General features: G+C 40.9%; 11 protein-coding genes across 11 annotated transcripts in view; 4 read left to right on the top strand and 7 right to left on the bottom strand.

The window, feature by feature from the left end:
- The window catches only part of LOC140360336 (rho GTPase-activating protein 24-like), an 11516-nt gene extending 7014 nt beyond the window's left edge, over positions 1-4502 (bottom strand). Inside the window, exons 1-4 of the mRNA XM_072445549.1 lie at positions 4408-4502; positions 3128-3241; positions 1448-1655; positions 56-188 (exon numbers count right to left, since the gene is read on the bottom strand). Of these exons, the coding sequence (XP_072301650.1) occupies positions 56-188; positions 1448-1655; positions 3128-3241; positions 4408-4459 (507 nt within the window). The 5' untranslated portion in view covers positions 4460-4502. The remainder of the gene's footprint in view (positions 1-55; positions 189-1447; positions 1656-3127; positions 3242-4407) is intronic.
- Positions 4503-23612: 19110 nt separating this feature from the next.
- Positions 23613-24074, top strand: LOC140360731 (histone H3). The gene has a single exon (XM_072446078.1). It carries the CDS (start codon positions 23634-23636, stop codon positions 24042-24044), a length of 411 nt encoding a protein of 136 aa, XP_072302179.1. The 5' UTR covers positions 23613-23633; the 3' UTR covers positions 24045-24074.
- Positions 24075-25031: 957 nt separating this feature from the next.
- On the top strand, positions 25032-25502 carry LOC140360733 (histone H2A-like). Its single transcript, XM_072446080.1, has one exon. It carries the CDS (start codon positions 25057-25059, stop codon positions 25432-25434), a length of 378 nt encoding a protein of 125 aa, XP_072302181.1. The 5' UTR covers positions 25032-25056; the 3' UTR covers positions 25435-25502.
- A 1085-nt stretch (positions 25503-26587) lies between these two features.
- LOC140360335 (histone H2B) lies at positions 26588-27027 on the top strand. Its single transcript, XM_072445548.1, has one exon. The coding sequence runs from the start codon at positions 26604-26606 to the stop codon at positions 26976-26978; it is 375 nt and encodes a 124-aa protein (XP_072301649.1). The 5' UTR covers positions 26588-26603; the 3' UTR covers positions 26979-27027.
- Positions 27028-27860: 833 nt separating this feature from the next.
- On the top strand, positions 27861-28178 carry LOC140360736 (histone H4). The gene has a single exon (XM_072446083.1). It carries the CDS (start codon positions 27866-27868, stop codon positions 28175-28177), a length of 312 nt encoding a protein of 103 aa, XP_072302184.1. The 5' UTR covers positions 27861-27865; the 3' UTR covers position 28178.
- Positions 28179-38686: 10508 nt separating this feature from the next.
- On the bottom strand, positions 38687-39122 carry LOC140360334 (histone H2B). The gene has a single exon (XM_072445547.1). It carries the CDS (start codon positions 39104-39106, stop codon positions 38732-38734), a length of 375 nt encoding a protein of 124 aa, XP_072301648.1. The 5' UTR covers positions 39107-39122; the 3' UTR covers positions 38687-38731.
- A 1076-nt stretch (positions 39123-40198) lies between these two features.
- On the bottom strand, positions 40199-40678 carry LOC140360333 (histone H2A-like). Its single transcript, XM_072445546.1, has one exon. It carries the CDS (start codon positions 40651-40653, stop codon positions 40276-40278), a length of 378 nt encoding a protein of 125 aa, XP_072301647.1. The 5' UTR covers positions 40654-40678; the 3' UTR covers positions 40199-40275.
- A 958-nt stretch (positions 40679-41636) lies between these two features.
- On the bottom strand, positions 41637-42097 carry LOC140360332 (histone H3). The gene has a single exon (XM_072445544.1). The coding sequence runs from the start codon at positions 42074-42076 to the stop codon at positions 41666-41668; it is 411 nt and encodes a 136-aa protein (XP_072301645.1). The 5' UTR covers positions 42077-42097; the 3' UTR covers positions 41637-41665.
- Positions 42098-42871: 774 nt separating this feature from the next.
- Positions 42872-43515, bottom strand: LOC140360331 (histone H1-like). Its single transcript, XM_072445543.1, has one exon. It carries the CDS (start codon positions 43484-43486, stop codon positions 42872-42874), a length of 615 nt encoding a protein of 204 aa, XP_072301644.1. The 5' UTR covers positions 43487-43515.
- Positions 43516-45316: 1801 nt separating this feature from the next.
- On the bottom strand, positions 45317-45638 carry LOC140360330 (histone H4). Its single transcript, XM_072445542.1, has one exon. The coding sequence runs from the start codon at positions 45626-45628 to the stop codon at positions 45317-45319; it is 312 nt and encodes a 103-aa protein (XP_072301643.1). The 5' UTR covers positions 45629-45638.
- A 1205-nt stretch (positions 45639-46843) lies between these two features.
- On the bottom strand, positions 46844-47245 carry LOC140360400 (histone H2B-like). Its single transcript, XM_072445608.1, has one exon. It carries the CDS (start codon positions 47243-47245, stop codon positions 46856-46858), a length of 390 nt encoding a protein of 129 aa, XP_072301709.1. The 3' UTR covers positions 46844-46855.
- Positions 47246-70750: the final 23505 nt, after the last annotated feature.

Here is a 70750-nt window from a genome sequence, read left to right as displayed (position 1 = left end):
CATTATTCCACACAAGGTTTTTCCGTGACTTGTTCCTCGGCCGTGCGTTTTTTACCCGTGTGCGGTCGGTGGACAGTCTCCGGCCACACTGCAGAAAGTGCTGGTAGTGGCTGTGCGGCACCAGCGGCTCGGGCAGCTGGCGGAGGTAGAGTTTCAGCAGCGACGCTACCGTGTGGACGTCCGTGGTACTGCAAGAGAAGAGCGCCACGCGTCAAAGAGGGCACATTCCCAGTCAGAACGTGTCTCTCTCCGCTCACACATATCCATACGTGTGTTTGTGTGTGCACAATGTAACTGATGCTTTTTTAATGCTTTTATTCTGTGGAGCACTTTGTGATATTGTTTTTGTAAAGTGCTATAAAATTTAAATTATTATTGCTGTTATTGTTATTTTTTGCTATTATCGTTGGTCTTTTTGTTCTTATTATTATAACTAGCATTATTAATATTGTTGTTATTAATATTATTATTGATATGATTATTGTTTTTATTAATATTATTATGGTTATTATTGTTATTAGTATTACAATATGTGACATTCTGCAATATATCATGATATTTTAAGAACCAAAAACGTTTTAAAAACAGTATTTTGTTTTGAATCCACAAATGCAAAATCTTTAACTTAATTTTTTGATGTTTTTTCAACAATATTAATGCAAGATATCTTTACACAATATCAAAAGCCAAAAACACAAACAAAAAAACTGAATTAAAACAACCTGCACTAACTTAATTTAAAATGTAACCATTGTAATAATCAAAAGAGTGAATTATGTCGAATGTGTTTCCTTTCCTAAAATACACTCATGGCGATATATCGATGGAGCAGCTCATACTTTCACTGCTTAAACACCACATTTTTTTCACAACTAGGCCTGGGCAATATTGACAAAAATGTATATCTCAATGTATATTTTTGGAGCATCTCAATAACAATATTCCAACGATATTGTGTCCATCCAACAGAAACATCGTCTTAAAACGTATTTGTTGATTTATTTCATAATCAGAAATTTGTGAAATGTCTGATATTTCTGCACTTTTGGGATTAATTTGACACTTGTATATGTTTTATTTTGTATTTTTTTTAAATTTTCTTTTTTAATCAGTTCATCTTTATGCCTTTTTGTATTTCTTTTTTTACTATAAATGATACTTGATATTTTGCCGCATCATTCCCCTCATCCTCGAGTGCAGAATTTTGCATTATGAATAATTCAATACAATTACTCACATTACCATACAATTTATTTTAAAATCTCAAACAAATAAAATTCTTAAACTTCAATATCCGTCACTCGTTAGTCTTTAAACATTCAGCAAATATGAGTTAATTGCTCCCAAAAACTGATTTCATGACCCTTGTAAAGCCACAACTGTCGATTAATTGGTCTTAAAAATTGTAATGAATCGACGGCTTATCCCGCCCTTAATTTGCTTTCACCTGTCGAACGCGGGCCTTTCCCCCGAGTCGTACGCCAGCCTCAGCTCCTGGACCGCCCGCGTCTGTCCCGGTCGCCGGAACAGCCCGACCTCACCGAGGCCGCGGTCCCGGATGAAGTTCACACTCTGCTCCACCACCAGGGGCACCAGACGCACCCCGTATTTACGCTCGTACAAGACCGTCTCCTCCAAACGCTGTCCAAAGACACCTGGAGGGAAAAAAGAACCAAAGAGAAACTAGTATTAGGCCTGAACACGAGCTGAAGGGGCTGAACACGAGCCTGAACACGAGCTGAAGGGGCTGAACACGAGCCTGAACACGAGCTGAAGGGGCTGAACACGAGCCTGAACACGAGCTGAAGGGGCTGAACACGAGCCTGAACACGAGCTGAAGGGGCTGAACACGAGCCTGAACACGAGCTGAAGGGGCTGAACACGAGCCTGAACACGAGCCTGAACACGAGCTGAAGGGGCTGAACACGAGCCTGAACACAAGATGAGAAGCTGAACACGAGCCTGAACAGAAACTGAAGGAGCTGAACACGAGCCTGAACACAAACTGAAGTAGCCGAACACGAGCCTGAAAAAAAACTAAAGGAGCTGAACACGAGCCTGAACACAAACTGAAGGAGCCGAACACGAGCCTGAACACAAACTAAAGGAGCTGAACACGAGCCTTAACACAAACTGAAGTAGCCGAACACGAGCCTGAAAAAAAACTAAAGGAGCTGAACACGAGCCTGAACACAAACTGAAGGAGCCGAACACGAGCCTGAACACAAACTAAAGGAGCTGAACACGAGCCTTAACACAAACTGAAGTAGCCGAACACGAGCCTGAAAAAAAACTAAAGGAGCTGAACACGAGCCTGAACACAAACTGAAGGAGCCGAACACGAGCCTGAACACAAACTGAAGTAGCCGAACACGAGCCTGAAAAAAAACTAAAGGAGCTGAACACGAGCCTGAACACAAACTGAAGGAGCCGAACACAAGCCTGAACACAAACTAAAGGAGCTGAACACGAGCCTTAACACAAACTGAAGGAGCTGAACACAATCCTGAACACAAACTGAAGGAGCTGAACACGATCCTGAACACAAACTGAAGGAGCTGAACACGATCCTGAACACAAACTGAAGGAGTCGAACACGAGCCTGAACACAAACTAAAGGAGCTGAACACGAGCCTGAACAGAAACTGAAGGAGTCGAACACGAGCCTGAACACAAACTAAAGGAGCTGAACACGAGCCTGAACACAAACTGAAGGAGCTGAACACGAGCCTGAACACAAACTGAAGGAGCTGAACACGAGCCTGAACACAAACTGAAGGAGCTGAACACGAGCCTGAACACAAACTGAAGGAGCTGAACACGAGCCTGAACACAAGACTATGTTCATAATTACAATAGGTATAACTCCACTTAATAAAAAAATAAATACAAATAAATATTTTTTAAAACCTTCACGCGCACTCTCTAACTGCATGTTTACCATTTCCATCACAATTAGCTAAGGTTGCATTTCAGTTTGCCCGACAAAAATAATTATAAACTTCATTATTAGTTTCATTTTTATTTGTATTTCGGAACACTGTATGATTGATACAGTAACATCCGCCCCCCTCTGCGAGTTTGGCTGCCATTCTCGCGCCAGCCTGGACTTTGCGGGAGTGAGTACCAGTGAACGGGATCCATGCTCCTTTGTGGAGGGTCTTGAGCCACTCGTCCCCTTGTCCCGCGCTGTTCGACAGGAAGAAGTACGAGCCGGGACTGGCCAGGACGTCTCTGTTCCCTTCAGAGAGCACAGGAGACGTGCAAGAGGTCAACAATCTGGAAGGTCTCACTCGTGGTGTCTCGGACATTCATCACATGCACATTTATTACGAGTAAGTGGGGGTGCCTTTAAAGCGCCTCTTTGTTTAAAAATGCACAATGGAAATTTTCTGGTGATGTTTTTGCTTCGCCTGGAATGTTTAACAGACTGTCCCCACCAAAATACTACAGTGTGCACCTTTAATTGTATGTTCATTTCTGCTCCTAAAGCCAGACCTTTTAACTTTATGCATTAAAAAGTATGCGACGGAATTATTCACACCTAAAGTGACTTGGTGTCTTGGGGCCATTCTTCTTTTCCTGTTGAACTAGAAAGAAGTAGATCTCCGGTTGAGTTTTGAACTGCCAGGTCATGTTTGCTCAGCTACAGTTTTGGGTGCGGCCTGACACTGAGTCAGCCTTTCTAAACACATTTTTTAAAGAAATTGAACTGGTTATTGGCACATGGCTTTTATGTTCACGGCTTGCAATATTCAGGCCAGTTTCTGTCGCAAAAACTCAAATACTCCATAAAACGCTGATGTTTAACGCAGACGTTCATACTCATGACAGTTCTCACAGTCAATTAATGTTACCCAAAGTAACCAATTACCGTATTTTCCGAACACTAAGCCGCACCTTTTTTCATAGTTTTGGCCGGGGTGCGACTTATACTTATATTTATACTCATATACTTATACTCCTGAGCGACTTACATGTGATATTATTTGTTATTTTCACACTTGCAACCGCATTTCATTCTCCAGTGTGACTTATATATATATTTTTCTTCTCTAGTAAGGATTTATTGGGTGGTGCGACTTATAGTCCGGAAAATACGGTACATAAAAGAACAAACATTCAATCTGCTTCCTAAATATTTAACAATAATAGAAAACCATTTGAATTGAAAGGGTTGTTAAAAAACTGAATAAAACACTTGAACATATACAAGTTTGTACTGTATGATGTTTTGAATTTGTTTGAAATTATTCCCTGATTGTTTTGAGGAAGATTTGGGATACATTGCATCATCTCTGTGTGTCTAACCTTCATGTGTCTAAAGTTTCAAGTCGGCGCTCAAATGGACTAAAGAGACAGTGTGCTACGGGACGCGGTGCAGGTACAGAGGAAGGAAGACGGGACCTTTGTGACGAGTCCGGTCGTGTTTCCAGGACTTGAAGCAGCTGAGCCCCATAATGCACTGCTCTGGATCCTCAGAGTCTCCGGCCGACCGACGCAGAACTGCCAAACACACGTGCACAAACTTTTCACAGAGCAATTTTGACACGGAGCTTACGGCTAGTCGCATGGAAAAGTAATGCGGCTCTACAGCTTGATTGATCAGCCGCTAAATATTTTAATTGTTTAATTATTCGGCTTTCGTGTGACCATCCGCCACGCAAGCCTGTTTAGTCGGGCTTTTCACTTGCTGCAATAAATCAGCCACAGATTTACTCCAAGCTCGTTGATGAATAGATAGCTTCCTGAAGTCTCGTGGGGGACTCCATTCTAATTGCGTTATCGGGACGTATGACTTCATAGCGACTTGATGAAAGCTCCAAACGTCTGTTACACTCAGAGATGGATGACCCATGTAAAGGTCATTTACATAAAGTGGTCGAATTGGTTACGTTTGGTCTTAATGGAAGCAAAATGTAGACCTTTGTTTATCAAAGTATACATTTAGTTTAGTGTGAACGTCACTCACCTCACTTTTGCCAGAAGATACTACATGACATCAGCCCCGTTCGTACTGATGGACCGGCCTTTTCAGATCATTTGCAACAAAACAAAAAAAATCTGTTCAGTGACCTTGTTTTACCTGCATATTTTTTTAGATTATTGTGGCCAAGCTGAACCTATAACTTACCCTAACCATGTCTGGAAAACAAGATGAACCGCTGTGAATGTCTTGTGTTTTACTCAATGTTAGATTTCCCAAATGGATTTAAATGTTAGGTATGCACGCTTGGAGAGACGCTAAGGCAGGTAAAACATCCCGCTGGTCATTTGTCCAAGACGACTTTTGTGTTCTTCAAACCTGCAACAAAAGTCAGCGACAAAATGGAACGAGAAACACAAGATCCATCCGAGGTTAGTGTGCTTAAGAGAGCCAATAAAAAACTGCCAATTCCTCCTCGTGAAGATCAGGCCAACGACAATTCATTTGGTTTTGTCTCCTTGGCAGAATTTATACGGCAAAATCAATAAGTCTGGTGCTTGCAACCTGAAATCTAACAGCGACTCTCAATTCAGCCTTGGTGTCGAGGTCTGTATAAAAAAGGAACGTGCTTCACTGGTAAACTTCCTCCAACAAAAATTCCAACAATGATGAGACCTTTTTGTTTCTTGTTTAAAGTAGAAAATGTGTACAAAACTGGCACTTTTTGCATCAAAGTCAGCGACAGAATGCTGATAAATGCATTTTACAGAATGTTCTTGAATTTAAGTCCACTTTTGTATTCCGAGCACTCCATCCGCTTTTCCACCAAGAAATCAAACACATTTAGGTCTTTTTGTTGAACTGCTGATGTCAAGGCCCATTGTAAAAAAAAACCTACAAAATTAATAAGAGAAGAGTCCACAAAGGAATGGCAAGACTCCCAACAATGAATCCGGCAATGGCAAGACATCCAGCGTTTGTTCTTTACAGTTGGATCGTAAAAACAGAATGACAACGACGCGGAAAATACATTTGCTCAAGAGTCACAAATAGTGATGTTTTGTCCATTGTGTCAAAAGCTGTCCTGCTGGAGAAGACGATTCCTCCATGTCCAGTCGTCTCTTTGTCCCGTCTGGTCCTGGCGTGTCCCCGTCTCGTTTCCCAGCAGGCTTTGCAACACCCCCCCTCATTCTGCCCCATCAATAACCGGCCGGTGCGTTCGTGTGACGGCGGTGCATTAGGAAAATTGGATCTCTGCGACGGAGCACTGTTTTTTTTTCCTTTTTTTTTTTTTTTACTGAAGTAATCACTGCTGATGGCAATAGACCAACGAGAGACAGTTTTACTGCAGTGAGGAGGCAAAGGGGCGAGGAGGAAGGAAGGACGCAAGGAAGCAAATAAATGAACCGCAGATGAACTGCAGTGAAGTTCTGTCTACTTTTTCTTCTGTTGGTTCGTTCGTTTGGTCAGTCTGAAGAGCTGGTGCTTAACCCACTGCGCCACCGCGGTGTGATTTTAAATATCTTGGCACAACCATCGACAGCAGACTAACATTTGAGGACAGCACAGACTTTAGGTTAGGTTGTTAGCTATTATTGGGCATGAAAAAACAACATTCCAATCAATAAACATTCCCAATACCAATAGCCTTCATCGTAATATTCTGTAATGCCTTTATCATTTATTATAATTGAGCAGAGACAGGGCAAAAGTCTGTGTTAGACTTCTCGGATGTCAGATTGGTTGACCTGGTTTATGGTTCATATCTCTGTCCTGATGAAACAAAAACAGGCACAAAGTTCAAGGTCAAACAAGGGAAATAATTTTTCCGTGATCGCTGTCACTTGAACAGACTTCACAGGTTTATAAATTTAATACGCAAAATCTGAGATCACGACGTCATGAAGTTCTAAAACGTCAACGCAGCTCATACAGAGTACAAACGACGTCGACCCGACGGTGGCAATCGACATACGAACCCGAGGATGCAAAGTTCAGATGAATTTCCTGCACAAATTCATCCACGGTTTCAGGCGGAGGCACCCAGTCCTGATGGTAACAACACGTACTGCGCCGCACATGTCTAAAATAAAAACTAATTGCACATCAAATCATCCAAAATGTTAGCTGAACTGTAGCAGTATCCATCCTTTAAGAAATGCTCTCAAAGGCTGTATTTGAGTTTAATCGTTTTGTAATCAGCCAAACTATTGTGGTGGCTGGATCAATGCTCGTTTGGGGCGTAGGGTGTAGACAAAGGATTCACGCTGACAAAGCTCTGCAAACTTTTCAAGTTTGTTTATTTACAGAGAAGGCAGTGTCAAAATACAGGACAGCAGAAAACAGCGCCCTGGGTCCGCTGGTGATCAGGAAGACGAACCCCGTCTCTGGGCGTACCCCACCTTTATATACTGAAAACGCACAAAGACCGATAAACAATATCTGACAGGTATGATATCACACATGTAAAGGCCGGTTAGCCAATAAGAGATCAGATGAAAAGAATATCCATATTTGGGTAGGATGAGGACCGAAAAGCCCTCCTCTCTAAACTGGGGAACTTACAGAAATGAGATCATGAGAAAACACAGCTGTATACAAGGCATCTCAAGGCCTCGCAGCCAATGGAGACATCTCCCATTCGGTAGTTAATCAGATGTGGGCCCCTTACATTCCGTGGAATAGACATTTTTGTAGAAACACCCATATTCCTAAAAGCCAGTCTCAGAATGAGGCCTAACTTTGCATGGACCTAGTTTTAATACACTTCAGATTCCTCCCTTCTGAGTGATTAAGCTCAGATCAATTAATTAATTAGACACGATCAGCGACAAAAGCGAGAGCAAAAACCTGCTTGTCGATGCTTACTTTTGTTTAGCCGGAAAAATTCTCTCGCGGCACCAACCGCCGGAAAAATTCACAGAAGGGGTGGTAGCCAAGATCGGTTGTTCTGAACGATCTTGGCTACCACCCCTTTTGGCTGTCCTTGATCGTGTTATCTAGCGACCTAAACAGCCTCACTCCTTTGATTATCATTAAATTTAAGAGTAAATTTGTATTTAGTCTTAAGTTATTATCCAATTGAATCAATCCTTAATCGCTACTGTGTGAGGATATTCGTGTCGCCGCACAACCTAAACATCAGCACTGGATTATCAACAACACCTCAACACATCAACACATGAGCATAATTTATTTCATCAACCCGTTACTTATTTAACCAAATCATTTAATTAACCCTTTTATCATTCTATTATAACTCTTTTCACCACTCCTCTCAGCGATGATTATGTTGTCTTCAAAGGTGTTGGTATGTTGTGACGTTTGGCTCCAGCGTTCTCCTCTGATATTCCCAATGTCCACTCCAGTTATTGTCCATGTTCATTGTCCTTTTTAACAGCATTTCAGCATCGTCCTGGGAACAAAAATAGCTGAACAGTATCATGTAGCTTGCAATCTTTTCATGTAAAAACATCCTCTAAAAAGTATTTTTATTTTTTATGTGAACAGAATATAGATATGTATATAGTGTGATAATATAATGGTTAACCAAATTTAATAAGTAAAACAATCCATGGAATGTATACAACAAAAACAATATAAAATAAATGTAAAAATGTATGTAATGTACTGTAATGTACTTTAATGTACTGTAATGTACTCCTCCCTTAAACCAGAACACTCCTTCTATGTGAGTGATAGGCTAACCATCATTCATGATCATGTGCATGCATCCCCTTTAAGGAACCATCACCATGAATGATAACTCCTGTTGAGTTAATCTAATTTACTATTAACTAATTCTAAACCCCATTTCCATTTTAGCTGTTGATGTAATAGTCAATGTTCTTGCTGTTATAACAGACAACTTCATCTTTGCTGTTGTCCTAGTTAATGTTGATGTCAACGTTGACTTTCACTCACAGAGTCATCTTGTACTTAATCATTAATGTAATCATTAATGCAAATATTTCTAAACAGCACCAATCTATAATTTTGTCTTCCCCTATAATTTTCTAATGCAAAACGCCATTCCTAATTTCTTCTAATCTAAATATTTCTCCCATTATTATAGAGAATATATCTTCTTTGATTATTTTCTCTTCCGTACTTTCCCTTAATTCAAGATTTCCCCTTTTTAGTCACTACTAAATTTAGCTTCCTATTTGGTTTTGACCCCAGTTATCAAATCAACTTCGTCAGTGGAAGTTGCTTAAACCCTTAGTTTAGAGATTAATTTCTGTTCCAATTGTCACCACTGTTTTCCCCCATTTCAGACCGATTTGTCTGCAATGTCTGTAGAAAATTCTCATCAAATGTTCCATCATATCTTAACATCTGTTTGCATCTTGTTCTCTAATAGCTTTAAACTATGGTTCTTACCACTAGTGCAAACGCTGCGTTGACATATGTGCACCCGTCACCTTCAAACCTCTATTTTGCTAGATTATTTTCCAAAAGTCCATTTCTAATTTGTTTCCTACATTAATCTAGTCTTTAATCTAGTTTAATCCCCTTAAATCCTATTGAACCCCAATTTGATCTAATTTTATTAAATTTCTAGACTTATTCAGTTTTTTATTATTCACAAATTCTGTCTTTCACCAGAAAGATTCTGTTTGACAGTCTCCACCTCCTTTTGATTGTCTACACAAAACTTCACTACACACAAACTTGGCAACAGATTATGCATCTCTTCTGTTCAAGTTTTGTAAGTAGTTCAAAGTAAATTTTGTCTCTGGTTGGTGTCTAATTGTCTCTTAACCTCCTCCTTGCACCATGCGCTAAGCCATGTGCTTCAAGAATAATTAGAACCAACAGTCTAAAATCAAATATTTAACATCTTTAAAATCAAAATCATCTTTAAAATGTAATGTTTTCTTTCAAATTCACCTCATGTGTGACTTAAAGAACTTCTCCTCACTGCATTTTCACCGGTCACAAGGTTTGCAGCTTCTTCGGCTGTTCTGTTTACTTTGTGAGACTTTTAACTCTTAATTTATGTAGTACATTTAGCTATTGCTATTTATTTATTTATTATTATTATTATATTTTCCAATTCTTCTTGCAGTATGGTAACTTCTTTTGAGACTTTGTCTCCCTTTTTTCCCCATAGTTTCTGTAACATTTGATAGAGTCTTTATGGCACATTTCTTGATTCAGTGAATAATTATCATGTCATCCATGTCTTGAATGATCGTCCTTTATAGATTCTTGTTCAATTTCAGCAAAATTTTTTCTTCAAAAATTTTAGACTCCGTTTTAGTCCCATGGGAAGTCTTTCCTCAATTGTAATCTTCATGAATCATTGTTCTTCCTCCTCCAACTTTTACTTGATTCAGTTTTCGAAGCACTTCTTGATCTTGCTCTCTTTGATCTTCTTTCTTTTTCCGATATAGCCCCACTTGGTGAGCTATGTGGTCTGTGTAAATCTTATTTGTCATGCTTCCAAGGCCAACAACTTCTGCCAGTTTATTTTTTACTGGTATCGGCAAGCCTTTTTGAATTTTAGCTCGCAGAATTGATTTCTCCATTTGATTCAACTCTGGATTGTTGCCAGTGACATTTCTCCACACTTGATAAGCTTTTGATACGTATGCTCTTGGATTCTCCTCTTGTCCGAGCGGTTGTAGAATGATGTTGTCGGGATGAACGTTTGTTGGAAACATCTCACACATTGCTCTCCATATTGTCCCTTTTCGAGCGACGAACAGCTCTGCGTCGTACACTGCTGTCTTCGCATATTGGTTCAGTCCTGCTTTTGTCAAGACTTCTTGCATCCCTGCCATGCCAAGAATAGTTGCTAGTAGTCTCTTCATATCTCCCATTGCAGCTTGTGTCCCCACTAGCATCTCCTCCAGTTTAGCTATCCAGGGGTGTGCCCCATCTTGGAGTATGGGCAACTTTTCCATCAAGTCCGACATATCGACATTTTTCCATGGTTTGTATTCCAAACGTTGTCCTTTTATTATTATTGGGCACATCTTCTGGTTTATTCCCTTTGTCACTGTTCTGTCACGCAGTTCATAATGTGAAAGCTCTGAGAACGAAAGTCGATGTTTTCTAGATGCCTTCGGTCTGTTCTTTGCATCTCTCCAGGATGTTGAATCAGAATCATCACTCTGATCTTGAATCTCTTCACTCTGATCTTGAATCTCTTCGCTGGAATCTGTTCCATCTTCTGACTCTTCATCGCTGTCCTCTGTTTCAGTGTCATTGTTCTCCTTTTGTGTTTTGTATGTCACCTTTAATGACTTCTTTCCTTTCTTCTCCGCGGCAGCCAAAACTCTCTTCACAGCTGGATCGTATCCATTCACTGCTCCTTCTTCTTCATCACTTTTGTCATTTTTGGTGGACAATTTTCTGAGTCTTTGTCCCACGGTTTTTGAACTTGTCTTTTTCTTCTTCTTTTTTGTTTTTGAGTTTTGGATACATTGTTACAGTTGTTGTAGCTTTACCAGTCTCGATTACTTGTTCATTTTCATCTTCAATTTTGTATCTTCCATCTTGAGTCATCACTGGGAGCTGTGGATATTCTTTTGCAATATCCTGTAATTTCTCGTAAGGTGGAGGCATCTTCACTGTTGCCTGCGTATTTGAGGATGATCTATTGATCTCTTCCCTCACTTTGTCCACTATTGGCATGTTCTTTTCACTCTCCGTCTTCATTTTATCTCTTTGTTCTTTGTTTTTGAACCATTTTACAACTTTGTTTTCGAACAGTTGCATCACTTCCAATTCAGTTCTTCTCTTCTCTTTGCGTTTCCGTCCAATTCTTCCTCTCTTTTGGTTGGCTTTGTATGTTTCGATCAACACCTGTAGTATTTTAATTACGTCCTTCACAAGATGATTGTTTATCTGCACCAAATCCACTGTAGTATTTAGTCTTGATGTCGCCATTTTGCTATATTTTAAAGTATTTTATTTAGATTTATTTTGTTTTCTTTTATTAAATGAATTTACCCCACCGTGGTGTTTTCTCAAACACTTCCCAAGCTATTTAGTCCGTTGGTAACAACTTCAAAGACCGTTTGCCAACCTCAGCGGATGTGAAAGAAATTGGTGTCCAATGTCAACCAAAATTCAAAATTATAACTAAAGAGTAAAAATAAATCCAATGTCTATCAAAAATCAAAGTTATTTTTATCTAACTAAAGAGTAACAATAAACAAATTCTAAATTATACCTTATCCAATTAACCTTAAGATATGAGAAAATCAAAGCTATATTCTTATTCAATTGAAGTTAAATTTCAGCAAAATCTCGGGATTCGCAGCGGACCAACTAAAAATGTAAAATTCTTAATTGTAGAAATATGTCTTATCGTATGGACGACATCAACAATCAGAATTCTGTGACCAATGTCAATCAGGTCAAAGTTATTTTCTATCTGACTTAACAATACACAATTCCAAAATGTATCTTATTCGACTCAAATTAGGATATTGTATCACTGGTTATTCAAATTAGGATATAATAGGACCAACTTAATTTTTATCCGATTAAGTAGCATAAAAAACAATCCTCTTAACTCACAATGGACCACACCAATGCAACAGTTCTCGATTGTAAAGATACGCCTTATCTTATGTAATTATGTGTACCCCCAAAAATCAGTCATTGCCAAGTTTTTGCATAACAGAAGTATGTGATTATAAATGTGTAATTACACAGTCTTTTTTTAATGCAAGAGTTTGTGAATAGAAACAAACTGGCCTTTTTCAGGTCTTCTCCTCCAGTTGACTGCTTTGTTTCGTCAAACTGTTCCGCTCCGTTTCCTGTCTCCTTCTGTCACTCCGATCTCGTATGTTGTCGCAATAACAGAAAAAAAGAAAACAGTGATTAGTTCACGTTAATCCTTTGCCAATTCAGGTTATTTCAAACAATTATCATAACATAATTTTCATCATGAATCATTTTCTTAATCATCCAATAAAGTATCTTATTTTTGTAATACCATCATTCGTCCTTCACTTATCTATTTATTTATTTATTAATTCATTCATTTCTTTCTATTTTCTCGTTAATTAACCTATTTTTATCTCCAACTTCCTCCCTTTTATTATTACTCCTATAATAATAAATCGAGTACAGCCTGTGATAAACTCAAACGGTTGAGAAACTGCTTTTCTTTCTCTCCCCTGTTTTGCCCTGTTCTGCCTCACACACACGTAGGAGGAGCCAATAGCTCCGCCCCCCAATAGAGTTCTCTCTTCTCAGTCTTCTTCCGTTCCGCTGTCTGAGCACTTCCTACACTCTCTCTCCGCTCTGTCTTTCTTCACACCCTGGAGGAGCTAAACTCCGCCCCCAACTTCTAAAAACGATCTCAAACACGGTCCAGTTGTCCCCCTTGAAACATCTCTTAACAGACTCCACAGAGCGAAGAAATTGATATAAAGAATGACCAACAAAAAACGACTCCACACTCCGGATTAGTACTCACACAAAGACAACATCTGCTGCTCAACTTAAAGTAAATTTCTTTTTACTCAAAGTTAAACTTCACGTTTCTTCCAACTTAGAAGGACTATCTGTGTCCTCTCTCAGACCGCACCCTGAAAACACAATTTTACTCTGCAAACAACGAAACACGCACAAAGACAAAATAACCTTCGAGTTCCAGCCTCAAGGATAACTAACGACGCTCTCTTGATTCACACACACAAAGACAAACAAGGTACCTATATGTTATAACCAAAAAAAAAAACGTCAAATCCCACATAAAACCCACAAACAAACAACAAACTCGAGCAACGTAAAACTTATTGCATGCTTTTTAATCTCAACTTTAAACTGTAACAGCGCTAAAAACTAAATCTTCTCTCTTCAGTTAAGCAATTTGCTCCCCTCCCCTTTCTCCTTCTCTCTCTCCGACACTCACTGACACACCAAAACGCAGCAGCAGAAAGGAAAACGAAAAAGGTGGGGGCTTAGCGCCTGGAGCTCTCATACTTTTTAACACTTTAAACTTCAACCTTTAAACTTCAACAGTAACGTTACTTCTCAAAACACAAAGACCCATTCTGAGGGTCAAACTGTCCCCGGGGCACTACTTTATTATCTTCTTTTTCTTTCGACTTAAAACTTCGGCGTTTCTTCGAACTTGAAGAAACTATTCCCAGGTACTTTTATTCTCTTTTCAACACAACCACTTTAGGAACCATAATGCATTTATTTTTTTCTCTCTCCTGGCCAGGGTTAACATCTACTACCGTAACGACTTTACGTCACGTCTTCCTCTCTCTCTTTCCCTCTCTTCTCCCCTTCTCTCTCTGCTCGGCGCACACAGACACAGAACTGCAGGCCGCACACACAGAGCAGAAACGAGAAATGAGCAAAGGTGGGGGCTAGATCTCACCTCTCTGCCGTTTTATTTCTGACAGGTTCTTTCCGTTAACCGTCTATATTTTCAGTTTTAGTTCAAAATACATTTTTGGACACGTATATCATCACTTAGATACTAGTCTGACTCTTCACCGAGGCCTACGGTAAATAATGCTAAATCTAGGGTCTTTGATCACTACGTCTCCTCAGTATTTAGACAAAAACAATTTATCTTTCCAAATTCAACTAACACATTTTTAGACGTGTCCCCCTTTCCCACACACGCGCCTCACCGAGCATCACCCGCACCAGTGTTTTTTACGGAAACAGGCATAGGACAACAGCACTCACACAGCATCAAACCAAAGGTCGAAAGGTAAAACTCACCTAGGCCAATGATTTTCTGCTGTTTAGAGGCTTCGATCCAGTCTGCAATCCGTCCCGATTTCGTGACGCCATTTTGTGGTGGCTGGATCAATGCTCGTTTGGGGCGTAGGGTGTAGACAAAGGATTCACGCTGACAAAGCTCTGCAAACTTTTCAAGTTTGTTTATTTACAGAGAAGGCAGTGCTGTATACAAGGCATCTCAAGGCCTCGCAGCCAATGGAGACATCTCCCATTCGGTAGTTAATCAGATGTGGGCCCCTTACATTCCGTGGAATAGACATTTTGGTAGAAACACCCATATTCCTAAAAGCCAGTCTCAGAATGAGGCCTAACTTTGCATGGACCTAGTTTTAATACACTTCACTATCCTTGAAACGGTATAAAAAAGCCTGTGTGTACAGATCTAAAGGATTGGCAGCTTTTCAAGCACACAGGAGGTTTTGTTTATGGAGAAAACTATGGTAGTCATAATTTAAAAATGCGCCTTTTGAGATTTGCTAATTGCATCCTTTCAAATTGCCATTTCGATTCGATGGCGATTGATTGCTCAGCTCTCATGTGTATTTAGCAAACAAGAACAGCTTGAACAGTTTGGCTTTTCAATTGAACATTTTCGCTGAGGCGTGTTTTTAGAGACAGGTATTTCTTTTCATCTCTGGGATTGTCTTTTTTTTTTTTATTATCATTGTGAAGTGTGAAAATGTGGCTGTGAATGTTGGTGAAAAAAAATGGCAAATTATCCCATCAGTGAAATCAAAGCAGTCAATTGACCAGGAGCAGTTTTCTTTCAGATTGACTGGTCCAGATCAAAGGTCCAGATTGAACTGAGGGCTTTTGGGTCTACTTTCATTCTTTTCCTAGTACTGACGTTTAAAAATTGTAACACAGCGTCGTTGGCTTCTTGCTCACCAACACAAACTCTCAACGCAGAGGGTAAAAAAAACGAAGTGATGTGCTCAAAAAAGTCTTAACACAAACAGCTTTCTCTTCCACAAGCCTATTCTATAATACTTAAAAAGAAAAATACTATGAAAGTCAGGACAAACTGAGTTAGTAATTTAAGTAGTGGGAAGGTGATGACGTTTTTAAAACACATTCTGTCTTCACACATGTAAACGTGTGGTCTGTTTTCTCTGGCAGAGTCACATGCACACAAAAACTGCTTTTTTGATAACGTTTCCATCACAAGGTCTCAAGTTTAAGAGAATTATAATTATTTTGCATAACCCCAACATTATTTAAAACAGATGTTTATAGTCGTAAGGTCAGAGTATTTTAATTTGTTGTTTCACAAACTTTCCTTGGCATTTTTTAAGACGGGAAGACGGAATAAAAATAAACTGTTATTTTCACGTTATCAAATCACATCTCTACCATCCAGAAGTCGGAGTTGAATTTGAAAATAATATTTTATTCTAAATACATTTCTTGGATTCTTAGAATATAGGCCATACCACCACCTCTCTACATCATCTACATAATTATAGTTATCAATGCAAGAAATTTAAAATAATCCTTATTATACTAAGCGGTACAAATATGCCTTCAAAAAAGATGGCTCCAGCAAAATGTCAATGATGTAAGATAATAGATGCACCACTGGTGTGCAGCCTGTTAACAATATTTTTGATTAAATGTTGGCCAATTGCACAATAAAGTAGACTAGAAAAAGTGATTGCCTTAACCTAAGCCTGGTGAATGAATGAACTTCACCTTTAATGTGGAGTACTATGATGGCCTGTATTCATGTTTAAGTCGAGTTGTGGACGCGCAGCCCAGGTCATCGGGACAGCGGCCTTGCAATACGATCAGAAGAGAACGTGTGACTCCACAGACGAGCTGGACATGTCGACATGAGAAGTACTTGTGCAACGACAAAATTATTCGGATATAATCAGTCAAGACGAGTATTCTTCATTTCCTCGTTCGAACACGACGAGTTCAATGAATCGGAGCCCGAGCCAAAGCAACGCCCACCCTGCATCCTTTATGTTAATCTATCAGTCGATCTCATGGATCTATGGTCAATCTAGGAAGTCGCTAGTTGCGAGAGTTTTAAAGCTCTCTGACGTTCTGATGCAAGTGATCTAACTTGGGGTCGGAGTTGCTGGTGCAGAATCATTTTTTATTCTTATTAAGGTTTTGGCCAAAAAAAACTGCGGAAAATCCGCGGAAACAGGAAAAATAAAAACATATTTTATTAAAATGAACTCCATGTTTGACGTTGGCGGGCTTATTAAAAAACTCTCCCCTAACAAGCAGACAAATTTACAACATTTGTATCCCTACATTTGTGTCACAGAGTCTGAAGTTTTGAAATATTTGCCAGTACACAGGGCTGTGATTGGAAATAGAGTTTTGCATGTTCTTCCCGTGTCTCCATAGGTTTCCTCCGGGTGCTCCGGTTTCCCCGACCACTAATACAAAATCTCAGTGGGACTATATATAAATACGGGAGTGTCTACAGAGCCGCGGCTCCTGAAACTGCTGCGCTATTTTACCGCGCCGTCAGGTTAGGGTTAGGGTTAAGGTTAGGGTTAGCCATGAGGCTATATGGCAGTGCCGCACACGGGCGGAGCCAGGCCCTGAGCCCAGGATCTTTGTCCAAACGCCCCGAATGTTTTAATCTTTTAAAAATGCATAATGATGTCACTAGGTGGTTAGCGAAACAGGTAGAGTGTTGGGTCTTTACCCGTTTCATTGGTTATTTTTGTTGAACTGATGTATGAATGGCTGCATGTAGAAGGTGGGCGGGAGCGTAGAAAGTGCGCGGTGTTTACAGCACGTCATGCAATCTGACCAATTTGGCCTTTTCTCCATCATTTAACTGAGGTTTTGCAAAAAGTGAAGGACACAAGAGCAGATCGACTGGAAAAAAGAGACAGAACATGTGCTGAAAAACAAAGTTTATCTAACGTAGAATAGACAACAACAGCACATGATCGTTCAAACCATGAATTCATTGTGGTTGTCGGTGTAGCAGTGGCTCAGGTTTTATTCATCTACAAAGCTAAAGCAGAGAAACTACAGGAAAAACAGCTCACTGAGGCAGGAGTTTAGTAAAGGTAAGACTGACTTCTATTTTCTAGGCCGACTAGCCTAGACAGCAGAGCATCAATCTGTGGACATTAGTGTTGTCATCGAGCCCTGTCAGGTGCATCAGGTGCATCAGCGCTCTCAGAAGGCAAAAATGCTGTATTTGCTTTTGGAGGGTTACTGTATGTAACTGCACTAAAACCACAACATATTGGCCAGAATGAACCTCCTCCCTTTCTTTTTGGGCTAAGCCCCGGATGTTTAGAATGTTTGGCACCCGCCTCTGGTGCCGCGGTTCCTGAAACTGCTGGGCCATTTGACCGCGCCGCGGCTCTGCAGCCACAGCCTATAAATAAAGGTCAATAAATAAATTAGACTCAAATAATCTATTACGTCTTTGAATGGTGCATCATTGTTTCTCATAAGGAATAAAGTACACCTCAACCTTATTGTATTATGTTTGTGTGTAATGCACAGCCCCATGTTGAAGGATCCGGACATGATTCATCTGTAAACATCCCAGTTCTTCAGAATCAGAATCAGAAAAGCCATTGTCAAAGAACAGAATTCACAAATATAGGAACTTTCTTTGGTGATAAAGTCCCTAAAACTATTTTAGTGAATTTACCCTCAGCTTTCAAAAGAGAAGTGTCAAAACCCAATAAATGCTAAAACTAGGGTTAGGGTTAGAGTACAGACTCTCGACTTCAGGAAGAGCTTCAGTTTGAAATGGGGCTCATTTTCCATGCGTTTTTGGGGGGGAAAAAAGGCCCCACGCAGTATGACAGTAGCATAAGGAGTAAAAACTGAGACTAATAAATTGTCGAAGTTCAATGCCCGGCAACATGGCCTCCGACTCCGGATGACCCACAATGCATTGTGAAGTGAAATGTGTTCCAAAGGTGGCTGCCCACGAGTCCGAAGGTTCACTGGTCCAAAGATTCACTAGTCCGAAGGTTCACTAGTCTGAAGGTTCACGGGTCCAAAATGTCCCCGAAATGTTAAGGTTCACAAGTCCGAAGGTTCACTTGTCCCAAGGTTCGCTAGTCCGAAGGTTCGCTAGTCCGAACGTTCAAGGTGTGAGTCCGCACAGCGGGCTCTACTCACGGCTCTCCTCACCAAAGGTGTGAGTCCGCGCAGCGGGCTCTCCTCGCCTCCCTTTGCCCTACACACTGGCTTTTAAGACTTTTCTAGTGTTAATGCACTTTTTATGATTAAACTCACGTATTTTCCATAACCAACTTGTTTCTGTGCATAACCTGAGCTCCTTGTCGTATTATTAATGAATTAATTAACTCCGGGATTAATCAATAAAATAAGCTGAATTTCCTTTGTGACTACCAATCCTACGGTGATCGGATCACGCGTATTTCTATACTTACGATCAAATGAAGGCATAGAGCGGAGGATTCAGATCACTCATATTCCTATACTTATGATCAAATGAGGGCATAAAGCGGAGGATTCGATATGTTCCCTTGTTATTTTTGTATACACAGTACAACTTGGGGTGCCTCCTGTGAGCAGCTGGTACACAGCCCCAGTGCGTGTTTTCGTGCTTCGTGCGCATTTTACAGACTGACTACATCCCGATGCCGTCTATGCACCTTCACTTTAGCTCTATGAGGAACTTTCGGACTAGCGAACCTTCGGACTAGTGAACCTTCGGACAAGCGAACCTTCGGACTCGTGGGGGGGTAACCGTTCCAAAGCTTCATAGATAGAGTAGAGGCTCTGAAGCTGAGCAGGGCCGGACCTGATAGGTCCTTGTAGACTGCTGCAACCTCAGGTGCCACAGGGGGGCGCTAAAGGGAATGTTGTTGTGTCCTTAGGCCGCAGTTATTTTATTACTTGGTTTACGGATTTTTAAATGAAATATATTGAACAGGCGGGCGAAATATAAATATAATTTCAATTTCAAAAGATTTTTTCTTCCGGGTTTTCCCAAAAGGCACCACGGCGCGCAGGAGCTTGTAACAGTAGATTTAGCGTGTTTTGCATTGGTAGAATTGACGCTTCTAAGTGTGCACCCTTTGTCACAGCAAAACGCGCTGGAGAAAATGTGGTAAACGGGTTTAAAATGTGTATTTGCGATATAAGGAGCTGGCGCTGCGCATCGGAAACGGGCAGACACAAAACGGGCGCGCGCGTCTTCACATGCTCTTCCGGGGCCGCGCGCAGGGACGGACTCGCTCCGTCTCTCACTCCGGCAGGATTTTGAAGAAAAATTGCTTCATGCGCTATTATCTTTTGACTTGATACAGAAGGCAGCTATTTTTATTTCATTAAAGCTACTTTGCGTTGACGGCGGTACTATATAATAATTATATTTTATTTATATTGTAGAAATAAATAATCTAAGTGTGGCGGATCCGTATACTGCACCTGCAAGACATAGTAAATGTAAATTATTTCATAAGTTAAAAGAACTCACTACTTGTTAGTTATAATACAATTTTATGTGGTGATTTTAATACTGTGACAGACTTTAAAGACAGAATGTAGATGCAATAAACAAAATAAAACTAGAAATGCAGAGAATAATCTTTTTTAAATGTTTAACCAACTCTTTTCTTACATCTCACTCTGGGAATTTTTTTTAATCAAGAGTTAAACGTTTTCTTAAAAATCAGAGTAAAGAATTAAACAAAATTAAAAATGCCAATTATGATAATTTAATTAGTGAGTACATAAATCTTAAACAAAATCCTGATGTATCTAAGATCAAAGAATAAAATCTCAGATTAAACTAATCAATTTAGAATTATTATTTAACATAACTGATAGGGGTTGGTCTGTGAGGTAGTCCAGGATCCACTCTGCCAGGTCATACTCCACACCAGCCGTCTCCAGCTTGTCCCTCAGGAGCAGCGGCTGGATGGTGTTGAAGGCGCTGGAAAGATCGAAGAATAAAGTCTAAAGAATAATAATGCTAATGCTAATGGTAATGCTAAGAGAGGAAATGTGCCATCAAAATAAAAGAGGAAGAGGAAGTGAAGGCATTAATTGCGCCTCTGCTGGCCAATAGTGAAAAATACACAATATCTGTAATCCACTTTTTTCATGGCGTCTTGAGGAGAATGTTGAGTTTTTCACACAATAGGTGGGGGCGCTATAGAGTAAATTTGTTGGATGGGTATTAATTATTTCCAATCAGACCATAAAAAGCACTTGTGAGTGAAATATGAGCTCCGTAGATCAATTCCATTAGGCGTAACTTGTCCTAGAAAAAACAGGAAATTAAGCCTTTTTTTAGGGCGTGTTACGCGGAACCGTTAGGAATATCAACATTGTTTTTAATATTTATTAAATTTCAATGTCTTTAGATGCAAAAAGTGTTGTTTTGAGCTTGATCGGACAAAAAAACCTAGGACAAGTACAATTTTGAAAAAAAAAGTCAAACATGATTCAACATGGCTGACTTCCTGTTTATCATAGAGCGATGCTGCCAGGTGTGTTTTACTTATCAAAGGTAGCTCTATCACTGTCCCACGTGTCATGTGCCTAGGCCAAAGATTAAGCGTTTCGTGTTTTTTCTTTTTTGAACTAGTCGGCCGTGTGCACGGCTGTTGTGACGGGCGTTCTCGCAACCTCCATTTTATTTGAGTTTGGGCCGAGCCGATCGCGTCTATGTCCCCATGTGTGACTTTCATCAATGTTCAGGGGGTCAAAAATGCCCGAGTTGTGGCAAAATGACCATGAAAGAATAATAATAATAATACTAATAATAAGAAACCTGGCAAGAACAAAGACTCGTCGCATTCCATGGAATGGAATGGCTCGAGCCAATTAAAGTGTTTATCCTCTCAAAACTAATATTCTTAGCCACAATCTTTCTTCCTCCAAAACAAAACCTAAAATCTAAAAAACTAAAATGTCTGTAAACTTCATCTGGGGCACGACTCGTGAAGTGACAAAAGAAAATGTGTTATTTAAAGATAAAAGTGTCGGCGGTTTGGGAACAATTAATTTGGAAAAAAAAATAAAAAAATTACAATAACTTTCATAAAGAACACTTCCCTGGCCATTGCCAGAGGGGCTCCTTGGGTGGGGGACTTCAAACTGTGGAAAAGGCGGATTGGGAGGGCACATAAAGGCCCTGCTTTCATACTTTTATGCAGTATTTTTACTGACAAACATAAACTGGATTAAAATGGCTTAACTTCTAAAATGCTGTACAAACTAATAATAGAGACACTTTATGGGGACATGTTGATTTTTAAACAATTAACTGAAAATCCACCTATAAATGTAATAAAACGATTAAATAAATGCTCTGAACAAAGCATCAGAGACAAAAGGTGGCTAATGGCGGTGAACAGACTCCCTGTGCGAGCTGTAGTATCGTGGAGCTGTTATGTGACAACTAAAATATGTCCAATGCCAAATTGTGAAGAGGAAGAGACTCTGGAACACCTTCTCATGGACTGTTATAGAACTAAGGAGATATGGGACCGTCGAAAAACAATAGGACTCAATTTTAACCTGAATTACTGCTCCGTCGTGTATGGTCTGCTACAGGAATGCTTCATCCCAAAGCGAACAGAACTCTTCCAGCTCATCATCTCCATCTGTACAATTCAAATATGTAAAACACGGACACAAATGACAATTACACAGACTTTTATTGACAGTACAACTTTGTTCAAACAAATAATTACCGAACTCAAAAGAGGAAGGTCACTCAACAAGTCATTGCCCTGGGACATCCTGAATTTATAATTCGATTTGTATATAAAGAAGTTTGAAATTTTGTATACACTGTAAATATATGTAAACAAGTGAAGCTTCAATAAAGTTGTTAAAAAACGCAACACACATCACCCACATTGGTTAGTAAAGTGCTTTGAAGGTGGAAAAGCACTATATAGACACACTGACCTGTAAAGCTGGAGGATTGTGCATGTTTTCAATGCGGGAGAGATTTTGAAATGTATTTGACAGGGACATTGCACAGTAAATATATTACGCACACTCTGAGGCAAAGTGAGTAACAATGAGCATGTGATGGATAAACCTGTCAGACAAACACCAACAACCAATCACCAGCAGAGGAAGCTCCTCGCATTTGCCTAAAGCAAATCATCATTTCCATCATTCTCACAGATGACTACACAGCCGATTACATTTAAGCCACTTCTTCAGGTTGAATTTAAAATGTCCCCGGATGCACCACTCCCTCAGAGTTGGAGGTGAGGAGTTCCAGGTTCCAGGCTTTGAGGGATAAGCTTCTGTCCAAATGTGGAGGATCTGAAGTTCTTCTTCCGAAGGAGACTCTGGACCTGACTCTCATCGCGCCATCTGAACTTTTCTATCCCAGGACAAATTTCTCCCACGAGCAACAATCAAGGCTCATCTTCTCTTAATACTGAGGGCCTCAGGCTGTGGAAAATGGTATGCATTAGACTAATAATGGCAAACGTGTCCAAAAGTGAACATCTTACATGATACAATAAATATGTGGTTTCTTTTCTAATATCTTAAGTGCTGGTTTTCACAAGCGCTGAAGCGTATGCGTAAAGATCTTATCCAGCCATTTGACTTTGAATGAATCTAAACTAAGCCACATTACATATGACATATGTAGACATATGTATTTAGACATGTGCTTGTTGTTTAGAGGAGACACGCAGTTGAATGTTGGACTGGCTACACCATTGAATAGGCAAAACTACCTCATGTCTCTCTGTGTTTTGTTATTATTATTTCAAAAAGGAATTGCTACAGTTTCAAAAGCATTGCAGAAACTCAAACTAAAATTTGATCACTTTATTTATGAATGTATCGCATAAACGGGACAGAAAACGTAGCGCGTGGGACAGAGGCGTGGTTACTGTTTGAATTCAGAGCGCGTGCCCAGCACAGCCAATCGGCTTCGCTCTGGCTTCTATAAAGTTCGTTGCCGCCGTCTGAGAGAGCAGACTCTTACAGGTTTCACACGGAATCAAGAGCAAAGAAAATGGCCAGAACCAAGCAGACAGCGCGTAAATCCACCGGAGGAAAGGCTCCCAGGAAGCAGCTCGCCACCAAGGCGGCCCGCAAGAGCGCCCCGGCCACCGGAGGCGTCAAGAAGCCTCACCGTTACAGGCCCGGCACCGTGGCTCTGAGGGAGATCCGCCGCTACCAGAAGTCCACCGAGCTGCTCATCCGCAAGCTGCCCTTCCAGCGCCTCGTCAGGGAGATCGCCCAGGACTTCAAGACCGACCTGCGCTTCCAGAGCTCCGCCGTCATGGCTCTGCAGGAGGCCAGCGAGGCCTACCTGGTGGGTCTGTTCGAGGACACCAACCTGTGCGCCATCCACGCCAAGAGAGTGACCATCATGCCCAAGGACATCCAGCTGGCCCGACGCATCCGCGGAGAGAGGGCTTAAACTGACCCTGAGTGAACCCCAAACAACGGCTCTTTTAAGAGCCACCTACACAAACTAAGAGCCACACTTTAACCGAACATTTGACGGAATTTTCACTAACTCATAAAGCACCCTATACACAATTTAAAAAAAAAAAAAAAAAAACGCCCATGCGGTAAAGACTACTCTTTAAAAAAGTTATATAGGGTAAAACCAGGCTTCAATTATGTATATAATACAAACCATTTCAACAATTTAAATTGTGCTTCACCCGCGCGACTTTTGAAATTAGGCATAACATGTATGTTGTTCCTATCCTGCACTGTTACAGAGCTGCGCCATCTCACAGGGGCTGATTCTTCACTAAAGTGAATAGTGCTTCAATTGACAATTGTTCTACCAACGACAGAAAAAAAAATATATATATATATATATGAAATAATGTCACTTGCAGTCCAAGATTTTTTGCCATTGCCAATGAACTGAATTCACAAAACCTAAATTAAGAAAAGCCGTTATTACTCCACACTGAGGAAATTTCAGTGTTACAATATAGTTACAGAAGTGAGAGATCAGATAACACTCTTAATAGAGGAGCCCTTACAAAACGAAAAAAGAAAACTTGAAAAAAAAAACTAATTCTTAATAAAAGTAAACAAAAATATTAATAATGTACAATGATAAAACAACCTATATAAACTCAAAACGATTCTAAGCTGCTACAGGATACAAATAAAAGGCTGCACAAAATGTACAATTTACAAATCCCCATTATAAGTTCTCTTATCCTAAATGTACAGTTGTGAACTTGAATGTATTTCATATGTGTACTGTGCTTTGTAAACACGACAATGGTGATAATCGATAATAGTTTAACTTTGGTAAAGCGGAGAGCATGTCCGTGCTCTGATTGGAGAACCAGACTACCGCTCAGCTGACCAATCAGAAGTCAGCACTGCTGGTATATATACCGCCCGTGAGCCGCAGCGGGTGTCAGTTTCTCCTTCGTGTGAAATCATCTGAAACAACAATCATGTCTGGAAGAGGAAAAGGCGCCGGTAAAGCCAGAGCAAAGGCTAAGAGCCGCTCCTCCAGAGCCGGGCTGCAGTTCCCCGTGGGCCGTGTGCACAGGCTGCTGAGGAAGGGTAACTACGCCCAGCGCGTCGGAGCCGGAGCTCCCGTCTACCTGGCCGCGGTGCTCGAGTACCTGACCGCTGAGATCCTGGAGTTGGCCGGTAACGCCGCCAGAGACAACAAGAAGACCAGGATCATCCCCCGCCACCTGCAGCTGGCCGTCCGCAACGACGAGGAGCTGAACAAGTTGCTGGGAGGAGTGACCATTGCCCAGGGAGGCGTGCTGCCCAACATCCAGGCCGTGCTCCTGCCCAAGAAGACCGAGAAGGCCAAGTAAAGCCAGACCCGAATATGAAAACACAACGGCTCTTTTAAGAGCCACCCACTCCAGAGAAGGAAACAAAACATTGTCTGATTCTAACTGAAACTTGTGTGCCATGATTTATTCTAACAAGCTCATTTGTAATTCACTAATGCGTTTCCCACAGGGCTGAATTGTTGAGGCTTCTGATCTAAATTAAGTTCTGCTTTGTAGAAGTACAAGTGCCGTTGGGACCTGCAAAGAAAATAATTGCCAGACAATAGTGACGAATCGGGGTAAAATCCCAAAACTAATACCTTAAAAATTCCTACAACCGAATTTAATTAAAGAATATAAATTATAAAGGCTGTGATTTCAGGTACTCTTGAGTCTTGTTTTGCTTTGTCTATATCCAGAAGTTAAAACTGTCTAAATCCAGTTAAATCCCAAATTGTCTTCGCTCCCTGGTGGTGGATTTGATCACTGATGGTCATTTAACTGTGAATGTAAGTCATAGACCGATCTCCCATTTATATAAAATATATGTATGTATATATATACATATATTATAAAGTTTGTAGATCCCACAAGCACATTTGTTAAAGAACTGTGTTAATTGTGTGGTTTGCACAGTTATTTTTGTTGAGAATACACAGTAATGTACAATCAGTGATTAGATCAACTGCTTTGAAAATACATTTACTGTATCAGAAAACAAAATAAACACATGTTCTAACTAAGAAAGGGTTGGGGTCAATTACAGAATTCACAGACTGGGAAATGCTTTGGCATCAAAGGTGCAACATACAATGAAAAATATATGAAAAAGTGCATTTGCATAACATTTTGTATTTACAAACAACTGGACTGAAGCTATGAATTTATCTTTTAATTATTTCTTGTGATTTATTAAGGCTTTAGCATTATTATCAATGTGTACTTTTGGTTTTATTAAATTATAGTTCTGAATTTATTCGTTTTATTAGTTTTTATTTCATTTTTTTATTCTTTATCTAGATATTTTAGAAATCCTTTAAATCTTTATTTGAATATTTACCAGAGGAATTGTAAAAGAGAAAACGCCGCTTCTACAATCCACCAATCAGCTTCGAGGAACAGCACAGCTTATCTGCATGAGGCTTGCTTTAAAGTTCGGGGCGGCGCACTCTCAATCATTCGTTCGTCTGGCCTCAGAACAGCTCAAGATGCCTGAACCCGCCAAGTCTGCGCCCAAGAAGGGCTCCAAGAAAGCCGTGACCAAGACCGCCGGGAAAGGCGGCAAGAAGAGGAGAAAGTCCAGGAAGGAGAGCTACGCCATCTACGTGTACAAGGTGCTGAAGCAGGTCCACCCCGACACCGGCATCTCCTCCAAGGCCATGGGCATCATGAACTCCTTCGTCAACGACATCTTCGAGAGGATCGGCGGAGAGGCCTCCCGCCTGGCGCACTACAACAAGCGCTCCACCATCACCTCCAGGGAGATCCAGACCGCCGTGCGCCTCCTGCTGCCCGGAGAGCTGGCCAAGCACGCCGTGTCCGAGGGCACCAAGGCCGTGACCAAGTACACCAGCTCCAAGTAAACCCAGTGTGCTCCCAACCCTTAAACAACGGCCCTTCTCAGGGCCACCCACATCTGACAAAGATTAACTTCTAACATTTGTGCGATTAGAATATGGAGGACAAAATTACACAAACCTTAATTGACCAAAAGCATATGATCACTAAAGTACATTAGACACTTAATAATGTAATTTATATTTGTATGTCTTTCTAAATATGTACGTTTATACTGAGGCGAACACTGTGATATTGTAACCACTTTGGAAAACTCTATAAAGTACGTTTGAAAAGTGGAGAGCGTAGCCCTAAACAATACGGCAGTGCATGTTTTTTGAAGACAGAAAATCATTTTCAGTTTATTTTTAAAAGCTAGTTCAGCATATTAATACGGTAAGGTAACTTTATTTGTACCCGAGGGTAGATTATGTTGCAGGTAAAAAAGAGTGGGCTGCTTACATACACAGACATTAATGATCTTGACAGAAAACGGCTAGTGCTCCAGACAGAGACATGGATAACAAGTATACAATTATTAGTATCAAAATACAGCGGATAAAGTACAGAGTAATGTGAATGTGAAGCTAATTTTTGCCTGGTCAAATAACCAGCAGTTTTGGTCGCGCGCCGCGGCTCTGTAGACACTCCCAATTTATGCTGTGAACTGTGCAGAAATAAATATTGCTTTATTTTCATTTGTAAAGTAAATGGACATTGTTTTTCAGTTTGTAAAAATCGTGACCAAACAAGTTTTGTTTGTTCCGGGACATCTCCCCTTCGCACGTTCCTATTGGTGGAAGAACGACACCGCCCACAGACTGTCTTCACCAACGTCCGCAAAAGCAGAATAAAAAACCGCGGAGCGGCCGCTAACGCCAGAGTTGACTCGTCTACCACTAAAACAGAAAAAATGAGTGGCCGCGGAAAAGGAGGAAAAGGACTCGGTAAAGGAGGCGCCAAGCGTCACCGTAAAGTTCTCCGTGACAACATCCAGGGCATCACTAAGCCCGCTATTCGCCGTCTGGCTCGCCGCGGCGGCGTGAAGCGTATCTCCGGTTTGATCTACGAGGAGACCCGCGGAGTGCTCAAGGTTTTCCTGGAGAACGTGATCCGTGACGCCGTCACCTACACCGAGCACGCCAAGAGGAAGACCGTGACCGCCATGGACGTAGTGTACGCCCTGAAGAGACAGGGCCGCACTCTGTACGGCTTCGGAGGTTAAACGACACTTGACTGAACACAACAACAACGGCTCTTTTAAGAGCCACCCACAACTTCAAAAGAGTAACCTCATATCATCGCAAGCGCGTTCTCATCGTGGATATGTAGCTTTTTAATCTGGATAGTGGACTATCTAGTGGCCACTTCGCAGAATGCAGCCTCTTGGTCGGACCATTTCCAGAGTTCGTCCACAAAAAAAACCTAAAATTAAGTCTGATAAATAAAATAGAAGGAATTTCACTCTTTGACTAAAATAAATACATGTTTAATCTCCCGGTGAACGGTGTGCGCGCACGTGACCCTCATGAACGAGCCTCAGAAGAACATGTGACTAAACACGAGACCACGATACATGTAAGTTGTTTGTATGTCATTCCTCACGTTACACACATTGTTCCATGTGAAGTGTAAATCAACAATTACACAGCTAACACGAGCTAACGTTTAGCTACACAAAGATGCATTGGAACAACATGTCGTGATGGCTCCTGCTTCTGCAAATAAATAACACATTATTTCTCCTACAAAACGTTATAAGAGACAAAAGGTTAAGCACAGACCAAAGGAAACTAGCGAAAGAAAGGGAAATAAAGTGATGTTTGTATTATGTGCAAAAACTACCAATAATTAAAATATAACCTGCTGAAATGGTTAATATCTTGCATATATAAATGTAAAGGTGTTTTAAAAGTGACAGTCGTGTCTCACGACGACATTTGAGGTTTTATTACATATTTAATAATGAAGTGTGCCGTGTTTAAACAAAGCGCACGCTTGTTTTCTATATGAATGTCATGGATTTACTTCCATATGTAGAGATTTAGAAAACATGTGAATTATGTTCCAACTTCTAAGGTTTAAACTTATGCAAAAGTAAACAACTTTTGGTTCTAGCTTTAAAAATGAATGTGAAAAGAGGAGCTTCTGTGTTACAGAGCGAAATGTAAATGTGTCAATAACATATTCCACTTTTTACAACATGATATATCGATGTTCTAATGATGACCGCTCTCTCTCTCACCTGGAGAAACCTGGCAGCTCTGTGAGGATCCTGTTCTTCGATCGCTCCAGCGCCTTCAACACCATCCAGCCGCTGCTCCTGAGGGACAAGCTGGAGACGGCTGGTGTGGAGTATGACCTGGCAGAGTGGATCCTGGACTACCTCACAGACCGACCCCAGTTTGTGAGAGCCCGGAACTGTGTGTCTGACACTCGGACCTGCAGTGTGGGGGCGCCCCAGGGCACCGCCCTCGCGCCCTTTCTCTTCACCCTCTACACTGCAGACCTCAGACACGACACGGACAGCTGTGTCCTGCAGAAGGATGACTCTGCCATCATCGGACTCATCACGGACGACGATGACGCGGAGTACAGGGGACTGGAGCAGGACTTTGTGGACTGGTGTCAGCGGAAGTGTATGTTATATGACTTGTATAATCTAAACATATGAAGTGTATGTTATATGACTTGTATAATCTAAACATATGAAGTGTATGTTATATGACTTGTATAATCTAAACATATGAAGTGTATGTTATATGACTTGTATAATCTAAACATGTGAAGTGTATGTTATATGACTTGTATAATCTAAACATATGAAGTGTATGTTATATGACTTGTATAATCTAAACATATGAAGTGTATGTTATATGACTTGTATAATCTAAACATGTGAAGTGTATGTTATATGACTTGTATAATCTAAACATGTGAAGTGTATGTTATATGACTTGTATAATCTAAACATATGAAGTGTATGTTATATGACTTGTATAATCTAAACATATGAAGTGTATGTTATATGACTTGTATAATCTAAACATGTGAAGTGTATGTTATATGACTTGTATAATCTAAACATGTGAAGTGTATGTTATATGACTTGTATAATCTAAAACATGTGACATGTTCTGTTTCTCTCTCAGTCATATGATGGAGCTGAACGGAGCAGTTACTGAAGTTTGAAGTCCTTTTCACCATAGACTGTGTAGCCATGGAAACAAAGTCTTGCTAAATACTGAGATATTCAGTATTCAGTTTGTTCTATTTGACTTATACAGGTTGTTTTATCATTGTTCATTGTTTTATGTTGCACTGAATCACCAAAGTTCTGATGTTTGCGAATTCTGTTCATTATGGCAATGACAATAAACTTTTTCTGATTCTGATTCTTAATAATGATGATAAGAATAAAAAAAAACAGTACACAGACTCCAAAACTCCTCTTAATAAGGAAGTCCCACATTGATTATGTTTTATATTTCTTCTCATTTGATAAAAACATCTGCGTATTGGCTAAATTATATTATGTAAATGAATAACTAGGTTTCAATGGCTGCCATCTTGGCTTGTTTCTAATATGAACGTACCAGTCGGAAAGTGAGCCTAGATTTAGTTAAATTGAACCAAAATATTTCCTCCAGAGTCCAATCAAAACTCTATGCACATTGCATTAGCTGCTTCTGCTATTGACCAGGCCGTATGCAGTTCTCTCTATGGATATATTATTAACTTAGCAGGAATGTTATTAGGATATAATTGCTCCATCTCCCTGATTAGACTGCTGGCCCAGCTCGGATAAGCAAAAGAAGAAACCATGGACAATAATAACGTCCTCAAGTAGTCAGTGTTTTTTACTTGTGAAATTTAGATTGTTTAACCCTTCGGGGTCGACGCCCGCACCGGTGCATTTTGAAACGAGGTCGGCTTTAGGACCGTGCAGCATGAAAACTAAGTAACGTAGACGTCATGCGGAAGCGGAGACCTGACGCTACGTCTGAGTAAAGTTTTGTGTAAATCCACCGAATAAAATCGAAGTTATGATCATTTCAATTCCATTAAAAATGTGCGGGAAAATATGCGCTCTTTTATGCGCTCATTTATTATAATAACTTTGTCGTCTTTTGTGATAAAAAGGAACTGAAAAATAGCTTTTGCTAACCCGGATGTTCAGGATGCACACGAGGAATGTAAACATTAGTAACATGACAAATAGTCAAAGAGGAAGAACGAACGAGAGGAAGCATACTGTTTTTGAGTAGTTTTGGAGAGTTTTAGTATTTCAAGTATTTCATTGTCAGTAATATAGTTGTTGTGAAGCAAAATGAGGGGCACGCTTCATGTTGATCAAGTTTAGACCTGGTTTAGACCTGCTTTAGTCCTGGTTTAGACCTGGTTTAGACCTGCTTTAGTCCTGGTTTAGTCCTGGTTTAGACCTGCTTTAGTCCTGGTTTAGTCCTGGTTTAGACCTGCTTTAGTCCTGGTTTAGTCCTGGTTTAGACCTGCTTTAGTCCTGGTTTAGTCCTGGTTTAGACCTGCTTTAGTCCTGGTTTAGTCCTGGTTTAGACCTGCTTTAGTCCTGGTTTAGTCCTGGTTTAGACCTGCTTTAGTCCTGGGTAAGACCTGGGTCAGACCTGGTTTAGTCCTGGTTTAGTCCTGGTTTAGACCTGCTTTAGTCCTGGTTTAGTCCTGGTTTAGACCTGCTTTAGTCCTGGTTTAGTCCTGGTTTAGACCTGCTTTAGTCCTGGTTTAGTCCTGGTTTAGACCTGCTTTAGTCCTGGTTTAGTCCTGGTTTAGACCTGCTTTAGTCCTGGTTTAGTCCTGGTTTAGACCTGCTTTAGTCCTGGTTTAGTCCTGGTTTAGACCTGCTTTAGTCCTGGGTAAGACCTGGGTCAGACCTGGTTTAGATCTGGTTTAGACCTGGTTTAGTCCTGGTTTAGACCTGCTTTAGTCCTGGTTTAGTCCTGGTTTAGACCTGCTTTAGTCCTGGTTTAGTCCTGGTTTAGACCTGCTTTAGTCCTGGGTAAGACCTGGGTCAGACCTGGTTTAGATCTGGTTTAGACCTGGTTTAGTCCTGGTTTAGACCTGGTTTAGTCCTGGTTTAGTCCTGGTTCAGACCTGCTTTAGTCCTGGGTAAGACCTGGGTCAGACCTGGTTTAGATCTGGTTTAGACCTGGTTTAGACCTGGTTTAGTCCTGGTTTAGACCTGGTTTAGACCTGGTTTAGTCACATGGAAGTACAAGGCCTGCACAAATAGAAAAACGCCTGAGGATTTACCTACTTTTTATTGAGAATAGTGGCTTATTGCTTGTATATATCACAAGAATACTTTTATATGTTCATATTTGCACCTTGTGGTTCAGTTTGAACCTTTTTAAATGCTTGGTTGAGCATGTTTGAGGGTTTTACAATGAAAAAAACATATTTTTTCTAGACGGACTTTGTGTTTTCTGTGTGTGTTTAGGTCCAGTTATGTTGAAATAGTATGTCAAAGTGAAAAACTAACTAACTGATCATATAGGTGAGGTTGTGCTGAAAATTGAAGGTACCCAATAACGGCCAAAAAAGCTCCGGACCCCGAAGGGTTAAAGTATATTTAGCAACGGTAACTGAAGAAATACACTAAATGTCAGGAAAACTATTTAATGACAACGATGAAGAAGCCCTGCAGACATACAAACCGTGTAAGTGAAGGCTGGTAAAATAACACAACAGTTATGGTAAAATAACACAACAGTTATCCTTAACACAGATAATAACAGTAGAGAACAAGCCTGGAAGTGTGAGCTAAAGCTGGTACATTCTATATAACAATTATCTCTAACACAGATACTGTAATGCTCTCTCCACGCGTTGAATAGTTGTGTATGTGAAATGCAGATCAAGACAGCTTACAATGATTTAAAATTTTGGTGTGAAAAGTTCGAATGAAACTGAAAAACAAACATAAATAAGTCTACATTAGCTTCATAAGTGTATCGACAAATGCACCAGGAAGTAGCCAGCGCCACAAAATGCTAAACATGAGCTAAACAAGCCCTCGTTACAATTTTGCGATCTTTTCGTATGCTAACTAGGTCGTAAATACGTGTGAATAAAGTTATGGTCGGCACCAGACCATCGTGCATGGATCTATTATAATATCTGGATAGGGCGTGGCATGTCGCAGACTCCCCCAGTGGCCATTTTTTATTGGTTTATTTTGTACATAATATTTGGCCCACGATTTGAGAAAAGAGTTTAGTTTGATGGAAACTTTGGCTCATGCACTTATTCTATATTTTCAAGGCCAGAGGCGTAACTTAACCTCCTTAAACGCTCCACGTGTGTTTGTATTTAGTGGTGAGTCAGTTCAGGTGTACAGAGAACTACAGAGAACTACAGCGAACTACAGACGACTACAGAGACCTACAGAGAACTACACAGAAGTGGAAATGTTACTTAGTACATTTAAAAGGTTTTTTTGATCTTGATCTGATCTGCTCGCCCCGTCCTCGGGTCATTTACTCGGCTCCCTGAGCTTGGACTGTACAGGCCTCTAGTGGACGGTTGTAAACTCTGCATCCTCACAGTCTGCAAACATATAAACATGATTGATTGACGGACTCAGGCCCGTATCCAACGGCCAGTCTCAGGTTCATAACGTTTGGGCGGGTTCATACTTCCCAACTTATTTACCATCCCGGGGGGAGATAATGCATAAAGAAGCAGAAGATTGTTTTGAGCAGAGGGGGTTGTCTGGGCTGTGACAGCTCTGGATGTGGACTAAATACAACAGAAAGATGTTACAATGTCTTGGACTCATTTTGGGCCCAAAATCAAGTTATGATTTTTTTCTAATACATTTAGTTGACCAGTACATTCAATATTACCTCCAAGTGTCCATTTTCAGGTTCACTGCTTGGTCTTTTCATTTTGTAAATGTCCAGTTACTTCAGTTCAGTCCATCACAGTCGGCTCCGTCCCTGTAATCCATCTCCTTCTTATGATTTTTGCAGGCTTAAGTACATTCCACAGGTATCCATTTATTATTGTCATTGTTGGAGTTTTACTTCTAAGATACTCATTTGTAAGCCACTAATATGTGGTTCCCACACGGCTGTATTGTTAAGACTTCTGGTCTAATTATAAGTTCTGCTTTGCAGAAGAACAACTGCTGTTGGGACAAGTTGACCTGCAAATAAATAATTGTCAAACGTCTCACTGGTCAAAACTAACAATAGTGATCAATCGGGGTCAAATCCCAAAACTAAAAGCCTGTTAAATATTCCAACTACCGAATTTAATTAAACCATATAAATTATAAAGGGCTGTGATTTCAGGTACTCTTGAGTCTTGTTTTGCTTTGTCTATATCCAGAAATTAAAACTGTCTAAATCAAGTTAAATCCGATATTATCAGCGCTCCCTGGTGGTGGATTTGATCACTGATGGTCATTTAACTGTGAATTTAAGTCACAGACAAAGGTCCCATTTATATATATATATATATATATATTATATATATATATTATATATATATATATATATATATATATATATATATATATTATATATATATATATATATATTATATATTATATATTATATATTATATATTATATATATATATATATATATATATATTATATATATATTATATATATATTATATATATATATATATATATATATATATATATATATATATTATATATATATTATATATATATATATATATATATATATATATATATATATATATATATATATATATATATATATATATATATATATATATATATATATATATATATATATATATATATATATATATATATATATTCCCGTGACACAAAATCAAAGGCTTTTTTTTGGTCTAGGCCTAAAACATAAAAATTCTGGTCTTCCTTATTTAAATACAAAACTTCTCTTAAGTGCATAGATTGTCCCACATGACCCGCCCTTTAATCGCACACGTTTGTTCTTATTTCTTCGAGTAAATCGTTCATTCTATTTACAATAATTTTTGCCAGTATTTTATAATCAGTATTCATAATTGTTAAGTGCCTGTAGTTACTGATATCACATTTGTCTCCTTTTTTATACAGTAAATTCATGACCCCTTCATAGAGTGTCCCCCAAACAGCCCCGGGACAGACCCTCATTATACACACGAGTTAAAAGTTCACTTATATAATTTACAAATAATTGATAAAATTTGGAGGAAAGTCCATCTGGACCAGGACATTTTCCTCGATTTAGTTGTAAAATTGCCTGTTTGACTTCTGACTCTTGTATTTCTTGAGTGAGCGGGTTGAAGTCCAGGTGGCTGTACGTGGGGACGTCTCTTAATATTGTTTGAACATCGAAATATTTTGGGTTTATTCTTTTGTAGTTTTCTGCACATATTAGTTTTATTGTTTCACGTTTTTCTTTCTCTTCTGAAATAATGGAGCCATTTTGGGCTTGGACAGAAGCAATAAATTTATCTTTTAATTCTTTTGTGTAATTTGAAACAGCTTGATCAATATTTCCATTATTGTCAATATTTGTAGTTTTAGTTATGTTAAATAATAATTCAGAATGAATATGTTTAATATGAGATTTTATTTCTTTGATCTTAGTTATATCATCTTCATTATTATCAGGATTGTGTTTCAGATTTATGTACTCAGTAATTAAATTATCATAATATGCATTTTTTATTGTTTAATTCTTTACTCTGATTTTTAAGAAAACGTTTGATTCTTGATTAAAAAAACAATTCCCAGAGTGAAATGTAAGAGTTGGTTAAACATTTTAAAGAGATTATTCTATGGATTTCTAGTTTTCTATGTACATTTTGAAAACATTGATTATTAACTTTCCAGTATCCTTTCTGTTCAGACGGGCCGTGAATGGGCGACGTCTGGACGATCAAGTGGTCAGAGAATTCAGTTAATATCGTTTAGTAGTTAAAAGCTTTAATATTTGAAGAAGTATAAATACGATCAATTCGAGTTTTGGTGTCGAAACGTGAAAAATCAATGTTATTGGGGTACAGTACTCTGTAAACATCAATTAAATCTTCAGTGACATCTTTTAAGAGTTTTCCCTCTTGCTATTCTGTCTTTCAAGTCTATCACACTATTAAAATCACCACATAAAATAATATTATAACTAAAAAGTAAACATTCTTTTAACTTTCGGAATAATGTACATTTGCTATGTCTTGCCTGTGCAGTGTAAACATTGATAATTCTATATTTGTTATTTCTATTAAAAAACAGTCTACCGACAGGAGCCTTCCAGGCATTAGGACCCTTTGTTTTATCATTTCAACATCATCATTTAAAAAAAATATCCCAACACCATCAGCACTTTCCTCCCCAATGGACACCACAGATTTCCCTTTTTTCCAAAGATTAGTGACATCTTCCACGTCATTTGGAGTTTTTAGGCGTAACTCTTGTAAACACAATACATCATAGTTTGTTTTTAACAGGAAGTCTATTTTAGGTTGTCTATATTTGGTCGACTGAATCCCTCTCAGGTTCTATGTGGCCACAGTTAGAGTTGTCATTGGGGTTTAATGTCAGGGGAGGCTTTATTATCAACTTTCTTATTGTTACTGTTTCTGGATCTTTTCTTTTTACGTTTCCCGTTCACCAGGATAAAATCAATGGGGGGATAAATACCTTCTGGGGTGACAGAGGAGTCGGATTGTGCCCTCTCAGGGGGCAGAGGAGAGCTGCTGCTCTGGATCTTTGAGGCGGAGCTGATCTCGGAGCTCGGGGTCTCACTCGCACTCTCGTATTGCTGCTCATGATCACTTTCAGAAATACTTAGTGAGGACTCCTCACCTTCACCCTGGGTCGTGGGAGTCGTCTGAGGATGGTAGCGGGGGCATATTTGAGTTCGTAGAGTCGGATTCATCCATAACTAGTGGTTCGGTGTGTAAATCCTGCTCCGGACAGTTGGAGGGCGGGTCAGGAGGCCGGGCACAGAGCTCTGGTGTCGGCTTGGAGATGGTCGTATTTTCGTTGGCTCCAGGAGGGAGCTTAGTAGAAGCGGGTCGGGAGCTGGTCTCCGGCGGCTTGGTTTTACCAGGCTGCGCACCGATCACAGGCGGCGGTTTTTTAGGCCGGGCACTGCGTTCAGGCGAATTCCCGGTGCCACTGGTCGCAGTCGGCGGCTGTTCAGACCGGTTACTTCGCACAGTGGAGGCGCCTCGAGAGAGCCCTGGCTGACGCTGCACCTCCGAGCCTCTAGAGGGCGGCAGAGGCGGGCGGGGGTCAGGATGCTCAGATGTGGAGCTGGGCCTAGGTCTGGGTTGTTTGCTGTGGAGTGGCTTTGTAACAGGCTGCTCTGTGGTCAGATTGGATGGCTGGACTGTTGCGGCTTGTGCATAAGACATCCGGGTGTTATCAGTGTCTGCTTGTGCATTTGTGGGCGGTGCTCTGGACTTATTGTAGTGTGAACTGGGGCAGGTGAAATATGTGTGACCATGTTCCCCACACAGGGAGCACAGAGCTTCAGACTCACAGTCCATTATGTCCATTATCATCAGTGTCCATTATTCCCACATCTCCAGCACTTCACCAGTGGACATTGTCTCCCCTGATGGTCGAGGGACTGACAGATGAAGCAGGAGTTGATCTGTCCGGGGTAGATGATGCGGCCGTTGTAGGGACCGAGTGAGATGGAGTTAGGAATATTAACATAATGTCCATTTGAGTCTTTCAACAGTTTAACTTTATATTTACGTATTCCGTACCAAATGCCAAATTTATCCACTGGTTTGGACATTTGGATTATATTGCAGAATCTGCGCAGGTACATTGCGATGTCCTGATCCGCGATGCGGCCGGTCCAGAATTTCACAATAATGTTAGTGGTGTCTATTTTTGTTCTTCATTTTTAGCGGTGTAGATTTCCAGGAATCGCCTGAGCGGCGTCTCATTGTAAAAGCAGATTTCAATGTATTTTTTGTTGGGAAGTGCAATAAAAAAAATAAACGTCTGCTGCATTGATCCAGCAGGATTCGAGCTACAGCGTCTCTCCTACATAGTCGCGGCTTGGAGGAGCCCCTCCGCCGCTGAATTTTAAGCGCACCCAGAGATGTCCAGGGTTCTGACTAAACATTTCCTCCTTTTCCACAGACACTCATTTTTTTTGTTTACTGTTTCGTGGTTGACGAGTCAGATGTAGCCGCAGCGGCCGCTCCGCGGTATTTATTCTGCTTTTGCAGACGTTGGTGAAGAGAGGCTGTGGGCGGGGTCGTTCATCCACCAATAGGAACGTGCGAAGGGGAGATGTCCCGGAACAAACAAACCTTGTTTGGTCACGATTTTTACAAACTGAAAAACGATGTCCATTTCCTTTACAAATGAAAATAAAGCAAAATTTATTTCTGCACAGTTCACATCATAAATTAACTTCACATAACTCTGTATTTTGATACGAATAACTGTTTGTATACTTGTTATCCATGTCCCTCTGTCTGGAGCACTAGTCGTCTCTTAGGGTCACTGTCAGTTTTCTATCAATATAGAGTATGTGTATGTAAGCAGCCCACTCTTTTACCTGCAACCAAATCTACCCTTAGGTACAAATAGTTATCTTACCTTTTTAATATGCTAAACTGTTTACGACTTTGCTTTTGTAAATACACAGAATTATTTTCCTTCATCAAAAAACATACACTGCCATATATTTAGCACTTGTTTATTTCTATGTGACAGAAGCTCATCTTTGTCAGATGTGGGTGGCCCTGAGAAGGGCCGTTGTTTAAGGGTTGGGAGCACACTGGGTTTACTTGGAGCTGGTGTACTTGGTCACGGCCTTGGTGCCCTCGGACACGGCGTGCTTGGCCAGCTCTCCGGGCAGCAGGAGGCGCACGGCGGTCTGGATCTCCCTGGAAGTGATGGTGGAGCGCTTGTTGTAGTGCGCCAGGCGGGAGGCCTCTCCGCCGATCCTCTCGAAGATGTCGTTGACGAAGGAGTTCATGATGCCCATGGCCTTGGAGGAGATGCCGGTGTCGGGGTGGACCTGCTTCAGCACCTTGTACACGTAGATGGCGTAGCTCTCCTTCCTGGACTTTCTCCTCTTCTTGCCGCCTTTCCCGGCGGTCTTGGTCACGGCTTTCTTGGAGCCCTTCTTGGGCGCAGACTTGGCGGGTTCAGGCATCTTGAGCTGTTCTGAGGCCAGACGAACGAATGATTGAGAGTGCGCCGCCCCGAACTTTAAAGCAAGCCTCATGCAGATAAGCTGTGCTGTTCCTCGAAGCTGATTGGTGGATTGTAGAAGCGGCGTTTTCTCTTTTACAATTCCTCTGGTAAATATTCAAATAAAGATTTAAAGGATTTCTAAAATATCTAGATAAAGAATAAAAAAATGAAATAAAAACTAATAAAACGAATAAATTCAGAACTATAATTTAATAAAACCAAAAGTACACATTGATAATAATGCTAAAGCCTTAATAAATCACAAGAAATAATTAAAAGATAAATTCATAGCTTCAGTCCAGTTGTTTGTAAATACAAAATGTTATGCAAATGCACTTTTTCATATATTTTTCATTGTATGTTGCACCTTTGATGCCAAAGCATTTCCCAGTCTGTGAATTCTGTAATTGACCCCAACCCTTTCTTAGTTAGAACATGTGTTTATTTTGTTTTCTGATACAGTAAATGTATTTTCAAAGCAGTTGATCTAATCACTGATTGTACATTACTGTGTATTCTCAACAAAAATAACTGTGCAAACCACACAATTAACACAGTTCTTTAACAAATGTGCTTGTGGGATCTACAAACTTTATAATATATGTATATATATACATACATATATTTTATATAAATGGGAGATCGGTCTATGACTTACATTCACAGTTAAATGACCATCAGTGATCAAATCCACCACCAGGGAGCGAAGACAATTTGGGATTTAACTGGATTTAGACAGTTTTAACTTCTGGATATAGACAAAGCAAAACAAGACTCAAGAGTACCTGAAATCACAGCCTTTATAATTTATATTCTTTAATTAAATTCGGTTGTAGGAATTTTTAAGGTATTAGTTTTGGGATTTTACCCCGATTCGTCACTATTGTCTGGCAATTATTTTCTTTGCAGGTCCCAACGGCACTTGTACTTCTACAAAGCAGAACTTAATTTAGATCAGAAGCCTCAACAATTCAGCCCTGTGGGAAACGCATTAGTGAATTACAAATGAGCTTGTTAGAATAAATCATGGCACACAAGTTTCAGTTAGAATCAGACAATGTTTTGTTTCCTTCTCTGGAGTGGGTGGCTCTTAAAAGAGCCGTTGTGTTTTCATATTCGGGTCTGGCTTTACTTGGCCTTCTCGGTCTTCTTGGGCAGGAGCACGGCCTGGATGTTGGGCAGCACGCCTCCCTGGGCAATGGTCACTCCTCCCAGCAACTTGTTCAGCTCCTCGTCGTTGCGGACGGCCAGCTGCAGGTGGCGGGGGATGATCCTGGTCTTCTTGTTGTCTCTGGCGGCGTTACCGGCCAACTCCAGGATCTCAGCGGTCAGGTACTCGAGCACCGCGGCCAGGTAGACGGGAGCTCCGGCTCCGACGCGCTGGGCGTAGTTACCCTTCCTCAGCAGCCTGTGCACACGGCCCACGGGGAACTGCAGCCCGGCTCTGGAGGAGCGGCTCTTAGCCTTTGCTCTGGCTTTACCGGCGCCTTTTCCTCTTCCAGACATGATTGTTGTTTCAGATGATTTCACACGAAGGAGAAACTGACACCCGCTGCGGCTCACGGGCGGTATATATACCAGCAGTGCTGACTTCTGATTGGTCAGCTGAGCGGTAGTCTGGTTCTCCAATCAGAGCACGGACATGCTCTCCGCTTTACCAAAGTTAAACTATTATCGATTATCACCATTGTCGTGTTTACAAAGCACAGTACACATATGAAATACATTCAAGTTCACAACTGTACATTTAGGATAAGAGAACTTATAATGGGGATTTGTAAATTGTACATTTTGTGCAGCCTTTTATTTGTATCCTGTAGCAGCTTAGAATCGTTTTGAGTTTATATAGGTTGTTTTATCATTGTACATTATTAATATTTTTGTTTACTTTTATTAAGAATTAGTTTTTTTTTTCAAGTTTTCTTTTTTCGTTTTGTAAGGGCTCCTCTATTAAGAGTGTTATCTGATCTCTCACTTCTGTAACTATATTGTAACACTGAAATTTCCTCAGTGTGGAGTAATAACGGCTTTTCTTAATTTAGGTTTTGTGAATTCAGTTCATTGGCAATGGCAAAAAATCTTGGACTGCAAGTGACATTATTTCATATATATATATATATATATATTTTTCTGTCGTTGGTAGAACAATTGTCAATTGAAGCACTATTCACTTTAGTGAAGAATCAGCCCCTGTGAGATGGCGCAGCTCTGTAACAGTGCAGGATAGGAACAACATACATGTTATGCCTAATTTCAAAAGTCGCGCGGGTGAAGCACAATTTAAATTGTTGAAATGGTTTGTATTATATACATAATTGAAGCCTGGTTTTACCCTATATAACTTTTTTAAAGAGTAGTCTTTACCGCATGGGCGTTTTTTTTTTTTTTTTTTTAAATTGTGTATAGGGTGCTTTATGAGTTAGTGAAAATTCCGTCAAATGTTCGGTTAAAGTGTGGCTCTTAGTTTGTGTAGGTGGCTCTTAAAAGAGCCGTTGTTTGGGGTTCACTCAGGGTCAGTTTAAGCCCTCTCTCCGCGGATGCGTCGGGCCAGCTGGATGTCCTTGGGCATGATGGTCACTCTCTTGGCGTGGATGGCGCACAGGTTGGTGTCCTCGAACAGACCCACCAGGTAGGCCTCGCTGGCCTCCTGCAGAGCCATGACGGCGGAGCTCTGGAAGCGCAGGTCGGTCTTGAAGTCCTGGGCGATCTCCCTGACGAGGCGCTGGAAGGGCAGCTTGCGGATGAGCAGCTCGGTGGACTTCTGGTAGCGGCGGATCTCCCTCAGAGCCACGGTGCCGGGCCTGTAACGGTGAGGCTTCTTGACGCCTCCGGTGGCCGGGGCGCTCTTGCGGGCCGCCTTGGTGGCGAGCTGCTTCCTGGGAGCCTTTCCTCCGGTGGATTTACGCGCTGTCTGCTTGGTTCTGGCCATTTTCTTTGCTCTTGATTCCGTGTGAAACCTGTAAGAGTCTGCTCTCTCAGACGGCGGCAACGAACTTTATAGAAGCCAGAGCGAAGCCGATTGGCTGTGCTGGGCACGCGCTCTGAATTCAAACAGTAACCACGCCTCTGTCCCACGCGCTACGTTTTCTGTCCCGTTTATGCGATACATTCATAAATAAAGTGATCAAATTTTAGTTTGAGTTTCTGCAATGCTTTTGAAACTGTAGCAATTCCTTTTTGAAATAATAATAATAATACAAATAATAAACTCTGTTAGTTTCATTAAAAAACATTAAAATACATGTATGTTTAAAATGAGTATTACAAATCACAGTATCAGGTTCACATAATCATATCGTAGTAATATACGTATAATAGTAATAGTATGTTTATGAATGTGAAACCATTTAAATAAAGTATGACAACATGCCTGTTGTACGGCATTGTATAGTATAGAGTATATAATATAATACAATTTTAATAATAATATAAAATATTGTCATTATTACTCCAGAGCAGCAGAAAAAACAATGTTTACCAAACTGACAAACCAGAAGAGAAACAGCAGAATGTTGATGTGGATGAGACGTATTCATTTGAATGAAGATAACACACACAGAAAGTTCCATGTTTTTCTCAGGGAGACTAAGCATGTGTTTCATTATTACTGCGTGTGTAAAGGTCATTGTGATTCTGGAACAGATATTCAAGGGAAGTGCTGCTCTTTAGAGAGAGTGGTGGCTCTTAAAAGAGCCTTTTGAGGGTCGTGGTGGTCGCTGTGACATTACTTCTTGGCCTTCCTTGCTGGGGCCTTCTTTGCAGGGGCCTTCTTTGCGGGGCTCTTCTTTACTGCCTTGGCGACCTTCTTGGGTGCAGCTTTCTTGGGGCTCTTGGCGGGCTTCTTGGCTGCCACTTTCTTGGGGCTCTTGGCGGCCTTCTTGGGCGCTGCTTTCTTGGCCGGGGACTTGGCCTTCTTGGCTGGGGCCTTCTTCACCACCTTCTTCTTGGGGGAAGCTGCCTTCTTCGCCGCGGGCTTCTTGGCTTTAACGGGGCTCTTCTTCTTCTTCGCTGCGGTCTTGGGCTTGGCCTCCTTCGTGGCCAGTTTGAAGGAGCCGGAGGCCCCCGTGCCCTTGGTCTGGCTCACGGTGCCTGAAGCCACCATCTTCTTCAGAGTGGTGTTGATGCGCTTGTTGGCTTTCGCCACATCGACGCCCTTTGCCGCCAGCGCCTTCTTCACCGCGGCCACGGAAGTGCCCTTGCGCTCCTTGGACTCGGCGATGGCGTCGGTGATCAGCTTCGTGAGGCTGGGGCCCGCGTCCTTCTTCTTGGCCGCGGCCTTCTTCTTGGGGGCCTTGGCTTTGGCCGGAGCCGGGGCTGCTGCGGGAGCGGTCTCTGCCATGATTCGTGTCGGTTAGATCTGTGTCTGGAGCCGGGGCGCGCGCGGAGGATCTTTATAACGGACGTGAGAACCGTAGAGACTCAACCCTCTCTGCTCAGCGGCGACGTCTCCGCTCTGTGTTTTCTCTTCGCAGTTTAGAGTTAAAAATACAATAACGTGACTATTTTTTGCAAACTATTTGACACGAATCTTTAGAACAAAGTCACATCTAGTTGTCTAATGCAGTCATAGACTCACAGAAGCTTGTGTTTTTAATAATGAGCCATCAAACCCTGGCCACGTCCACACAAGCGACACACTCCGCTTCGACTTTTTCCTACATTTAGCTTTAAATTGGACTAAACCTTGATAAATGAGAAACAATTTGTATTTAGACCAACAAAAGAGATGTCAAGGAATAAATACACAAACTAAACTTGTAGTGTGGCTTCAGTGTTTAGATGTAATTAACCGAGTTTGTGGCGGTAGTAAACACAAAGCTGAGGAGCCTTTCTGTGTCAGTCTGCGCTGGGGCAATGGTGTAATTCTGTTCATGTACATAACTATATGTGTTTACACAAGTGTGATGTGTGGAAACTGCGTGGAGAAAGGTTTCGGAACAAATTTTGAAAGGTCTGAAATCAACATGTACATTTCAAACCATGGAGACTTGAATTGAATTGCTGAATGTGTTAGAAGGATATAATGTATATGATGTAAACAGGCATTGTAAGTACAATATTGTTGGTAAATCACTGATGGCTCAGCTATACGTTAAGTAATGAACGTTTGCCTATACAGATAAAAACTGATGATTTTATACATGAGTTACAAACGGTGCATGACAAATTAAGTATTAAGATGTAAAGTGAGATGTTCAGTTTTGGATTAAGACCCATTATTGAAAAACCAAGACAAATAAGAGACAAGACAAATGGAGATTGTGCTATAATATAATAGGATCATATATTTTACAAACAGTTATGATACGACCATAAGTGATCTTGTGTTAATGATCATTTCCTGGTGTCAAATTGTCAAAATATGAAACAAAAACAAAAGGTGTTAAAAATATATACTGGTACATTGTCTAAGGACAGCTGTAACGATTGAGGCCTTTTAAACAGAGGTATTAAATTGTGATTGAAGATGGGGTTTTTTAATGATCCAAATGAAGCCAACGTGGCTTTTATAATTGTCCAATTCTGGTTTATCATCAAAAAGACAAAGGCATAAGAAAGACTTAGAAGACACATGAAAGTGAAAATGAGTGAATATAAACTTTAAAAAACAAGTTCCTCAATATTAGAAAGGCAGCAACAACTTTATCTGTTCACTGCCATCAGCCTCTGGTCAGAACACTTATTTAAATGCTTGATTACGTTTATAGATTGATTTTTCAGCACCATGAATTGTCTATTATTAGTTTGTATAACATTTTAGAAGTTAAACATATATTTATTATTAATTGGCAAGTTAATTTGTGTTTAATTTTTTTCAGTTACTACCAGAGCTGTTATTACACAAGATTAAGCATTGATTTCTTCCCGATAAGATTCAGTTTTGGACCTGAGGCATTTCAGAGATAAACAGCAAATAAACAATATTGATTTTATAGACTTACTGCACCGGAAAATTCTCCCTTGCACCATTTTCCGGTTTGTAGAGTTTCTAAAATACATGATTGACGATTTGAAGGGAACTTGAGATCCTCTAAATTCCATAACACATCCAAATTGAATATTCCCTGTAAAGCAGGCTTAGTGCGTCATTCGGACCGGAGCGTTTCTCTTCATATTCTGTGTGTGGCTCTTAAAAGAGCCGTTGTTGTTGTGTTCAGTCAAGTGTCGTTTAACCTCCGAAGCCGTACAGAGTGCGGCCCTGTCTCTTCAGGGCGTACACTACGTCCATGGCGGTCACGGTCTTCCTCTTGGCGTGCTCGGTGTAGGTGACGGCGTCACGGATCACGTTCTCCAGGAAAACCTTGAGCACTCCGCGGGTCTCCTCGTAGATCAAACCGGAGATACGCTTCACGCCGCCGCGGCGAGCCAGACGGCGAATAGCGGGCTTAGTGATGCCCTGGATGTTGTCACGGAGAACTTTACGGTGACGCTTGGCGCCTCCTTTACCGAGCCCTTTTCCTCCTTTGCCTCGGCCGCTCATGTTTACTGTTTCGTGGTTGACGAGTCAGATGTGGTCATAACGACCGCTCCAACGGTCTTTATTCTGCTTTTGCGGACGCAGGTGAAGACAGTCTGTGGGCGGGGCTGTTCTTCCACCAATAGGAACGTGCGCAGGGGAGTCGTCCCAACGGTCGTTGACGCAGAACAAGAAAGTACAAACTCAAAAACGATGTCCTACTTAACAAATTAAAACAAAGCTGTAAATTAACTTCACATTAATGTGCTGAACTGTGTATGACTTAAACATACAGAAAATGATTCTTCTTTTGATAGTGTTACAACTTTGGGAAACTTTTTTTTTTTTTACAAAGTGTACACATTGATATATACATACATTTTTATATACATCAAATATGCATTACAGGCTTGTTTGGTTTAGTGATTATCTGCTTCAATAGTCAATTGATGTTTGTCAGAATCAGAAATGGGTTTATTGCCATTGTCAAGGAACAGAATTCACAAACATAGGAACTTGTCTTGGTGATTTGGTGCAACATAAAACAATAAAACAATGAGTCAAAGGAGAAACATTTTAAATCTGCTATGGATAAAATAAACAATAAGCTATTAGATATATAAGATAAGAATACAAATGAAAATAAAGCTGCATTTATTCTTGCAGTTTTGTCAGTTCACAGCATAAATTAACTTTAAATTAATGTGCTTATGTGCTTATTTAGTTAACATTACAGTGTACACATTAACATATACATAACTATATGGGCAAACATAAAATGCATATATACAGTCATTTGATTTGGTGATTATCTGCTTCAATTTAGTCAATGTTTGTATCATTTTGTCCTCAATATTCTGTAAACGTTAATTGATCTTGGAATTGTCATATATATAAAATTGGGTAGTAAAATCCTCCATACAGCACTCAAGTCTTAACACTTTTAAAAGTCATGCCTTGTGCACTTGATCAGTGCTTCCAGCTAAATAAGTATTTTCAATGTTTTACTTTTCTAGGTTCACTCCGCCTACAATTCATTTAAAGTGCGTTACACAACGCACAGGATAAAACAACTGACGCAAGTTTTAGTGTAGATCTCATCTTCAAACTGAACGTGCATGATCGGGATTGAGGAGCTACATATTCGCCTTTGGTCGTTTTCTACATTGTCAAACTGACAGAAGCTCATCTTTGTCAGATGTGGGTGGCCCTTAGAAGGGCCGTTGTTTAAGGGTTGGGAGCACACTGGGTTTACTTGGAGCTGGTGTACTTGGTCACGGCCTTGGTGCCCTCGGACACGGCGTGCTTGGCCAGCTCTCCGGGCAGCAGGAGGCGCACGGCGGTCTGGATCTCCCTGGAGGTGATGGTGGAGCGCTTGTTGTAGTGCGCCAGGCGGGAGGCCTCTCCGCCGATCCTCTCGAAGATGTCGTTGACGAAGGAGTTCATGATGCCCATGGCCTTGGAGGAGATGCCGGTGTCGGGGTGGACCTGCTTCAGCACCTTGTACACGTAGATGGCGTAGCTCTCCTTCCTGGACTTTCTCCTCTTCTTGCCGCCTTTGGCAGCGGTCTTGGTCACAGCGGTCTTGGTCACGGCTTTCTTGGAGCCCTTCTTGGGCGCAAACTTGGCGGGTTCAGGCATGATGCTGTCCTACTGTTTAGGACAACCAAACGAAACCACTAGCGCCGCTCCGCTGTATTCATACAAACCTCATGTAAATGTACTGGGCTGGCCCTTTTCTCTGATTGGCGGATTCCATTCTCACCGGTCTCCTTTACCGTACGAGGTTCATGATCTATTATAATTCGGAAACCAGTTTCAACGCAGCAGAAATTCAACTATTGTAAAATGTAGTTCGCATTTGGATTTTAATGTTTTTTTTCCCCCTGTTGTGTGCGGCACTTTGAATTGCCTTGCCTATCATTAAGAGATATGTGCATCTCATATCTGGTTTGTAACATTTTAAATCAAAATCGTACATATTCTTTTAAGGGCACAAATACGGACACATATTTCATTTGTAAATTCGAAATGTTATGAATGCCCTTTTTGATACATTTGATACATTTTGCTATGGTTATTATTCATTGTTGTATGTTGCTCCTTAATGCCAGAGCAAGTTCCTAGTTTGTGAATTATGTTGACTGATAATGGCAATAAACACCTGTTTGGTTCTGACATGTTCAATAGCTAAGGCAATTATCATAAAATGGAAACATAATTGTTAACTGAGTGCTTTTACATGCACACAAATGACCAAGTAGTAGTTTCCAAGTATCCTGGTTTTGTGTGTGTCGATGTAAACTCCATATCCTGTGGTACTCACTGGGATATTCAGCTACTATCCACAATACTGTGGCATGTAGACGCAGTATCCAGATTTCTCACCAGTGCTGCTGTACTGAGCATGTGCCAACTCAACTAACATATTTTGCAGGAGCTATTAATTTCCAAAAGGACTTTCTACCAGGGCTGTTTTTAGTATTATTATTTTATTTATATTTGTTTACTGTACAATACACCCATATTTTGACAGTGAACAAAAACAGGTCCTAACATGCCAACATGTTTAGGTCCTTGCCATATCTGTGCCATTGTTGCCATAGTTACCACTCTAGATATCCACATGTTAACAAGGGTATGAGTATCCCTGTTTCTCCGAGCGCAAATGCCATATCCAGATGCTGTCATAACTGTGATACTGCTCATATTCACTAAGCCAGAGTTTTTTTCAGTTACAGAAACTCAAACTCAAACTAAACTGGCTTCTAGAAACATCAGGTGTCACCATTGTAACAAGTACAGAAACGGGACATCTTTGAAATACTCCATGTGATAATTCATAATTAAACAAATTTAACAAACGTTGTTATGTAACTTCTGCCTCTACATTCTCAGACGCTTAATTTTGACAAATACAACTATAGTTGTGTTTGTCCATCCCTTGTTGGGAAATGGGAGGTTTTGTCTATGGGAGTTTTTTATTATAGGAGATCTTCTACTGAGAGTGTTTTTCAAACTTCCTATAAGTGATCTGTTCTTTTCTTCTGTATCTACCTCTGTATCTACCTGCATTGCATCAATGAAATTTCCCCATGTGGGACAATAAAGGAATATCTTATCTTATAGTGTAAATAGCGTCTGGTAGTTTACACCTTTGTCAAAGTAAGCGTTAAAAGACATCATGTCACAAAGGGTCTTCAGCTGGTCCCATAATCCTAGTTGGTTCCTTCCGTCTTTGACAGGGACAATGTACCCTGTAACATAAAAAACAAAGATTTGAGTATCTCACCTTCAGTTTCGACACTTAAACGGCAGAAGGGCCTATGTGTAATAATCAATGGGAGATAATAAAGCAGTTTGTGTTTAGACAATCAAATCCCACTGAATACTTTGCTGCCTTCCTCCCAAAAAAAAGCCACTTCATGGTGGATTTTTCCCCCCTTTTTTTTTTTCTCTCTCGTATTATGTGATAAACAATATGATGAACTCTGACTCTCTCTGCTTTGTGGAAAATGGCATCCCATAATTTTCATTTGAATTGCAGGAAATTGCATTGCTGTGGGCGGGTACAGTCTGGAATACAGACTTAAAGGTTACACATACAAGTATGAATCACTTAAAATACAACATTAATTTATACAATAATGAATGAACACCATTCTAACAAGGCTAAAAGTTTGTCCATTCTGGGATACCTAATCACACTGCAAGGAAATAGATATTTCACTCGCACCGTCAAATCAGAGTGCAGCTTTTGGCTTTTTATTGTTGGTTTAATATTATCTGCAGATATAACATTACACACTTTTCTCTTGTTGCCATCTGCTCCATAGTTTCAGGTAACGGATGTCCAAAACTCTCTGGGATAAAGAGTGTGACAAAGACAGCAAACAGACTCAGTGATGCAATCGTAATATGAGGCAGTATGAGGTGTGTCTTTCTTCACACCTGAAGAAAGACAGGACAGAGTGATTAGAGCTATGTCATTATATACCCTATATAAAATAAAAGCAATAATTCAGCATTATTTTTAAACAAAGCATAAATTCCAGCATCAATTCCAACTTCAATTCCAACGTAAAATTATTTAATAGGGCTACAATGCAAATTCTACAGATTATCAATCTGAAATTATATCAAACGCACAAAGCGCTTTCCTCTGCTCTAAAACATACATTAAAACTCCTTTATTTCTGCTATAACAGAATCAATAGAAGACTGTGTACATCTGTTGTTGTCATCATTTTAGTTTGGTTCATTTTGGACTTTTCACCTTTGGCTTCTGCCCAAAACCACAATGCTGCCGGTGTTTGGAGATTAATTCTCATATTGTAAGAATTTGCTTCCTTTGCTCAATCCTTTGCTGTTTAGCCTCCATTAATCACAAAATCCGTAATTTTCACAATTTTACTTGTGAAACCAGACGTGCTGACCCACTGTTTGGCATCTGTTCTAGTAATAAGCTGAAACTCTTAAATAGTTTGAGAAGAAACGGGGCAACGCAGCTGCCGATCCGGGAAATCATGGAGCAGGTTCCAGTGCCTGAGTTTCGGAGGGGCGTTGGGTACAGCTCCGAGGTGTAGGTGAACATGAAGCGGGTCCCAGCCGTGAACAAGAATTTGGCCGTCATCTCTACAATTAAAGGTCCCATAACATGCGAAATCGACTTTTCAGAGCTTTTAACCTTCTTACATTGCTATTTGTGCTTCATATATGTACCCAGAGTGTTTTTTTGATTGATTCCCGCAGTTTTTAGCTATATTACAGACTATCTCCTTTCCTCGAATCTCCAAACTGACGGGCGGTGGGGCAAGACCGCGTCATAACCACAGGCACGCGTCATCATCCCCCCTCCCACTCCCCCCTCTCCACCCCCCCCCCACCTCCCGCCTGCCGCCTCCCGCCCCCTTCCCCCCGGCTCTGCGCTGCTCCACTCGCGTGTCTCCCTACAAGCCCATTCTGCTTCGATTTACGACGAAACACGGCTCAAAGAGGCCCAAAACTTCATTAATGATATCGCACTCTTTACTATTATTACAATGGTGAAGGTTTATGTGGCAGTTGATGCAGCAACCGGGAAAATAAACAGAGAGAAGTTCTATCCGATACCGAAAAACCAGGAAATAAGAGCACGATGGACATAAGACTATATATATATACATATATATATATATATATGTATATATAGATCTATAGATGTGCACGCTGTAGAATAAACACGAGTTCTCACTGACTCGCGCGGCGCATCGCGGAGCTAACAGCTGTGGGGCACACACGGAGACTACGTCACGGGTGGGCGGGGCACACACACGCTCTCTGAGACTACGTCACGGGTGGGCGGGGCACACACACGCTCTCTGAGACTACGTCACGGGTTGGGCGGGGGAGCCAGATCGCTCTTCGCAAGGGTGGGGGCGAATATCAAACCAAGCCGTTTGCATTTCCGGGTTGGTGAGGGGGTCCAAGGTATGGGTGATATTTCTTAACTATTATGTTAAAGGCGGTATGGACGATTTTTCGGCAATTTGAGAACGCAGGCGAAAGTGCGCATGCGCACTCCCCCGTGCGGACTGATACAACACTCACGTGCGTTTGTTTATTAGCGCAACGGAGCGCATCGCATCGCTCGTCTCCCGTAGATTTCTGTCTTCTTCTGCGTCAGCTCGAACTGTCTTTCACAGTCTTCATTTTGCCCCTTACACTGAGGGAACTATATTATGATAGATCCATGCGCTTAGGCACGCGGAAACGTGAGCACGAACCGCACGCGGCAGCAGGTGAGCGGTAGGTGCATTTTATGATTGATACGTGGCAGGACAAATGATTTATCCACGCCACGAGGAAATATGATAAAAAATTTGCTGAAAAAAATCGTCCATACCACCTTTAAGGGTGTTGCACAACCCTTATTATTATCAATTATACACTTAGGATAGACTACGAAACGTGAAAAAAACACGTTATGGCACCTTTAAGGTCAGAGTTGGCATATCTGAAAGACAGAATCCAAACCGGATAATATTATTTACAAAATGTCGATTTATACCAGATGTTCTTTTTCTTGGGACACACATCAGTCACAGTCATGGGCATTACATTTTGGAACTTTATGTGTTGCATTTGAGTAATACAAAACATACTTTTTTTTTTTTTTTTACTTTTAAGCAGGTAATAGTAATCCCTCACAAGGAGTTAAACGTCACACTCTTTATTGTTGCCACTAGAGGGGGCAGGAACTACTCAAGATTATTTCTATGAACTATGATTGCGGTGAAGCTAATGTTTTATTTATTTATTTATTTATTTATTTATTGTGGTTTGGTCAAAAACAAAAAAAACGGTGCTCAACATTCAAGCACAAAACTAAATTCGAGATACATTAATGTTTTTTGACCAGGTGTAGGCAGAAGCCAAGGCTTTTTGTGCCTACCCTTCTCCCTACTGGACAGTCTGCTCACAAGTATCCTCCACAAGCATTCAAGGTATTATAACAAAGCTGCATTTTCATTTTTGCTAAATATTTTCTATGATTGTTTCCTTAAAGATCCTTTTAAACAGAAATAAAGAAATGGCATTTTTTAATTCATCGCAACAATTGTTCCATAATTTAACTCCTTTACTTGACAATGTTCCCTCAGCGTGGTTCTCACATAAGGTCTGTCAAATATACACGTTACCCTTAAATTATATTTACTTTCCCTCTGGGTAAACTTTATCCTCAATGATGTAGGGACTTGATTACATTTAACTAAATACATACATTTAGCAGTCTACAGGTCTACCAAATCATAAAATTTTAAAAGCTTAGATTGAATGAACAAAGGGTGACTCAGCGAGTTATAAGATGCATGATTGATCAGTCTAATGGCCTTTTTTTGTAGAATGAAAATTGGTTTGGTTCTATTTTTGTATGTGTTTCCCCAGATCTCAATACCATATGTTAAATATGGAGTAATGAGAGAACAGTAAAGTAAATATAAAGCATTTTTGTTCAAAATATACTGCAATTTGAAATTTCCCCATGTGGGACAATAAAGGAATATCTTATCTTATCTTATCTTAATTTGTATAAAATTGAAATAGTTTTTGACGCTTTTTTCAGTACATTTTGTATATGTGTTTTCCATGAAATTTTGCAATCTATGATCACTCCAAGAAACTTAATATAATTGACTCTTTCAATTTCACAACTATTTATTTTAATTTTGATATCATTATCTACATGTTTGTTACTGAATACCATAAATTTTGTTTTATTTAAGTTCAATGATAATTTATTTAATGCAAACCAGTTGTTTAGTTTATGCAGTTCTCTCTCCATCACCTTCACCAACTCACTGCAGTAAACTGTGGTATCATCTGCAAAAAAGATAAAATTAACAACATCAGATACTTTTTGGATATCATTAATATGTAATAAAAATAATTTTGGGCCCAAAACAGAGCCTTGTGGCACCCCACAACTAATTTGCTGACAACTAGACTCTGCTCCCTTCAGATGAACATATTGGAATCGATCCGATAAGTAATTATTTAACCAAGAATTTGCTTTTCCCCTAAAGCCATATTTTTCCAATTTTTGTAATACAATTGTGTGGTCAATTGTATCAAATGCTTTCTGTAAATCCAAAAATAAACCTATTGAGTATGAGTTTTTGATCTAATGATTGGGAAATATTTTCAACCAGATTAACAACTGCCATCGTTGTGGACCTGTGTGCTCTAAAACCAAACTGATACTCATCTAATATATTGTTAACTTCAACATAGTTATCTAATCTTTTAACAAACAATTTCTCTAATATTTTTGAAAATTGTGAACGTAAAGAAATGGGTCGATAATTAGAAGTCAAATGTTTGTCACCGCCTTTGTACAAGGGAATAACCTTTTCTATTTTCATTTGATTAGGAACAATTCCTTTTTTAAAAGATTGGTTACAGATGTGAGTAAATGGATTGACAATATGTTCCATCATATTTTTGACTAAAAACATATCGAACCCATTATTATCTGTTTATTTTTTGTTTTTACAGCTCTTCACAATTTTCAATATTTAATTTTCATTTCTTGGGTTTAGAAAAAATGAATTAACACCTTCATACGTGACCCCACTCTCCATGTCATTCCCTAGCAAGGACCACGCCACAACAATGAAATACGAAAGAATGTTTATTGATAAGTCATGATGGGTCGATGAGATCAATGAGAGAGATCGATGAGAGAGATCGATGAGAGAGATCGATGAGGGAGCTCGATGAGGGAGATCGATGAGAGAGCTCGATGAGAGAGATCGATGAGATGAGAGAGATCGATGAGATGAGGGAGATCGATGAGATGAGGGAGATCGATGAGATGAGAGAGATCGATGAGATGAGAGAGATCGATGAGATGAGAGGGATCGATGAGAGAGATCGATGAGATGGCTGGGTAGAGACTCAGGATGGGGGCTCTGTCTCGGGTAATCAGCCCAGCCGATTCAGAACCCCCCCCCTCCATGGCTGGTTATGTGTTAAGGTGACGATGATAGAGACATGTGGTGGGAGGGTGGGGTCGAGAGAGCAGAGACGACAAGGTGTGGTTGCTGGGGAAGTAAGAGGTTGAGGTGTGGTCCTGCTCCCGAATCTAAGTTAGCGATTACATCTCCAACTACACTTCACTAGCAAGGACCACGCCACAACAATGAAATACGAAAGAATGTTTATTGATAACTCATGATGGGTCGATGAGACCAATGAGAGAGATCGATGAGAGAGATCGATGAGGGAGCTCGATGAGAGAGATCGATGAGGGAGATCGATGAGAGAGCTCGATGAGATGAGCGAGATCTATGAGATGAGAGAGATCGATGAGATGAGAGAGAGATCGATGAGAGAGATCGATGAGATGGCTGGGTAGAGACTCAGGATGGGGGCTCTGTCTCGGGTAATCAGCCCAGCCGATTCAGAACCCCCAAAATGATTTAAATGAAGGAAGTTGATCTGGATCTTGACATAAGCCTGACTGAAAATAATGTTACGAGTGGCACGGGGGAAGAGGAACTGGATAGCCAAGCACTCTTGAAGAGTAGCTGGATGAAATCGAACGCAGTCTGTCCGTTACTGAGACGAGGGTTAATTCTGGTACATTTGAATAGTGTTTTAGCGTTTGTGGTCGTCGACGGAAGCAGATGGAGAATAAGATGCAAGAGTGATTGAATTGGACGAGCAGTCGATAGAACTGGATTTATGGTGGAGACTCCTTGCTCCGGAGTGGAGAGCGAAATGTTTGCATGGATTTAGGAGTTGACGAGCTGCGGGTAGCAAAGAAGTCAATATGAGCGATGAATGAGGGAACTTAATTGAGATGAATGAGATTGAGAATGAGAGGAATGAAAGATATGAGGGTAGGAGTAGGAATTGAAGCGATCGTAGAGCGTCGGATGGTGAATCGAGAGTAGGAGTTGGTCAATTACGGTGACTTGAGTATGAGCAATGCAGGAGACGGATTGATAGAGGGGAATAGACTGAGTATTATGAGTTGCGCATAATAAGATATCCCTTATTGATCTACTAGAGAGGTGTTGAATAAGCCTTCCGACTGATCAAACCCCCAAAATGTCCAGAACGATAGTGGGGTATAATTCTGGCATTATGTGAATGCCTGGTAGAGGAGACTAAGCGCCCGAGGACCGTGTAGTACGCACGGCAGCTGGAATGGGTTGGAAGGGGCCGGAGCGCTCCGAGCGGTCTCCAATGCACCAACCGATGCGCAGTGGATAAGGTGCACGTTGAGAGATGTTTCTTCTGAAAAGAAGGAGGGAATGTGAGATGGATGAGCATCCCGGTGCCCGGTAACTGTTCCGGAGAGAGACTGCTTCCCGGTGCCCGATGAGACCCTGGTGAGGACGCAGAAAAGCTTGAGTGGGATGTGGGATGAATGGGGAAGGGGTCGAATGGTTTGGATGAATGGGGAAGGGGAGGGGGGGAATAGAGCGGGATGAGTGATTAAGGGAGGGATGAATGAAGAGTCGAAAGATCGAGTGGAGAACGGACTCTGTGCGAGCAGAGGGTCGAAGGAGAGACTGTTGAGAACCAGAGGGGCGTATCCCGGTGGCTCTGTGGTAGACGTCCCTGTGCCCGGTGGCTCAGAGAGAGGCTCTGGGAAATTAATACGTGGATTGGGGCGAGCATGAGGACGCTGCCGTGGGTCGGGGCGAGCGCGTGGGCGCGGCTGCTGATGAGATTCGTGCTTGGAGTGAACATGTTGCCGGCGGGGCTCTTAGCAAGCGTGTGGCTGCGGGCGGGGCTCTGAGCGAGCGTGTGGCTGCGGGGCGGGGCTCTGAGCGAGCGTGTGGCTGCGGGCGGGGCTCTGAGCGAGCGTGTGGCTGCGGGGCGGGGCTCTGAGCGAGCGTGTGGCTGCGGGCAGGGCTCTGAGGATGCGGAAAAGCTTGAGTGGGATGAATGGGGAAGGGGGGGAATAGAGCGGGATGAGTAATGAAGGGAGGGATGAATGGCTGCTCTGCTCTGGGGCGAGCGAGGATGCTCTGGGGCGAGGCGAGCGTAGATGCTCTGGGGCGAGCGTGGATGCTCGATGCTCTGGGGCGAGCGTGGATGCTCGATGCTCTGGGGCGAGCGTGGATGCTCGATGCTCTGGGGCGAGCGTGGCTGCTCTGGGGCGAGCGTGGCTGCTCTGGGGCGAGCGTGGCTGCTCTGCCGGCGGGTTCTGAGTGGGCTGTAGTTGTAACTGAGCTGTAAGTTGTGACATGTGGGTTGGCTGAGGGCTGTAGCTGAGAGTAAGTTGAGCTATTGAGCTGTAGCTGTAAGTTGAGCTATTGAGCTGTGCGTTGAGCTGAGAGATGCGAGTTGCGTTGAGCTGCGCGTTGCGAGCTGCAAGGCAAACATGGTAAGATGAGGTAGGGTTTTTTTACTTAAGGTAATATGCGAATGATAGGATGAGAACCTGCTGCAATGCTAGAAACATAATCTCTGAAGATACCTGTGGCGGCGAAGCCAGACAGCTGAATGTGACATGAAAGTAATTTTGTGGAAGCATGAATTGTGAGCCTACGAGGTGTGAAGGTTGCATGAGAAAAGAAAAGGAAGCTTGAGAGTTCACGTGCGAAGAGTAGGAACGATGAACAGCATGAACAGAGGGCTAAAAGAAAGATTAGCTTAAGCCAGAATGATAGTGGATGGTAAAGAGCCAGCGCGTAGAAGATGGTATGTTGATGGTACATGCAGTAGAATGTAGGTACAGAGGAGGGATAGAGGAAAGCATGTTGAGGGAGTTGAGTGCAGCTGCAGCAAAGGTGATGAGAATTGATGAGAAAGTTTGAGAAAAGAGGGAGCATTTGAACTCTACATTGTTAAGACAAGCTGGGACATTGCCGAGTCCCTATGAACGTTGTTTAATCTTGCTTTAAATTGAGTTGTACAACCTGGCTCCCGCCACCAGGGGGAGCTGAAAGGTCGCGCTGCGGCCCGTGGAGCAATGGTGACGTCATCAACTGCGCGCCTCCGGACGGACGTGGAACCAGGAAGTGAGGCTGACGAAAACATGGATATTTATTGACGTAGCGTCTGAAAGAAATGTCCACCGGCTTCGGCCCGGTGCGGTACGGTCTCTGGTGTCCACCTGAGTGGAGATGCGCGCCTGGGCGCAGGACACGGAGCGACGCATTGAGCGCGCCGGCCGGCGCAGGAGCCGTGCCCCGCTCCGGAAGCTCGGATAGTGCCCAGGTAAAATGAGGGGCAGAGAGCGAGAAGGAGCGCGTGGGTCCAGCCGTGCTGTGGAGTGGAGGTCGGTGTTCTGTGTGGACGCCCGGAGGTGACATGGAGTGTCCCGGAGGTGGGGTCCGTGAGAGACGCAGGTGCGGAGGAGCTGATGGTGTTTGGAGCTGTGGAATCACGCTGGGTGAGTCCTCGGGGGACTGACTGACTGAATGTTTCAGACTGAATTGCTCAGATTGGGAACGGATCAGAATCTGAGGAAATGGCTCATGGTTGGTTTGAATGAACGCGCTGTACTGAGTGTCTCTCTGTCGAGAGAGCAGAGACGACAAGAGATGCTGGGATTGGCCTCTGCATATATAAGATAAGATAAGATAAGATAAGATAAGATATTCCTTTATTGTCCCACATGGGGAAATTTCATTGGTGCAACGCAGGTAGATACAGAGGTAGATACAGAAGAACAGATCACTTATAGGAAGTCTGAAAAACACTTTCAGTAGAAGATCTCCTATAAATAAATAAAAACTCCCATAGACAAATAAATACATAAATACCATTGCATGTGATCCCGACAGTAATTGCACATGAATATGTGTCACGACAGCACATAGATTGCACATGAATTTCACAGTAATTGCACATGAATTGCACATGAATTCCAACAGCAATTGCACATACGACAGAATTGCACATCAGTATTAGGTTAGGTCAGTATTGCGACGGGATAACGTGACGATCTCCGGGTAAGACGACTGTTCTCCGCAGTTTCATGAGTTCCTCCTTTGTGGAAACGCGGTACGGCGCCGGCCGGGGGGCGGGGCCGGAGCCGGGGGGCGGGGCCGGAGCCGGGGGGCGGGGCCGGAGCCGCCTGGGTAATAAGAGGCGTGGTTAAAGAGTGGATGTGTGGTTGCTGGGGAAGTAAGAGGTTGAGGCGTGGTCCTGCTCCCGAATCTAAGTTAGCGATTACATCTCCAACTACACTTGTTTAGGGGGCACAATTTTTGTTGCCAATTTATGGCCAATGTTTACAAAGTAATCATTAAACTAATGAACAATTCCCTTAATATGACTTATTTTGTCATTGTCTTTGTTCAAATAATTAGGATAATTATTATTATTATTATTATTATTATGTCTCTTGTGTATTAAATCATTCATTATTTTCCATGTTCCCAGGATATTTTGTCTATGTTGCATTAATAATTTTGTATAATATTCTTTCTTACAATTTCTGATTATATTAACTAATTTATTCTTGTATGCTTTATATTTATTTTCAGAAACCTGCGTTCTGGATTTTAGGAATTTCCTATATAGTTGATTTTTCTTTCTGCAAGCCTTAATTATTCCTTTAGTAAACCAGGGTTTCAGCATCTGTTTTTTACAAATATTGTCTTAAGTGGACAACAAGTTCAACAAGAGTTCATATGCTTCATTAGGATTTTCATACCTATAAATTCCATCCCAATTTTGTTTACTTAATTCCATTTTCAAAGTCTCAATTGCTTCAGGTGTTCTATGTCTCACTGTTCTTATGTCGCTAGTCTGATTACAAGGTGTTTTAAATACATTTTGAACAATTGCAAAAACAGGAAGATGGTCACTAATCAGTCATTAAAAGACCTCCATCAATTTTACCAATTTCATTTGTAAATATGTTATCATTTAATGTTGCTGATTCTGTTGTTATTCTAGTTGGTTTTACTATTACTGGAAATAATGTACTGTTATAAAAAGTATTGATAAAGTCTGTGGTTTTCTTGTGTCCACCTGGGTTAAGCAGGTCAACATTAAAATCACCACAGACAATGTAAGACTTATTTCCAATTGAGTGAAACATATTAGATATAAACTCATTAAAATGATCCAGAGAAGAACCAGGTGTTCTATATATGCAACAGACAGTTATTTTTTTTTGTTTCTCCATGTGAATCTCAACCGTGACACACTCTAACATATTATCAACTGTAGTAGACATGCTTTCTATACGATTCCAATGCAGGTTAGAATCTACATAGAAAGAAACTCCACCTCCTCTCTTGTCTTTTCTATTCATTACAAACAGTTCATATCCTTCCAGTTCAACAGCTGAGACTTTATCCTCATCTAACCATGTTTCAGAAATAGCGACTACACTAAACTTTGGGAATAATCTTAAATAATCTTTAATAAATGGAAAATTGCTCCAAAGACTTCTACTATTAAAATGTATCGCAGAGAAAGCATGTTCCATGTTCACTGTACTCTTAAACTGTTCTTCTGTGTAATATTGACAATTTGTCTGACTACAATAAGTATCAGGATCTATATCCTTTTCAACATCATATTTACCATGTTTAACATTTAAATAATTTAAGTTATTGTAGAAATCAGTTGGATCATCTATATCATTAATGGTCTCATCATTTAAGTGTGTATTTTGTTCTACCATGGATCCAAGTTCTGGCATGTTGTAAGAAAAAAAAAAAAAAAAAAAAAAAAAAAATATATATATATATATATATATATATGTATATAAATAATAATAGTATCAATAACAAAAATAATGGCAAAATGTATGGAAAACTCCACTAGTCCAAACACAAGTTGTTCCATAATCCAATCGAAAGGTTCATCTTCATAGAGTTCATAGTCCATTAAATAAGAAAGTATCATCCCTATAATCCAAAACAAACGATCATCTTCATGAAGTTCATAAGTCATTTCAGTCAAAGAAAAGTCATATTTAAATAGTATTTGCCTCATTTGTACTGTTCCAAGTCTTTGATGTCCCTTACCGTGATCACTCGTGCTTGTTCAGGAGTTCCATTTAGACAAATAAAAACACGACCATTCCTGGTCCATGTCGCTTGTATTTTCTTTTGTTTCCACAGAATTCGCGCATGTCTTGCAATATCTGCGTTCTTGCTGGTGACGTGTTCATTGATGTACACCATGCTCCCCTTTAGCTTGCGTGCCTGGCGCAGCAGATCCACTTTGTGCTTTCTGTTCACAAAGCGAACCAGTTTCGCAGGTTTGGCATCGCTACGCTTTCGGGGAAGCAGGTGGCAGGCCGAAATCTCCTTCGGATCCACTTTGATGTCTTTAGTTGAGAGAAATGTAACTACTTGTTGCTCCAGTGTTAGCAACTCCTCCACCGGTGCGTCCGGTCCCACCATGGCACCGGCGCCAGCAGCTATTCGTGCGTAATTTCGATGTTTTGTTTCTAGCCCATTAATAATTACGTCCTCCATTCGTGTGTATTGTTCAAGGTCATCAATACGTATTTCCAATCCATTTAAGACCCGATCTTTTTCCTCTAGACGTTCCCGTAGCTCTTTAACTTCATCCACCAGTGCCACTAGCTTCACTTGCTGCTGCGTCACGGTGGCGATATCTTTAGACAAGCCGTTTAGCGCTGCCTTGATTTCGTTCAAGTCTTGGACAACTTCCATCAGAGGATCTGATTTCTTTGGTGGTTCTCCGACGCTCGACACACGCTAAAGTACCTGAAGAAAGAGTAACTGTATCTGAACAGTATAGTTTTCAATGCATGTGCTTAATTCTTATTTCTAAGGTGACCAAATGTATTTTTAAAAACACAAAAGAAAGCACAGCATGAGTAATTTTGTAATTTCAGACACTTACCATATTAAGAAGAGGTTTAACGTTGTGATCCTGATGCTACTAGTTTTAAACAAATCTAATATACTGTAGTTTTTTTTCTTCTCTTTCTCTTGTCCTTTTTCAGGCAGCTGCAAAACACAGAACAACACGTGTTTGTTTAATATAGTAGGGTCATTCTACTGTCTGTTATATTGTTTTGAATCAAATCGCAAAATTCTTATTTTGGATTCGAATAGTGTAGGTGACGCTATTTTGTCAGTATGGTTACTATGGCAACTCAAACATTTTATTTTCTCACCAAATTGACCCAAGCATCTTTGTAATTGTTTGTTACAGCTTCCGAAGAGTGCACACGCTTTTTTTGCTCGCTCCGCTTGCTATCGCTGCTTTCCTTATTTATTTTGCTTTTTAATCAGTTTTTGTCTTCCAAACATTTTTGCTTTAGACTTTTTCAAGTAAACCAAGGATTTTAAGAACATTTTTCCAGTTTTAACGACATATCTGACGCCAGCGACATGTCCGTGAGAAGAAGGGAGAAAGACTGTGAACGCTGTCGGAAATATCAACAAGAAATTAATGAGCTGAAAACACGGATATTTGTTTTGGAATCTGAAAAAGTTCTTCACGATACCATTCCTGTGTCAACCGACGGTAAGAAGAGCACACTTTTTACAAGAAAAACTGCTACTTTCAACCTAAACTGCAGTGACTCTGTGTCGTTTCCAAAACTGTCTAAAAACCAGAAAGACCAGGCTGTTTCTTGGAACAAACTTGGAGCAAAGCCTAAACGATACAAAGATAACGTGAAGTCACCTAAAATACAGCTCACCAACAGATTTTTACCACTTTCAGAGATGGAATTAAATGAAAAAAGGAAAGATGACGTGGCCAAAATACAGCAAGGAGGAACTGTGCCACAAGCCAAGGTCACGGAGATTGTTTTAGTTGGGGACGGCGCGATAAGTCACGTGACGCATGAAAAGATAAACACACATTCTCTTCCAAGCGCCACTGTTTCTGAGATAACGTCACTCCTTCCAAATATTATGGCTAAGCATGGAGGAGCTAAACAGCTGATTGTGCACGTGGGTGCAGTGGACATGCGGCGGGAACAGACTGAAGTTTTGAAAAAAGACTTCTTGAAGTTATTCGACGTGCTTGATAAAATGGAAATCAAAACATTCATAAGTGGACCTCTTCCAAACATCGACAGGAGGATAAACAAGTTTAGCCGGCTTCTTCAGCTGAACACATGGCTGTCCAAAGAGTGTTCCCCGAGAGGACTACACTATATTGAGAACTTCTATCTATTCTGGAAACGAGAGGACCTGTTTAAGAGAAATGGCCCCCACCTATGCAGAGGTGGAGTGAGGGTGCTGACAGAGAACCTGCTCCACGCTCTGAGGCATTGGACTGGGCCTGGACAGGGTCCTGAGCAGATAGTTAGAGAAGAGAGGAATGAGAGAAGAATTCCTGCTCCATCAGCCAGAGACCGAGCCAATGTTTCAACATCAAAAGCACCACAACCTCAGCTTCCACCAAAGGATTCATCAGCAGCTGCTCCACCACCACCAGCAAAGGATTCAGCTCCAGCTGCTCCACATTCACCTCCACCGCCTCCAGCAAAGGAACAATCTTCAAAGGCCTTGGACCCATCTGTGACAAGCCCAACAACATCCCTGTCTTCGCCCCTGCCTTCACACCAGCCCTGGGTTCCCCCTGCAACATCTACTCCCACTAAAGATTCATCATTCTCCTTCTCATCTCCACTCTCACCCATGGGCCTTCCCAGCCATTTTGAAAGTCTGATCAAATCAGGCATTAAGATGGCTCCACTCACGCCCAATATAGCAAGGGCTATGCCAACAAAAAAGCCCCACCACCCATCCCCCCTCGCCTCTCACCTGGTCCCAAACTCTCCTTGGCTACAAAAGCCCCACCACCCATCCAACCTCGCCTTTCACCTGGTATCTCCCATAGCTAGGATGCACTGGGTCTCAGCGTTGCCGGGACTTATTGTCACATTAAAAATCAAACCAACCCGGGGCCCTATGTAAAAAGAGCCCCCCCTAGTGCTATTTCTGTAGCCACATCATCACACAGATGGAAAAACAAAATGCGAGTCAGGCCCAATCTGAGAAATGTGATTCATATTCCCTGTGAAAAGATAAAGCCCAGTCTCACTGAAACTAGTCTGAAACTTGCTGTGCTAAATGTCAGATCCTTATGTAACAAATCTCTCTTAATTAATAATTTTATTTCTTCTTATAATCTTGATTTTATGTTTTTAACTGAAACATGGCTTGACAAAAACACAGGAAATGTAGTTCTGATACAATCTGCTACACCCAACTTTAAGTTTGAATCTGAAACACGAGAAAACAAAAAAGGGGGTGGAGTCTGTGCTGTCTTTAGAGATGAAATAATTACCCGCAGGTTGTCTTTTGGGGTGTTTTCATCATTTGAGTATGTATCCTTTAAAATGGAGCTAAAACGGTCTCCATCCATTCTCTTCATTGTTTTATACAAGCCTCCCCAGCACTGCCAAAGTTTTATTGATGCTTTTACTGAGATGCTTTCAGTCATATGCACAGACTTTGATGGTTTGGTCATTACAGGTGATTTCAATGTGCATGTTGATAATATTTGTGACAGAAACGCTAAAGAGCTTGATGCTGTCCTTGAAACCTTCAGTCTTACTCAGCATGTGAGAGGCCCCACCCACAGCAAAGGACACACTCTAGATCTCATAATTACAAAGGGGGTAAATATTTCAAATGTTAATGTGATCGATGTTGCTCTGTCTGATAATTTCTGTGTCTTCTTTGACCTGTCTGTTTCTCCCAAACCTCCGGTTGGTCCTGCAGTTGTTCAGAGGAGACACATAAGTGATGGCACAGGTGCACTGTTTATGGAAATGATAAACTTTGAAAATGTCATGTTCTAATGTAAATGATTTGTTGAACTCTGTTACATCTAGTGTTTTGAATGTTCTGGACACCATCGCCCCTATAAAGGCTAAAATGGTTAAAAATAAGCAGAAGGCGCCGTGGAGAAATGATGATTCGGTCAGGGCACAGAAAAGGGAGTGCCGCAGGGCCGAACGGAAATGGCGCAAGTCAAAGCTCCAGGTTCAAAAAGAGATTTACAAAGAAAAGCTGAACATGTACAACCTAATCTTATGTAGAACTAGGGAAAGATATTTTTCTGAAATAATTGGAAGCTGCAGTAACAACTCGCGTGTCCTGTTTGCCACAGTAAACAGATTAACAAACCCTCCAGCTCAGCTGCCGTTAGAACTCATTTCCACATCCAAGTGTAATGAATTTGCATTATTCTTTAATGACAAAGTTCAGGGCATTAAAAATGCTATAAATCCCACAATGCAAAAAATTACCCTAAAACCACCAAGACACTTAGAGCTAACTCACTTTGCACCAGTAACTGACAAAACTGTCCATTAGATCATCACCAGTCTGAGTTCATCTACATGCTGCCTTGATGTGTTACCCACCAAATTTCTAAAGTCTGTGCTGAACAGTTTGTTAGCACCACTCACTCACATAGTTAACATGTCGCTTCAATCTGGAACATTCCCAATGTCTTTGAAAACTGCGGTCATAAAGCCTCTCCTAAAGAAGAGCAGTCTTGATGCCGCAGTACTGAGTCATTACCGGCCCATCTCTAATCTGCCATTTTGGGGCAAAGTCCTTGAAAAGGTTGTTTACCAACAGCTCACAGATTTCCTCTTAATAAACAACTCATTTGATGTTTTTCAGTCAGGTTTTAGACCTCATCACAGCACTGAGACTGCTCTTGTCAAGGTGACAAATGACATCCGCCTGAACACTGACACGGGCAAAGCCTCAGTCTTAATTCTGTTAGATCTGAGTGCTGCTTTTGACACTGTCGATCATGGGATCCTCTTACAGAGACTAGAGGACTGGGTGGGCATCACTGGCACTGCCCTAAACTGGTTAAGGTCCTATCTGGAAGACAGGAAGTACTTTGTTGAAATTGGTAGCTGTGTCTCAGACCACATGACCCTGACCTGTGGAGTGCCCCAAGGGTCAGTCCTGGGTCCCCTTCTGTTCAACCTCTACATGCTGCCGTTGGGTCAGTTGATACGCAGTGAAAATGTGTCCTATCACAATTATGCAGACGACACTCAGATCTATGTTTCACTATCGGCAGGTGACTATGGACCAGTAGATTCACTCTGTCACTGCATCCAACAGATCAGTTTGTGGATGCAAAACAACTTTCTCCAGCTGAACTCAGACAAGACTGAAATAATCGTTTTTGGCCCACAGAAACAAAGAGAAAGTGTTAGCGGTCACCTCCAGAGTCTCGCTCTAAAACCTACAAACCAAATTAGAAATCTGGGGGTAATAATGGACTCAGCCACGTCAAATCAATAACATCAGCAGCTTTTTACCATCTAAAAAACATTGCCAAAATCAAAAATATAGTGTCAAAACCAGATTTAGAGAGACTTATCCACGCGTTTGTCTCCAGTAGATTAGACTACTGTAACGGCCTGCTCACTGGTCTCTCCAAACGAGCTGTAAAACAGCTGCAGTACATCCAGAACGCTGCTGCTCGGGTCCTGACTAGAACCAGGAAGTATGATCACATTAGTCCTGTTCTCAGGTCTCTGCACTGGCTCCCTGTGGCTCAGAGAATAGACTTTAAAGCAGCTCTGCTTGTGTACAAGTCTCTCCATGGCCTAGCACCAAAGTACATCTTGAATATGTTAGTGCCATATGAACCATCTCGGACTCTGAGGACCTCAGGGACCGGCCTCCTGCTGGTGCCCAGAGTCAGGACAAAACATGGGGAATCTGCGTTTCAGTTTAATGCAGCTAAAATCTGGAACAGTCTTCCTGAAGATGTGAGACAGGCTTCAACTCTGACAATGTTCAAATCTAAGCTAAAAACAGTTTTGTTTAGCTGCGCATATGACTGAAGGGATTTTTTCTTTGCACTCTTCTCTTTTGTTTGTGATTTTATTAGTTTAGAAAATCAGTTGGATTGATAATTTTTAATTTAGTTAATTTTATTGTAGTTAATTTTTATCGTTGCACTCTTCTCTTTTGTTTGTGATTTTATTAGTTTAGAAAATCAGTTGGATTGATAATTTTTAATTTAGTTAATTTTATCGTATTTCTGTAATTTCTTTGTGATTTGAATGCATTTTTCCTGCTGTGTGAAGCACTTTGAATTGCCTTGTGTATGAAATGTGCTCTACAAATAAACTTGCCTTGCCTTGCCTTGCCTTTGTTATTTATTTGTTTATTTAAGTTAATATTACCTGTGTAAGTTTTCATGTGACCATGGGCGTTGCCCCGGAAGTAAAAATACAGAGACTGGGAGAGAGATGGAGAGAGAGAAGCTCTGAAACAGAACGGTAAAAGAAAAGACTGGCTAGAGAGTAGAGAAAAGACAAACGTCTGCCAGAAAACCACTTAACTACCAATGGTCATATGTTGGCGAACACGGTAAATATCCTTGTGAATGTTTATTTCGTACTGTTTGTAATTTATCATAGCTGATTAATTTTTCTGTCTTTATTTTAGTTTTCACGGTGTAAAGGTGTAAAAGTGTCAAGGTGCAAAGTTGTGAAAGAACAGTGTGGTCAAAACTTTGTCTAAAAAGACGAAATTGAACCACGGTAGTTACAAATAGCAAATAATCATTAGAGGAAAACTTGTCCCTGCAGAGGTGAAAAAAATCGTCAAAAAACTAAACATCCTCTGGTCAATTTGACCGTAAATTCACGTTTTGCGCAGTACTTAACAAAGACACCTACGAGCAAATTTCTGATGGAATGTAGAATTATTATTATATAATAGTTTCCGGTAGAATCCAATAAAATAATAATAAATAATACATTTATTTTTGTCAATATTACCCTTGCCTCAATTTGATCGTAGCAGTACCTACAGGGACCTGGTCAAAAATGTTTTGTGGAGCTTGAATTTTGTTCCATCGAGCTGCTTTTCTTATAATGACCTCAGCCTCCTTCACCTTCCCCTGACAGAACAGCCATCGAGGAGACTCCGGGATCAACCGGGATTAAAAAAAAGGACAGTTACACAAATGCAGATGGACCAAGGAATACACTGACCAATCATGGTTAATTTATGCAAAGTTGTATTTTGATTGATTCATGTTTGTTTGACTAATCCTGTATTGTTCTGCATTTGAGGTTTGAGTGTTCATAAAATCTCTCCAGTTTTTCAGTTCTGCAGTTTTGAACAGGAAGTGAATGGATCTGTTTATATCATTGAGCAGTTTCAGATCAGTATTGTGGTTTACAATGAAGAAAATGTACAATAAAGTGTTATTCCTGCAGGATTAGCAAATGCTATTATGCTATATCGCAGTCAAGTGAAAACTATAACTAAACCTTTGCCAAAGCATGAAGAGTTCCACCAAAGAATGCAATTCATGGGTTTCAGTCACATTACTTATTTGTTGTCTCCGTCATTTTGAAGACATCACCACATGCTTTTGCCTATTGCCGCTGTTAGATAGTCATGAAAAGCATTGCATGAAATTCAAAATGAAAAGGGTTTATACTTTAAGAAGACAGAAGTCACAGGCTTTAATCCACATTTACAGCAGTGAGTCACTGACACTTGCAGAGGCAACTTGCCACGACAAACTTTTACGGACATTTACATCTGCTCTTCCTCGTCCGCAGTGCAGAAGGTGCTCACAGACTTTGTGTTTGATCCTAAAATATAACACCTGCACAATTGGGAATTAGGCTGGTTAAAACTGTCTGCAGTGATGTATGTAAGTCCACTGGTCCCTCCTGACCACAGTCATACATTTCTGGACAAAAGAGGTCATTGGGGACGTTACAGAAGAGAAATAATCATTTGTCTTGAGACTTTTTGTTGGCCCAGCCCACAGTGAGCATGATAAAAGCTGTTACGCAAAATAAAAGCTGTTAAGTTGGTCCATTTGTGTTGATTAATTGAACACAAACCACGACCAAAACCACAATATTGTTTGAAAAACTAACAATAAAACTTGACATTCAATTCTAAAAGGAACATAGAGCCAATGTGCCAAAGTGTTTGAGGCATTGTGGTAATGTGCTCAAAATGTTGTGTCTGTCAACAAGCCGCAACATTTTGGACTGCCCTCTATTCATTGAGGAAGAATACAGCCGCAAACATGCTGTAAACAACATGTGGACTACCCTTTCAAACTGATGATGTGGCAGCTGAGGCTTAACCATGGCAAGAACTCTGAGCTGAAAAAAATATATATAAGAAGGTCATTGCCACTCACCACCACATTGGGATGTAGGCTAAGCCTATCAGAGACAGACCTAGAAGCAAACCTCTCCAGTCTCAAAGGAAGTAGGCAAATATAGGCAATAACATGTATCCCACCGCAAAGGCAGAATTAGTGGCAAGCGACGAATACATGACTCGAGCATGACCGGTCAAGATCTCTGCGCCTGAAGGGAAAATATAAAATAAAAACACAACACAAGTTGGATTGTCATATCTAGTTTACCGCACTGTACGATTTTTTTTATTGGCTGTTATTAAAGTTATTGAAGTGCATTTAACAGTTTGGACGACTTGTCCAGTTAAAGGAATTATAGAGGATTTTTGGCGCCAAATCAAAGTCTTGTTTCCTGGTGGCGTGGACAGCCGAGTAGTTTTCCCACATGTCAATCATTCCCTGCGGACTACAGAACACCTGCAGCCTCGTTCCCAGCATAGCAGCACGTTTCCATGGCTGCACATGCGTAGTTGATATGCTGGTGTGTGTTTAGCCAGTTCCTTCAGTACAAAAATGACGACAGAGAAAGTGCGGAGACGAGAGATGATACGATCCTTTGTGCTAATTAGCAAACGCATGTGTAGCAGCGGGGCTGTTGGTGCTCATGCACAAGGTTTGATGGGATGCGGCGTCTTTGAAACAATAGGAGGATGGGGGGTGAGTGTGGTGAGTGTGCACATGCGCATTTAAAGAAAAAAAACAGTTGCTTGAGTTCTAAAATCGGCGAAAATCCTCCATTATTCCTTTAAGATAATTATAGTTAGGATTTAAGATTAAAAATGGGGTTGCACAGTGACAGTGGCAGCTCTGCTACTGTGATCATGGGTTTGATCCCTGGGCCTGATCAACCTCACATGATCTCTCTGGTTAGAGTCAGCATTACCTTCCCGTGTCACCATCCAAATTGGCCACTCTAAATTGCCCTCAGTGAATGAATTTGAGAGTGAATGTTTGTGTGTCGAGGGAACGTTATATTTACAAAGGTATTATTCCGCCAAATAAAGTCAAAATGAGAAAATAATAATAAAAAAAAACATATAAATAAGTCTGCCAGTGTGGTCCAATAGATTTAGTTTTCCATCTGGCGGATCACTAAGCACGAGCAAAATGTATGATTCACATCAGAAAAATTGTTAAATCCTTAAAATTACAATCGCTTTGTGTATGAATTGTGTTCTACAAATAAACTTGCCTTGCCTTAAAAGCATGTGGTTTGAAGCAGAGTTAAGAGTGAGGTTGTGTTCACGTCACATCACAAGATTCTTTAATCTCAATCGTTTAAAACTGAGTGGGAGGGCACAAAAAGGCCTATTCATACTTCATGAGAAGCAAAACTGCAGAAAATGAACGTCAAGAACAAAAACAAACTTCTTTTGGGCTCAGACGTTTCATACTTCAGATACATGAGAAGGTCTGCTGCTGAACCACTCTAAGCCCCGCCTCCCACAGCTGTCGCAATGTTATTGCTTTGGAGAAGGTGAAACGATGGTGCCACTATTCAACTCCAATGACGTGATTGTTGTCAGTTGAAATTGATCCATGAGATTAATATGACAAGTTTGTGAAGCCAATCTCTAAGAAATACTGATCAGGTTCAACATTTGTAAATAATACATTTCTATTTCGGACATTTATCTCAAAAACAGTGAATCTCCCATAGTTACAAAAGCCCCTGTCCACCATCTGAGATTATGAACTGTTTCTGTTCATAAAATGTACATTAAAACACAAAACCACAAAATTATAAAGTATAATTCATTTTTATTTATCTAAGGATTTAATATACAGCCATGTGCGTATCCACTCAACCACCTACTGAGATTTCAGACTCTTAAGAAATTATTATTATCAAGTCAATGGGAAAAGTGAGTGGGACCCAGACCCCAAGAGTTGTTGAGCTCCAATACAATTATAAGTATAAAATAATACAATTAAAAGTTAAGTCGTAAGTAAGTTTATTTTCACTTGAAGTTTAATTGATGGTATTTTATTTCTTCTGCTGGTCGGCTGCACGTCAGTAACAACACAAATTCTCATGCCGATGAATAAAAGTGATTCTGATTGTGATTTATAATTGCTAAAACTCTTTCAACTCCTTAATCTAATTCGCATACTGTACTTGTCTGAGAGTTCCCCTGAGAATAAGGATCCACAGGTGACTCCAGCGTATAAAACTGACGCTGTGAAAGGCTGCTTCCACTCGTCATGGCAGACCAAGTCAAACTAAAAAAGAGCGAGAGGGGAGAAAGAAAATCAGAGTAATTGTATCAAGCTGCAAAAGTTTTTCTCGAGACTGATAAACTTGTTTCATGTTGTAGGTAAATGTATACCATTGGTCACATTATAAACAAGCATTTGCTGTAATCCATTGTTGGCCCGCCCTCTTCCTGTACAAAACATATCAAGGTATTAGCCGTCAATCAAACAAGCTCAGCTAAGCTTGGTTGTGTTGTTATGGCCTGCAGCCATCCATGTGTGCTGCTGCATGAGCAAAGAAGCCAAAAACATAACATT

This window comes from Eucyclogobius newberryi, unplaced genomic scaffold (assembly GCF_026437365.1).
Source record: "Eucyclogobius newberryi isolate DKJ021-1_F unplaced genomic scaffold, fEucNew1.0.hap1 SCAF_15, whole genome shotgun sequence".
Classification (NCBI taxonomy): Eukaryota; Metazoa; Chordata; class Actinopteri; order Gobiiformes; family Gobiidae; genus Eucyclogobius; species Eucyclogobius newberryi.
Note: the sequence above shows the minus strand (reverse complement) of the source record. Positions and strands in the feature narration are given on the sequence as shown.

Bases quoted from the DNA above. Each gene is read 5' to 3' on its own strand.
- LOC140360335 (XM_072445548.1), top strand. From the start codon at position 26,604: ATGCCTGAACCCGCCAAGTCTGCGCCCAAGAAGGGCTCCAAGAAAGCC.
- LOC140360333 (XM_072445546.1), bottom strand. From the start codon at position 40,653: ATGTCTGGAAGAGGAAAAGGCGCCGGTAAAGCCAGAGCAAAGGCTAAG.
- LOC140360400 (XM_072445608.1), bottom strand. From the start codon at position 47,245: ATGCCTGAACCCGCCAAGTTTGCGCCCAAGAAGGGCTCCAAGAAAGCC.
- LOC140360736 (XM_072446083.1), top strand. From the start codon at position 27,866: ATGAGTGGCCGCGGAAAAGGAGGAAAAGGACTCGGTAAAGGAGGCGCC.
- LOC140360330 (XM_072445542.1), bottom strand. From the start codon at position 45,628: ATGAGCGGCCGAGGCAAAGGAGGAAAAGGGCTCGGTAAAGGAGGCGCC.
- LOC140360332 (XM_072445544.1), bottom strand. From the start codon at position 42,076: ATGGCCAGAACCAAGCAGACAGCGCGTAAATCCACCGGAGGAAAGGCT.
- LOC140360733 (XM_072446080.1), top strand. From the start codon at position 25,057: ATGTCTGGAAGAGGAAAAGGCGCCGGTAAAGCCAGAGCAAAGGCTAAG.
- LOC140360731 (XM_072446078.1), top strand. From the start codon at position 23,634: ATGGCCAGAACCAAGCAGACAGCGCGTAAATCCACCGGAGGAAAGGCT.
- LOC140360334 (XM_072445547.1), bottom strand. From the start codon at position 39,106: ATGCCTGAACCCGCCAAGTCTGCGCCCAAGAAGGGCTCCAAGAAAGCC.
- LOC140360331 (XM_072445543.1), bottom strand. From the start codon at position 43,486: ATGGCAGAGACCGCTCCCGCAGCAGCCCCGGCTCCGGCCAAAGCCAAG.